Raw genomic sequence first — 72,089 nt, 5'->3', positions numbered from 1 at the left:
TGACTAGAGAGCTCGATGTATCGGTGTGTGTGTGGGGGGGAGGGGGTGGGGGGGAGTGGTAGGCAGATGCCTAACTATAGAGGTAGAACAACTCGTATATGTGTTGAGAAGGAGAGACCCAGCTATGTCTTGAGGGAGATTGGTCGACATCCATACATAATTGAAGGATGGGAAATAGGATGGGACAGAGAGAGGAGAGGAGAGGAGAGAGAGAGAGAGAGAGAGAGAGAAGGAGAGGGGTAGAGTGCTGGATGGGTGATGGAGTTGCTTCTCGAAGATGGTGGGAGAGGCCTACTAGACAAACTGAGGGTGGAACTGCAATATTATCAATAAGAGTGGGGATGTGTTTTTGTGTGTGCCTGTGCGTGATAGATCTATCGGGACACATCCATGGATGATGAAGGGGAACCATGTGTTTGGTAAGAAAACCTAACTAGATCGGTAGATCAATTGTTGTTTGTTGGAGGAAGGGAGAGACATAACTAATGAGGTAGATCGATCAACGCGTGGGAAAAAATGAGTTATAAGGACCTAGCTAGCTATATGTATAGCGGGAGATCGGGCGGTGTACGTCCATTTATTAGAGGCAAATAAGGCCCGCGAGACGGATAGACAGAGAGAATGGAGCTAGGAGTTGGTGCGAGAGGCCCAGCTAATAGCTAGATAGGGGGAGGAGTGTGCGGTTGTGAGATCGATGAAAAGAGGGGCGAGAGTTTACACGTGTGTGGGACCGTATGAGAGACACGAGGCAAGGACACATAAAGGAGGAGATTGAAGGTGCGTGTGTATGTTGTAGGCAGACATTGCTGGAGAGGTTTATCGATCGGTGTGTGTCGGAAAGGAGTTGTGGACACTATGGGAGAACGACCTAAAAAATGAATGTGCGCTGAGGGAGTCCTGGATTAGGGGGTCTCCGGACAGCCGAACTATATCCTTTGGCCGGACTATTGGACTATGAAGATACGAGATTGAAGACTTCGTCCCGTGCCGGGATGGGACTCTACTTGGCGTGGAAGGCAAGCTAGGCAATACGGATATGTATATCTCCTCCTTTGTAACCGACCTTGTGTAACCCTAGCCCCCTCCGGCGTCTATATAAACCGGAGGGTTTTAGTCCATAGGACAACATACAATCATACCATAGGCTAGCTTCTAGGGTTTAGCCTCTTTGATCTCGTGGTAGATCAACTCTTGTAATACTCATATCATCAAGAACAATCAAGCAGGTCGTAGGGTATTACCTCCATCAAGAGGGCCCGAACCTGGGTAAACATCGTGTCCCCTGCCTCCTGTTACCATCCGCCTTAGATGCATAGTTCGGGACCCCCTACCCGAGATCCACCGGTTTTGACACCGACATTGGTGCTTTCATTGTGAGTTCCACTGTGTCGTCACCATAAGGCTTGATGACTCCTTCGATCATCGCTAGCGATGCGGTCCAGGGTGAGGCTTTCCTCCCCGGACGAATCTTCGCATTCGGTGGCTTCGCACTATGGGCCAATTCGCTTGGCCATCTGGAGCAGATCGAAAGCTACGCCCCTGGCCATCAGGTCAGATTCGGAAACTTGAACTACACATCCCACATCCGCGGAGACTTGTTCTTCAACGGATTCGAGCCCATGCCGGACACGCCGCACAGTCGCGACGAGCAAGACGTAACTCTGCCGTCGGACAATGTTCGGGAGATTGCATCCGCAGCTACTCCGGCCGTTAATCCGGAGCAAGTCGCGCCATCCGAGAGTGGAGGGATAGACCCCTCCATGGAGGCCGCACTCTTAGTGGCGATAGAGCCAGATACTGACTTCACCTCTTTCGAGAGCCACATCACCGAACCACTGGATTTATCCCCGGCCACGGACTCCGAGCCGCCTACATCTGTGCCTGTCGAACCCGACGGGGCGCCGATAATGGAGTTCACCTCCGCGGATATCTTTCAGCACTCAGCTTTCGGAGATGTGCCAAATTCATTAAGGTCTCTCTCCTTGTCAGGAGAACATTGGCTGAACTATGTCCAGCTAGAATGGGATGCGAACGACGAAGAAATTCGCTGCCCACCCACCACCCACTTAGTAGCCATTGTAGATAACTTAACCGACATGCTCGACTTCGACTCCGAAGACATCGACGGTATGGACGACGATGCAGGAGACGAACAGGAACCACCGCCCACAGGGCGCTGGACCGCCACTTCATCACATGACATATACATGGTGGATACACCCAGAGAGGGCAATGGCAAAGAGACAGCGGAGGATGCCCCCTCCAGGCAACCCAGGCACCGACATCAGCGGCGCCGCTCTAAGTCCCGCCATATTAAAAAACAGCGATAACAGCGCAAGAGGAAATAACAGTCCAGTCGACTCTGGAGGAAACGATGACTGCACTACCCCGGTGGCAGAGCACGATCAAGATGCAAACTGGAAACATAGTACGGATCCGATGTCCGAACATGCCGCCGCCAAGGATAAGCCTCATCAAACCCCGCCTGGGGAAGAAAACAGTCCGGACGAAGATGCACACATCATCCTGGAAACGCACTTGGAGCAAGAAAACCTCCATAGAAGTCTTATGGCCACAGCGAGGATCCTGAAGAAACATAAGAAAAGGCTCAAGGTTGCACAAGATACGCTCAACAGCAAGTGGAACAAGTAACAAAGTATGGTGGAAGTTACCATAAAAATAGCTATCCAAAGCGCAAGCTATTACCGGAATTCGACGATGAGGCCTTAGAGCCCATACAGCCGAAGAGTGATACGGCCAACCGGCCGGATCCACCACCTTGTGAACGCGATAGAGCGGCTAACAAAGTCGCGCATAAGTTAACACACGATCTACGTGAGAACTTGCGTCAAAAACCTGGCGCAACCAGATCCATCTATGGATCTAGGAAGCGTGCTACGGTACAAAACCAACACCGAATACTACAACCGTCCGAACACCATGGCGCATCCCAATACAGGGGTGCTGCACACCCCTTATGTTTCACCGATGAGGTGCTGGATCACGAATTCCTAGCGGGATTCAAACCGGTGAACTTAGAGGCGTACAACGAAACCACATACCCTGGAGTCTAGATAGAGGACTTCATCCTCCATATTCATATGGCTCGTGGAGACGATCTCCATGCCATTAAATACTTGCCCCTCAAGCTTAAAGGGCCAGCTCAGCACTGGCTGAAAAGCCTCCCCGAAAACTCAATTGGAAGTTGGGAGGAGCTCGAGGACGCTTTTCGGGCCAGTTTTCAAGGGACTTATGTCCGACCTCCGGATGCAGACGATTTAAGTCATATAATCCAATAGTCCGGAGAGTCTGCCCGAAAGCTTTGGAACATGTTCCTCACCAAGAAGAACCAAATTGTCGACTGTCCGGACGCCGAAGCCTTAGTAGCTTTTAAACACAGCGTCCGAGATGAATGGCTCGCCAGACACCTCGGTCAAGAAAAACCAAGAACAATGGCAGCCCTAACAAGCCTCATGACCCGCTTTTGTGCGGGCGAGGACAACTGGTTGGCCCATAGCAGCACCAGCGACCCAAGCACATCTGAAGTCGGCGATGGCAATGGTAAACCACGACGCAACAAAAACAAGCGTCGAAATAAAGAAGGTAGCCCAGATAACACGGTGGTAAACGCCGGATTCAGGGGCTCCCGACCAGGTCAGCGGAAAAAACCTTTCAAAGGCAGCAGAGAAGGACAATCTGGCCTAAACAAAATTCTTGACAAACTCTGTCAGATTCATGGCACCCCAGACAAACCTGCAAATCATACCCATAGAGAATGTTGGATCTTCAAGCAGGCCGGTAAGCTAAACGCCGAACACAAATGGGAAGAGACACCAAGCAAAGATGAGGATGAGCCTCGCCAGCAAAGTGCCGGAGGACAGAAAAAGTTCCCACCAGAGGTTAAAATAGTAAACATGATCCATGTGACAAAGAGGAGAAGCAAGCATACACTCCGAGGCACACGCGCCATAGAGCCCGTCACCCCTAGGTTCAACCCCTGGTTGACCTGCCCGATCACTTTTGATCATAGGGATCACGAGAAAAATATCTGGCACGAAGGACTGACGGCCTTGGTGTTAGACCCAATAATAAATGGGTACCATTTCACAAGAGTCCTCATGGATGGCGGCAGTGATCTAAATCTGATATATCAGGACACAGTTCGCAAAATGGGGATAGACCCGACACAAGTAAGCCATAGTAATACTACCTTCAAGGGAGTAATACCAGGCCAAGAGGCCCGCTGTACGAGCTCTCTACTACTAGAGGTGGTATTCGGTTCTCCTGATAACTTCCGAAGCGAAAGGTTAACTTTTCACATCGCCCCATTCCGAAGTGGCTATCAAGCACTACTCGGAAGAACGGCTTTCGCTCGTTTTAATGCAATACCGCATTATGCTATTCTCAAGCTTAAGATGCCCAGTCCACGTGGCATCATCTCAGTTAGCAGAAATACCGAACATTTCCCACATACGGAAGAAGATGCGGCGGCTCTAGCAGCCGCAAACTAGACGGCCTCACCAACCAGATAAATGGTAGGTCGTCAAGGCCACGGAGACGGTCAAACGAATCCGGCGTTCCATCATATATACATGAAATTGTTTTGATGATCAAACCCTCATGAACAATACCAAGGGCTTCCCGCATGTAATCATGGCCAGCCCGGCTCAACTTGGCTTCTCTTGAATTTTGATAGTTCATTGATAATAACCAACTCTTCTTTTTGGCACGACAACTTTCACCTAAGTTCTTTCCTTTTGCAGATGACAATCGTGCTACACCCGTCCAGGACACGGCACAACGGAGACACGGGCACAGACGTGCAGCAGGGACCCGCCCAAAGGTTTCTTTTTAGATTAAGACCATGCGTAAACCTTTTTTACTGTCTCTTGTTGCTCACATCCTCCGGGTACTCCACACAACCGAGAAGGATGCTGGCGTTATTGGCATGTGGCCACGTCAGGATTTTGCACATACCTGGACACATGGGGTTTCTTATTAAGGGCATTGTTTAGCCCGGTATATATTATAAAGACCAAACACCTTAGGGAGTGTTCGGCGTCGCGAGTTTGGCCCTATATGCATTAGCTCCAAATCATGTCTTTGGTCACATGTTGGGTTTGCCCGGCTCCCATGTTTTGGTACCTTACGTTCTGTTATATCGGCTAAGGTAGCACTAGGAGAACTACTGCGATTGTGCCCTAGTTCATCCGGACGAGCACCTCAGTAGAGAAAGCCGAAAACTGACTGTCATGATATAGCGAGAGACTGGTCAACTACTCGATGACTCATCGGAATCTTCGGGATTCCTCCGCATTAACGAAGGGCCGTTTCCCGGTCATGTACGTACGTGCCCCGTATTCGGACGAGCGCAGAAGTACCAGGGGCTATATAGTAGCCCCACCGTCAAACTCCTATGGCTAAGTGAAAGTGTTAAAGCAATATAGTCTGATTGCCTCATTCGCTGTGCTATCACCTCCTTAACGGACCAAGACATTGGATCAAGTCTGGATATGGATTTTCTGCGAACACCCCCGCATTATATGCGTGGGGGCAGAAGCCGACGACTGCAAACTTTCAGGTTATATACATATATACATAAACGGCCGCACAGGAGGCATCATAGTACTTTTGGGTAAAAGTATAAATACAACCTTGATAATTCAGTAAAACATTGTTTTTACAATGGGAATACATGTCACTAGAACATAATATTCTTCGAGCACTGAGCCTCTATCGAACGAGCACCTTCAAGAACTTCTTCAAAGTAGTGCTCGACAGCCACTCGGCCTACGGTCGAACCCTGTGTCGCAACAGCGGTGGCCTCCATCTCCACCCAGTATGTCTTGACACGGGTAAGGGCCATCCGCGCACCCTCTATGCATGCCGATCTCTTTACAGCATCGATGTGTGGCACATCACCAAGGAATTGTTACACTAAACTAAATTAGCTATTCTGCCTTGGCCCTCCTGGCCACAGGTGATCCACAACGGACCTCATGGCAAGTCTGGACAACATATGGAGCTCGGCCCACTCGGCCAATTGCTCATTCAACAGCAGCAGAAGGACTGGAGCATGAAACTGTGACCAGAACAACTTTTCCACTTCGGGACCTTTTTGATCCTTGAAGTACTCGGCCGCATCAGCAGCACTTGCAGCCAAATCCATGTAGGCATCCGCAGAACTCCATAGCCGGTCCAGAGGAGCATACTTCGGATCTCCGAACTTAGTCCGCAACAAGAAGGGCTTCCCAGACACGATACCTACAGCTTGATTCAGCTCCTCCTTCATCGCTCTAATTTTGGAGCGAGCTTCCTTGGCAGCCACCAGGGCCTTCTCCAGGTCCGTCGCCTTCGCCTGGTTTTCTTCTTCAAGAAGCTGGTAACGGTCAGCAGCATCTTTTTACTCTACAACCAGCTTGGCCATTTTTTCCTTGCTCTCACAATGCGCGGCCTGTTCGGCCCTTAACTCTTCGGCCGCCTTTAGAGCGGCCGCATTGCTACTCCTTGCTTGCTCCTTGGCTCGGGCAAGCTCCGCATGAAGGGTCTCCACGGTGGCAGCTCCATCTGCAGTCACAACATATTAAAGATACTGGCATCATGCTACTCTTATTATGTGATGATCACCAGAGAAATCACTCACCCTGTGCCTCGTCAAGCCGCTTGTTGACAAGAACGATGTCGGCATCTGCCGCATCAAGTTGCCGATTTAGCTCGGCAAACCCATCAGTCCGGCTAGCCACCGGAGCTTCATTCACCTGCACATAAAGGCGGTCTGGTTATTACCTGGGACTATGATCCTCTGTTTGCCGCCGTTTTCGACGACAACCAGAGTCTCTGGGCCTACTATCTACATAGGGCACACCTAATGTGTGCGGTACTGTTAAAAACATACATTATTTCACGTACCTCGAGGCCTTTCAGCAGAGTCATAAAGGCTTCATGCAAACCGCTTTCAGCGGATGAAATCCTTTCAATTACCGTACCCATTAGCGTACGATGCGCTTCCGAGATGGTCGCTTGCCCCAGAGCACACTGTACGGACCCTTGCTGTCGCTCTCCTTAGGAGCCGGATATTGGGGATTCCGGGTAGCCAAAGGGTTATCCTCTGGCCTTAGTGGATCTGGAGATACCCTTCACGACGACACTTCAAAGATGAACTTTGTCCGGGAGGTGTCCGGGGGAGGCGTTTCGCTCTCCTCATCTCCGGAAGAAGATCCCCCAAAGATGAACTTTGTCGAGAAGGGCTACGATCCGGACTACAATTTATAAGCATCGGTTATTGTCTTCGGAAGTAAGGTAGGATGTTTCCACTATTAATTAATTTTGATTACTTACATCTCGGTAGAGGGCCGATCCCCGTGCGGACATTGTGCGGCAAGAATACCCTCCGAGGCAGGACCCTCTGATGAAGATTTCTTCTCGCGTTTGGAAACTTTAGTTTCCGGATCTTCAGAGGTAGTCCTCTTCCTTCCCCAGGGAGAGAGAATGTCATATCCTTCCCTTTGATTGTCCTCCCTCACGGAGGTGCTCATTCCCCCGGCTGGAATAAGTAGCGAGTGAGGCCCGCTTTCGCCCTCTTTATTCCCCCCATCACCTTCCTCCGAGGGCACTGGATAAGGCGCCGGCTCGAGCATCTTGTCCAATACCGGATTTTCCAAGCCCTCAAGAAGGGGGGCAGAACACCTGATCATCATCGCCTTTGTTATCCACTCCTGGTCAAAAAGCGGCTCTTTAGAATGATGCCACGATAAATAAAAGGACAGTAGGTTCGACATGGGATTACTTACTTGGGCAGCGGGGCGGTTGCAGCTCAGACCCACGTCCTCGGTGGTGTCTGGGCACTCTATTTGGGGTCCGAAGAATGATTTGTGCATCTCTTCGAGCATTATGCCGAGGAAATGCTGAATAGCTCGCGGTCCTTCCGGGTTGAATTCCCACATGCGGAGGGGCCGGCGTTTGCAAGGCTGGATTCGACGAACTAGCATAACTTGCATTACCATAACCAGACTGAAATCTCTCTCAAAGAGATCTCGGATGCGGCTCTGCAGTATTGGCATGTCCTTTGCTGGACCCCAGCTCAGCCCCCTGCTGATCCATGACATCAGTTTCGGTGGGGGGCCCGAGCGAAAGGTGAGGGCAGCTACCCACTTGGCACTTCGGGGAGCTGTGACGTAAAACCACTCCCGCTGCCACAATCCGGACACCTCTGGGAAGGAACCCTCTGGCCATGGAGCGTTAGCAATTTTTCTTATTAAAGCACCTCCGCACGCTGCGTGCTGCCCCTCGATCATCTTCGGCTTCACATTGAAGGTCTTGAGCCATAGGCCGAAGTGAGGGGTAATGCGGAGGAAGGCCTCACATACGACAATAAATGAAAAGATGTGAAGAAGGGAATCCGGGGCCAAATCGTGAAAATCCAGCCTGTAATAGAACATAAGACCCCTAACAAAGGGATCCAGAGAGAGGCCTAGTCCTCGGAGGAAGTGGGAGACGAACACAACGCTCTCGTTGGGTTCGGGAGTAGGGACGACCTGCCCTCGGGCGGGCAGCCTATGCGAAATTTCGGCGGTTAGATATCTGGCCTCTCTCAACTTCTTGATGTCCTCCTCTGTGACGGAGGAAGGCATCCACCAACCTTGAAGGTTGGATCGAACATAGTTGAAGGTCCGAAGCACCTGAGCTAAGCTTTGGGTGTTAGAACTCGAGGCGGGGGAATGATTCGATTGAGCGTGGGAGGGAAAAAAGAAAAAAACATTGTCCCCTTTATAAAGAGGGTGAATATTAGGCGTCCTCCTCATGGCCGTTTGGGACTTTCCTAAGATCTAGGAGTCATACCAACATGCACGGTTGGGTTAACCACGTTTGTATTCATGAGAATCCCGTGATAAGGGGGACACGATCTCTGCTTTGACAAGACGTGTCAAGAAAACTGCCTCGCGTTATGTGCGGAGCTGGTTGAGAAAAATGGTTCGAATAATGACCGGGCCATGGCGTGATGTCATGCTGTCAAAACGTGTCAGCAAATTAGATTTATGGAAATATTATTCTCTCTATGGTGGTATATGGAACTTATTTTGCAGGGTCGAACACCATCCTTGTATTCAAACTCTTCCATGGTGTATTCGGAGGAGGAACCCGCCTTGCAATGCCGAAGACAACACTGCACCAGACTCATCGTCATTGAAGCCTGGTTCAAGGGCTACTGAGGGAGTCCTGGATTATGGGGTCTCCGGACAGCCGGACTATATCCTTTGTCCGGACTGTTGGACTATGAAGATATGAGATTGAAGACTTTGTCCCGTGTCCGGATGGGTCTCTACTTGGCATGGAAGGCAAGCTAGGCAATACGGATATGTATATCTCCTCCTTTGTAACCGACCTTGTGTAACTCTAGACCCCTCCGGTGTCTATATAAACCAGAGGGTTTTAGTCCATAAGACAACAGACAATCATACCATAGGCTAGCTTCTAGGGTTTAGCCTCTTTGATCTCGTGGTAGATCAACTCTTGTAATACTCATATCATCAAGAACAATCAAGCAGTACGAAGGGTATTACCTCCATCAAGAGGGCCCGAACCTGGGTAAACATTGTGTCCCCTGCCTCCTGTTACCATCCGCCTTAGACGCACAGTTTGGGACCCCCTACCCGAGATCCACCAGTTTTGACACCAACATGCGTGATGTATAGAATGCTGAGGGAGGGGGAGGGCGAGGAGGGCGTGTGCATGCACGAGAGAAAGTTAGTGGTAGCTACAAAGGTTAGAGGATTGTGTGGGTGTAAGAGACTAACAAAGATCATAATTTGATATGAAAGTGTTGGTAATATCATGCATGTGGTGCCTTGCATTGCTCACTATATACATCAAAGATGTCATCTGCTTAGTTTAGACATGCTTTGTGTCAATGCCATCTGTTTAGTTTCTTTATCATATATGTGAATCATGCAATGCCATCTTGTTTAGCCAGGCATCATATATGTGAATTTTGCAATGCCAGCCTAGTTAGCCAGTCATCTTATATGTGAATTATACCATGACATCACTTTTTTATTACATGTTAAATTTGTCAAAAAAATTAGTACATTCAATTACTCTTCCTGTGCATCAGCCATTCAGCACGGTCATGGAAAAAAAATCTGGAGTGGAAACAAGGTCTTCAGAGCATACAATGCTATCTGACGAAGCGCATGTCTTGCTGGTTACAGATAGCTCCTCAAAGGAGGATTAAGAGACAGATGACCAGTCCTATTCCCCGCCGAGGTGCATGCTCTAACTTGGCAGGGTTCTGTTGCTCATATCGTGTGTATGGTATCTTGCATTGCTATGTCATTTGCTTAGTTTAGACATGATTTGTGTGAATGCCACCTGTTTAGTGTCTAATTACCATATATGTGAATTATGCAATGACATCTTTTTGCAAGACATTATATATGTTAATTATGCAATGCTATCTTGTTGCAATGCATTATATATGTGAACTATGCAATGTCATGCTGTTTAGCCAAGCGTCATATATGTGAATTATATCATGCCATCCTTTTTTGTATTTCTCATTGCTTTTGTCGACAATGTTTGTATATTCAACTGCTCTTCCTGTGCATCGGCCATTTGAATTGGTGATGGAGATATCTGGAGTGAAAACAAGGTCTTCAGAGCAGATAATGCTACCTGGTGAAGCAGATATGTTGCTGGTTACAGATAGCTCTACAGAGGAGGATTCAGAGGCAGATGGCCAGTTCTATTATCCCCCTGAGGTGTATGCTCAAACTTGGCAGGGTTATATTACTCATATCATGCATATGTTGTATTGCAATGCTTAGTTTTTACATCATATACATGATATTGGATGCCATCTCCTTAGTTGACACATCATATATGCGATTGCCCTCTGCTCACTTCCTTAGTATATAAATAATATATATGAATTATATCATGCCATGATGTTTACATAGATAGCATGTATCTGAATTATGGCATGCCAACCCATTTTCTAAAGACATAATATAGTTATATCATCTCATCCTGTTCACATAGTCATCATATTTTGAATTATGTCATTCTATCCATGAATTATATCATGCCATCATGTTTCCATCGACGACATGTTTGTGATTTATGGCATGCCAACCACTTTAATAGACACATCGTATAGTTATATCATGTCATCCTGTTTACATAGTCATCATATTTTGAAATATGTCATTCTATCCTGTTTAGTTAGCCATCATACATGTGAAATTGTGTCATGCTATCCTGTTTAATTAGCCATCATATATTTGAAATTATGTCCTGCTATTTTGTTTAGTTAGACAAAATAATGTGAATTATTTCATGCCCTGTGTTCTTCCCTACTATCCATTGCACCTATCTATCTTACAATGTCTGTACATTCAATTACTTTTCTTGTTTATCTGCCATTTCAATTGGACGGGGTGATGGCAGTATCTGTGGGAGTAAAAACACGGTCTTCAGAAAAGATCATGCTACCTGTCGATGGAGATAGAACCACGGTTGTACTTTCCCAAGAACCAGCCCCACCACACCCACACATAACCCATACTCACGCAGATTGTACCCCTACCCAGTTGGACAGAGAACCAGCTACACCTCTTCTAACCCCAACCCCAGCAGATAGTAACCCAGTTTGCATTGACACAGCACCCTCTCCACCACAGAGCACCCAAACACGAGCAGTTAGTAAGGCAACTGCAGTGCCCAAAGCACGAGGACCACCACTCTGAACCCCAAGTCAACGCTTAAAGAAGAAGAAGAATTGTTCTCAGGTCAGGTTCCGTAGCTATGGTTCATACTACTTTGCTCTTGCATCAATGTATTTACTCATACCAACAAATTTCAAATTTGAAGGATGCAATTGAAACTCCAATGGCGCAACAGGTATGTTTTAAACCTGTTTCTTTAACGTGTTTGCTGTTGTAACTTGCTCTATGTTGATTTCAGTTTCAATTGAATAAACAGTTATGTTCTCATGCCACGCACATTACAAGTGTTGTTATTGCTGTGTAGTTTCCCACACTTATATTCTGTCTATGCTGCTTTGTCTTAAATAGATATGATTCGAACTGTATCTATCTTGATTTGGCAACATAAACTAGAATGATATAGACCATATAGTGACCATACTATATAGATATATGTTTGTTTTGTGCTGTTATCCTGTCCACCTTACTACTGAACTGGTTTACCAAAATGAGTTTCATATACTACATTGTAAACATGTGATGTGTTTGTTTGTTTCTCCTTTAGAATGCGGATAAAATATTGGAGAAGAGTACCCCGTTATGCAATGGTAAAGGAAGTAATGCTTATCAGGTTCAAGATAGTGAGACATCCCTGTTGTTCTCTAAGAAAGCTGATAAAAACTATATTGAAGACACCGAGACAACCCCAAAGTCCTGTCTTGATGTAGTGCTCGAGTTACTGGCTACTACTGCTGGCACCAGCTCTTCGAACTCGTTGCCTGAATAAGTTCAGCTTCTTGAGTCTCAACTTCAAGTTGAAAGACATCGATCAGATGTTATGCGACAGGAAGCCGAAGGACTGAGGAAGTCCCCGCAGAATTCAGATGCATACTTTCTGGTGCAACAACAAGTGCTGGAGCATTTAAGCGCCAAAAAAGAGAAAGTTAATAAGCTTGCTAAGGATCTTGCCAGCATTATGGGTACCCAGGATATTGTTTCTTGAGCTCTTCTGAAGTGGTTTCAGTTCTGGACTTGTTTTGTTGCGGCGTTTATATGCTACTTTGCTCCCTATATTTGCACTTGTGGCGAACTTTGATGCCCAGTGGATGTAATATGTGTAACAGCCATGATAGCCTAGCGTAAGTTGCTTGCTTATTTATTTTCGTTGTCTTGTTTATTTGTTTTCTTGTAGTTAGTGCAGTTCTTTTTCCGCGGTTTGCTAGTGGCCGCAATAACCTATTTTTTAAAACTAGGGCACATTAACAATGGGCTACATATTTACTGTAGTTAACATGGGCCTCCTATAGGTCGTAGAAACAATGGGCCTTCTAAGGGCCGTAGAAACAATGGGCCTTCCACGGGGCATAGACACAATGGGCCTTCTATGGGCCGTATCATGAATGGGCCTTCTACGGGCCGTATGATCAGTTGGCCAAACATGGGCCAATAACAGACCACATTATGGCCGTAAATGGGCTAGAGTTGAAATCATCCGTTCATGGGCCGACCATAACGGGCCGTTGTTAATAGGCCGTATTTGATGACGCTATGAAAATGGCCCAACGTATTAACGGGCCACAAACGGGCCGACTATAACCACGGGCTGTATTTGGCCCACAGTAGAAAATGACAGTAATGGGCCGAAAGTAAACGAATGCTGGAAATGAGCCCAAGAATAAATGGGCCCTGAGAAGGCCGAAAGATAACATGGGCTGGAAATGGCCCAACGGAATATGGGACGTTAATGGGTATAAATCATACACTCTTCATTACGGGCCAATTTTACCACGAGCCATTAATGGGCCGAGGGTTACTAAGGGCCTCATATGGGCCAAAAGACGTCATGCGCCATACATAGGCCGGAAGTTAAAACGGGCTGGAATTATATTGGATGGACCAGATGATGCTACTGGGCCTAATTCGGATAGGCCGTAAATGGGCCCTGGGTTAGTGGGCTGTAAATGGGCTATATGCGAACATGTCGTTAATAGGCTTGCCATGGGCCGGCCCATCACCTTTTGACCAAGTCAAACGGGCCGGCCTTTTCATAGGAATGGGCCTCTGTTGGGCCATGCCACGTGTCGACGTATCATAGGCGCTTTGGGTCCAATGAGTGGATGACATCTGTCCCAACGATGAGCCGACACGTGTTTCCTCCAGCCAATGATGATTTTACACATGGAAAATCCCCATTGGTCGGGGCTGTTAACGGGTTATCGGATCCAAAACCGGACCCGATAGCTTAATAGCGTTCCGTTACGGTGGATGTCACGTGTCGATCACCCTTGACGAAAGCACTTCTATGACGCGCGATTTATCGTCATGGAAGTGGACACTTCTGTGATGATAATTTTGGTGATGTCATGGAACACTTCTACAACAGCACAGGTATGACTATCTTGATTCTGTCATAAATTTGTCATGGGTGTACATGCATGACAGAAAACGTGACCTACTGTGACAAACACGTATCATCACGGAAGTGTATTTTTTGTAGTGCAAGTTCTGCCTCAAGACAGCGGCGCTCCGTCCCGAAAGTCCTCTCCTTATTTTTTCTAATTCAAAATGACTTATATACCAGAAGATGGGCACCAGAGTTGGGCCGAGGAGGGCACAACCCACCAGAAGATGGGCTCCGTGGCACACCCAGGTGGGTTGTGCCCATCTGGTGTGCCCCCTTTGGTACTTATTGGCTCCAATATTTCTTATATATTCCCTAAAACATCCCCGTAAAGTTTCAGCTCATTTGGAGTTGTGCAAAATAGGTAGCCTAACGTAGCTTTTTTAGGTCCAGATTTCCAGCTGCCGGTATTCCCCCTCTTTGTGTGTACCTTGCATATTATGAGAGAAAAGGCATTAGAATTACTCCAAAAAGCATTGATACGTCTCCAACATATCTATAATTTTTGATTGTTCCATGCAGTTATATTATCAATCTTTGATGTTTTATAAGCATTTTATAGTCATTTTATATCATTTTTTGGTACTAACCTATTGACATAGTGCCAAGTGCCAGTTGCTGTTTTTTGCATGCTTTTTACATCACAGAAAATCAATACCAAACGGAGTCCAAATGCCGCAAAACTTTATGGAGATTTTTGATGGACCAAAAGACACCTAATGGGCCAAGGCTGCGCCTGGGGGGTGCTCCGAGGAGAGCACAACCCACTAGGGCGCGCCAGGAGGCCCAGGAAAGCCCTGGTGGGTTGTGCCCACCTCAGGTGCCCCATGGACCGCCTCTTTGCTCTATAAATACCCCAATATTTCAGAAACCCTAGGGGAGTCGACAAAAATCAATTCCAGCCGCCGCAGAGTCCAGAACCACCAGATCCAATCTAGACACCATCACGGATGGGGTTCACCACCTCCATTGGTGCCTCTCCAATGATGCGCGAGTAGTTCTTTGTAGACCTTCGGGTCCGTAGTTAATTTCTAGATGGCTTCCTCTCTCTCTCGTTTGATTCTCAATACAATGGTCTCTTGGAGATCCATATGATGTAGCTCTTTTTGCAGTGTGTTTGTTGGGATCGAATGAACTTTGAGTTTATGATCAGATCTATCTTTTTATATCCATGAAAGTTATTTGAGTTTATTTGATCTCTTTTATGCATGATTGCTTATAGCCTCGTATTTCTTCTCCAATATTTGGGTTTTGTTTGGCCAACTTGATCTATTTATCTTGAAATGGGAAGAGGTGCTTTGTAGTGGGTTTGATCTTACGGTGCTTGATCCCAGTGACAGAAGGGGAACTGACACGTATGTATCGTTGCTACTAAGGATCAACGGTGGGGTCTATCTCTACATAGATAGATCTTGTCTACATCTTGTCATCGTTCTTATTGCATTACTCCGTTTCTCCATGAACTTAATACACTAGATGCATGCTGGATAGAGGTCGATGTGTGGAGTAATAGTAGTAGATGCAGGTAGGATTCGGCCTACTAATCTTGGACGTGATGCCTATGTAATGATCATTGCCTGGATATCGTCATGAGTATTTGAAGTTCTATTAATTGCCCAACAGTAATTTGTTTTCCCACCGTTTGCTATTTTTCTCGAGAGAAGCCACTAGTGAAACCTACGGCCCCCAGGTCTCTTTCTCATATTATTTGCCTTTGCGATCTATTTGGTTTACCTTTTATTTCCAGATCTATTTAATCCAAAAATCCAAAAATACCTTGCTGCAATTTATTTTATTTTTCGTTCGATCTGTCAATATTTACAACTCTCTCACGTCCGTTTTCTCATCTTGGGGCGCCGCTACCCAAAAGGGATTGACAACCTCTTTTACACGTTGGGTTGCGAGTAGTTGTTATTTGTGTGCAGGTGTTGTTTACGTTGTGTTGCTTGGTTATCCTACTGGTTCGATAACCTTGGTTTCATATCTAAGGAAAATACCTACCGCCGCTGTGCTGCATCATCCCTTCCTCTTTGGGGAAATACCGACGTAGCTTCAAGCAACATCAAGCATTATTATGCATGAAAACATTATAAATAACAGTAGGTAAACATGATGCAAAATGGATGTATCATGCTATCATTGGAGACTTGGGTGTTCCTCCTATTGGATTGATACATTGGTTCTTAACTAAGGGAAATACTTATCTCTACTTTGCTGCATCACCCTTTCCCCTTCAAGGGAAAAAACAACACAAGCTCAAGAATTAACACACGAGAGCAAATGAGGTCGATGACCTAGGGGAAGATCTTCAAGCCTCCCCATAGCGTCACGCCACCCCGGAGGGTATCCCCGAAGACCTAGACCCTGATGACCTCTTTGAAGGGGCTCAAGACAACTACATGCCTGAGTAAGAGGAAGACGAGAGCCTCGACACCGAGGACTACATTGTCCCGTAAGACCCCTTCAAGCAATAGCGCTTCCGGCAGCGCTTGGTCGCTACCGCCCGAAGTATAAAATGCAAGATGTAGCCGTTGCAAGCCAATACAGACATGTAGAACCAAAAGTGGGTCGAAGTACTCTTAGCCGAACAATATATCAAGATCGACTCCATAGCGCGCCAAAATCTTATCCTCACATGTGTTTGTTGCTGGAGTTCGATGATGAATTGGCCGTCGATGCACCTGACCGCCCCCCTAGATGGCGTGATAGGCCAGTGCAAGAAAATTTCAACACCCAACCGTCTCCAAGCCGTCACAGCAAGGACCCTGTGGATTACCTAGACCATCATGATGTTCGACATCAGATAGAGGAAAACTAGGTGTCGCCTCGGTCCATTTACGGATCCAGAAGGTGCGAACCCGCGAGACGCGGCGGCTACGGTGCCTGGATGGATAGGAACACTGAGATCGGGACCATGCCTACGCACAAATCTTCCCTCATATTGACCGTGACATTGCTCGGACCCGAGGTCCCGCTCACCCGATCAGACAGGGTAATGGTGTTGGAAATATGCCCTAGATGCAATAATAAAGTGGTTATTATTATATTTCATTAGTCATGATAAAGGTTTATTATTCATGCTATAATTGTATTGATCAGAAACTTAAATACATGTGTGAATACATAAACAAATACCAAGTCCCTAGTAAGCCTCTACTAGACTAGCTCATTGATCAAAAGATGGTTAAGGTTTCCTAACCATACACATAAGTTGTCATTTGATAACGGGATCACGTCATTAGGAGAATGATGTGATGGACAATACCCATCCGTTAGCATAGCATATGATCGTTCTGTTTATTGCTACTTCTTTCTTAATGTCAAATACATGTTCCTTCAACCATGAGATCATGCAACTCTCGGACTCTGGAGGAATGCCTTGTGTGTATCAAATGTCACTTAGTAACCGGGTGATCATAAAGGTGCTCTATAGGTATCTCTGAAGGTGTCTGTTGGAGACGTATATATAATTTTTGATTGTTCCATGTTGTTATATTATCATTCTTGGATGTTTTACAATCATTTTATATCATTTTTGGTACTAACCTATTGACATAGTGCCAAGTGCTAGTTGCTGTTTTCTGCTTGTTTTTTACATCGCACGAAACCAATACCAAACGGAGTCCAAACTCAACAAAACTTTTTGTGGAATTTTAATGGAACAGAAGACACCCAATGGGCCGAGAAGCACCTCGGGGGTGCCCCGAGGGAGGCACAACCCACCAGGGCGTGCCTGGGCCCCCAGGCGCACCCAGGTGGGTTGTGCCCACCTCGGTGGCCTCCCGCACCACCTCTTTGCTCTATAAATACCCCAATATTCTAGAAACCCTAGGGGAGTCGACGAAAATCAATTCCAGCCGCCGCAAGTTCCAGAACCACCATATCCAATCTAGACACCATCACGGAGGGGTTCATCATCCTCATTGGTGCCTCTCCGATGATGCGTGAGTAGTTCATTGTAGACCTATGGGTCTGTAGTTAGTAGCTAGATGGCTTCCTCTCTCTCTCTCTTGATTCTTAATACAATGGTCTCTTGGATATCCATATGATGTAACTATTTTTGCGGTGTGTTTGTTTTGATCGGATGAACTTTGAGTTTATGATCAAATCTATCATTTTATCCATGAAAGTTATTTGAGTCTTCTTTGATCTCCTATATGCATGATTGCTTACAGCCTCGTATTTCTTCTCCGTTATTTGGGTTTTTTTGGCCAACTTGATCTATTTATCTTGCAATGGGAAGATGTGCTTTGTGATGGGTTCGATCTTACGGTGCTTGATCCCAGTGATAGAAGGGGATCCGACACGTATGTATCGTTGCTACTAAGGATAAAACAATGGGATCTATCTCTACATAGATAGATCTTGTCTAAATCATCTCATCATTCTTATTGCATTACTCCGTTTCTCCATGAACTTAATACACTAGCTGCATGCTGGATAACGGTCGATGTGTGGAGTAATAGTAGTAGATACAGGCAGGAGTCGGTGTACTAATCTTGGACGTGATGCCTATATAATGATCATTACCTGGATATCATCATGATTATTTGAAGTTCTATCAATTGCCCAACAATAATTTGTTTACCCACCGTTTGCTATTTTTCTCAAGAGAAGCCACTAGTGAAATCTACGGGCTCCGGGTCTCTTCTTTATTATATTTTCCTTCGCGGTCTATTTTTATTTGCTTTTATTTTCAGATCTATTAAACCAAAAATACAAAAATACCTTGCTGCAATTTATTCTTATTTATTTTATCTTGCGTTCCCGCGAGATATATTTATCCAATCTACTACAATTTTACCTATCTTTTTACCCGTGAGGGATTGACAACCCCTCTCTTACGTAGGGTTGCAAGTATTTGTTCTTTGTGTGCAGGAGCTGTTTTCGTGGTGTTGTGTGGTTCTCCTACTTGTTCGAAAACCTTGGTATCATCAGTGAGGGAAATACCTACCATTGCTGTGCTGCATCATCCCTTCCTCTTTGGGGAAATACCAACGTAATTCAAGCAAACATCAAAAGGAATTTCTGACGCCGTTGCTGGGGAGAGATCATCCACATGTACCAGGTTCCTAATGATAAATCTCATCCCCTTGCAATTTACATTATTTGCCATTTGCCTCTTATTTTCCTCTCCACCACTTCACAAAAATTTGTCGTTTTATTCACCCTCTTTTTCGTTAGCCATTTTCCTACCGGATCTATCTGTATTCTTGCTTTCTAGTCATAATGGCTAGCGTGACTACCCCTCCTTTGTCACCAGGTTTTGAAGTTTTATACTTCAATAAACGACAAGGAGAAAAATTAAAAAATGCTCGGTATAGGCTAATGGAAGCATATCGTATTTGCAACCTAAAGGGAGACACAAAGATTTTGCTTCGTAGTTTTTACATAGGATTGGCTTTGCATCATAGACAACTCTTAGATTTTGCCGCCAAAGGGAATTTTATTAAGCTTGATGCTAATGCTGCCTATGAAATCTTAGAAGGAATTCTGGGGGTTCCACCTCAAAAGAAGGGGTTCTCTTTCACCCAAGAGGGAGTTCAAATGTTGGACAAACTTGGTGATTTGCACAAACAGATGGTTGAATTGCAAAAATGTAATGAAACTCTCAAACATCTTAATGGTAGTATCAATCGCATGAATACTTTGATTACTCTCTGTAATAAGAGATTGGATATTTTAGATCTCAAGATGGTTTCTTTTCCTAGTATGGGCAAATGCTTGCCGGTATACAATTGTCAGCGATTGACGAAATCATCACCGACAAGTTTCCTAGTATGGTCTGTGTGCGATGTCATTGCATACATGATAACAATATATGCACTTATTATTTATAAGGACTTGATTCCATAAACAAATTGACATCCAATTACATAGGTGACTAGTACACACATGACCTTTGCACACACCAAAGTATGTTCCAAAATGCCTAAAAAACTCAAATAATGTATACAAAGGCAAAACAAACACTGAATAAATTCATATTTTTAGGACGATGCTCCTATAGTTGCATGTTGCCTCTATAAAATAAATCAAGGCAGGAAGAGACAACGTATGTCGTCTTGCACACATAGGTGTCAAGTTCCCTCTCAGAACCATGAGGCTTTTTGAGAGAAGCTCCGATTTGTAAGAAGTTTATACCAACACTTGTCCCAAATTGGACTATTTTTTTAAGAAAACATGTTTGTGCCATGTCACAATACCATGCCAAGTTTCATGGTTTTCAGGCGAGTTTTGGATTTACAGTAATTTTAAAACCAGATTTTTCAATGTTTACTGTCGAGTCGACACCGCCTTGGATAGACGTTTTCCTCGTGGGTCCCAAATGTCAAAATCCAAATCTGTTAGTACCATGCAACTTTTCTTATTAAGAATTACAACCCATTTGGTGTGCTAGCTGAAAATAAGTTTGTGGGTGCTGGCGGACGCTAAAAACTTGTGGGTTCTGTAATGAACAGTGATCTCAACGATCCCACAAGAATGATGTTCTTTCCCTCTGTTGTGATTGCCTATAATATTCATGTATTAATTAAAGAAATTACAAGCCATTGGCCCGGTATGAAAGAAAATGTGGGTCAAAACCGAGTTGAAAAAGGCAACAATATCTAACTCCAGCTTAAAAAAGGTACAAAAGCACGAGGCTGAATTGTTCATCAGGTTTACACATAACCTAGAATGAATAGGGCAATGACATCTAACTCAATCAAAGTTTCCGGCAGTCACAATAAAATAGATCGGTCCGATCCTTTAAATCAAGATCCCGGTACAAAAGGTCTAATGGTCCACGATGACGACAAGTTGTTGTAAATAGAAGCCGAGCATGATCGGAAGCCCTTTGGTCCACCTAAAAGTTCTTTTTATGCTATTTAACATGTCCATCTGTGAGAAATTTCTTGTCAAAAAACTTAATCCTCATGGACAATAGTGCCCTCGCATTCAACATGAAGAATGTGACAAATCTAGTGTTTGCACGGTTGGATGCATATCTTTCCACCATTATTGTCTTCAAACGAATGTCATGAGATCTGAATAAATCCGTGTGCTTCCTCTACAATCGATTGGTTAGACCTTTTTCTCAAAAACCTATTACCTAAATAGACATGAAGATTGAAAACAGTTAATGTCTAAAATAGAGTATGTCGAAGGAGCGACAGTTGAACGGTTAATTCTAGTACATTATCTATGGACTTTCAATGTGTGTGAAATCATCACCTCTATATACAAATTCTCCAGACATGAAAAGCACCGCAGCAAGCCAATAGTTGTGTTCAGATCATGAAACCCTATACGAATATATAAGGTCTTGACAGAATCTAGCACCCCCGATAGGCCAATCATGAACCAGCTCTTCATTCACCATATAACATAATATTAGCATCAAAAGTGTACTCCAAGATTATAGTTTTACCTACTAATAAAGAACACATTGATTCTGTTGAGTTCACCGCCATGGTGTGTTTCCCGAAAAGTCCATATAGTTTTTCATAATTGAACCCACGGTCCTTCTGTAAGTGAATTTTCGAAATGATTCATTTTTACAAAAGACGCTCTATTAAACCAAAACGACCAAATCAATCCTCCGCCTCCTCCCCTGCTCTCGCCATCGCCTGCACAACTCCACCCAATCGCTGACTCACTCGACGAGATCCAAACATCTACGATAGCCGGGGGTGGATCGCGCAGGAGTAGGTGTTCGGCGTGTGCAGGCTGAAGGTGGTCGCCATTCTTGTGGATCTGCCGTCCATCGTGTAGGCCAGCAACTGCCACAGCAGCCACCAGCAACGGTAGGCGCACCCGGAGATCCCCTCATAGGGCCGGTGCCGGCCAAGGAAGGCCCCGACGGAGTCGCCGGCCGAGAAGCCTGCGGCCGATGATGAAAGGAGCAAGGGCATCGCGAGCCCGAACTCCCCACTCGCCTTCCCCGAGGGCGATGAGCAAGACGAGGCAGCGGAGGTGGACGACGAGGCCAAGGCTAGCACGCAGGACAAGGCGAGCCACCGGGCCGCGAGATCTGCACCCGCCCGCCTCCCTCCGCTAATTCGGCCCATGGGGAGGAGGCTGCTCTCACTCCTGCCGAATGCTCGCCTCACGCACGAATATGGACAAGGTGCGCATCCTGCTACTGGGTAATGTTGTTGCTTCCCTACTGTTTTCCGCATGACGCTCCTGCTTCCGTACTCTTTGCCATGCCATGCTGCTGCGGCTACTAACTCCTGCTAATATGTCATGCTGCAGTTTTGCTTAGAGTTTTGAGGATAATATATCTCTACTTCTCCCCTCCTGAACTCAAAAGCAATATATAAATTTGTGTGGCAACTAAATTCAGGAATGGACTAAAAGGGACAATGTGATTATAAAATACAATCAATCTACATAAATCATGGCACAATTGTCTAAGTTATCCGGAGCAGGTTGATTGTGTGGAGTTGGAAGGATAATTTGTTGTAGTGTAGTTTCAAAGATGATATAGACAAAAAACAGCATCAAGCATTGCAAATGACGTGGTAGACCAAAAAAATTAGATTTTCTAGCGAATGAAAACATAAAAATCAGATGGCCTACCAGAGGTTCTTGGTTCAGGTTGTTAGATGGAAGGACAAGGCGGTGGCGGTGGAGATGGGGAGTCGATTAGGAAGGAGAAAGAGTTTGTGCAACTGCTGCTCAGTGCGAAAAATAGAGGTAAATAAATGTATTGTTCAGGTGGTGAGATTTAGTCTCCCTTCTTTGTATTCAGCGATGAACTACTGAATGGTGTTGGTAAATTCATGGCATGAGTTGTCGAGGAGGACGTCAATGTGTGGGAGGTTGTAGCCTTGCAGGAGATTAGGCTTACCTTGGCAAATTAGCTTGCGGCCCTAAAGCTGTATGTTTGATTAATCTGAAGTGTGCACAAATATTTGTGTTTAATGAGTGAAATGTACCCGCCTGACTGACATGAACCTTCAGGAAAGAAAGATCCTAAAGTTGGCTTCACTTGGTAGTAACTATGGAAACCTGAAGAATGTTGTTGACACCCTAAAGGATATGAAGTTGCATTGTCATGTATGTTTATGCAAATTGAAATTTACTTGAGAGTGAATCTCTAAAAGCATCTCCAGCCGCGTTTCCAACAAGCCCCCAGGGCGACTTTTTTAGCGCTGATGCCAAATAAGGCCCCAGTTGCGCCCCCAAGACACCGAAATCCGTCGGCTCGGCACGTTTTTGGGCCCGGCGATCGTAGGCCGAACCCAGCGCACTTGGGGGCGCTCGGGGGCTCCGGCGGAAGGGAAAATACGCATGGTACACACTGTCAAGCGATCAAGGAAATCGTCCAGATTTGCCCCCCACCCCGCGCGCTCGGCCACCATTGTGCCGATCCCGGCGCCGCCCACTGCCCGGCAGCGCTGTGACGCCCTCAATTCAATCGTACACTAATCATACACGCAAATGTGTACAATCAAGATCAAGGATTCACGGGAAGATATCACAACACAACTCTAGACACAAATTAAAATAATACAAGCTTATATTACAAGCCAGGGGCCTCGAGGGCTCGAATACATAAGATCGAATACACAAGAGTCAGCGGAAGCAACAATATCTGAGTACATACATGAGTTAGACAAGTTTGCCTTAAGAAGGCTAGCACAAAAGCAGCAACGATCGAAAAGGCAAGGCCTCCTTCCTGGGAGCCTCCTAACTACTCCAAGTCATCAGCGGCCGTCACGTAGTAGTAGGCACCCTCGGGGTAGCAGTAGTCATCCGTGGCGTCGTCTGGCTCCTGGGATCCGTCATCTGCTCGCAACAATCGGGTATGGGGGAAAAGAAGTAGCAAAGCAACCGTGAGTACTCATCCAAAGTACTCGCAAGACTTACATCAGATCTAAACTAAGTATGCATCTGTATCAAAGGGAAAGGGTTGTATCTGTGGACTAAACTGCAGAATGCCAGAAGAGAAGGGGGAACGCCTAGCCTAGCGAAGACTAGCATCTTCTGGAAACCAACATCTTGCAGCAACAGTAGGGAGTAGAGTAGCATAAAGTAAAGTAGCAGTAATGTTATCAACCTCGGCCAGAGATCCTTTCTCGACTCCCTGTGAGAAAGCAATCCCAGAGCCATACTATCCATTTCTCATCTCATATCCAAGTCTCATCTCCATGTCTCATCTCAAGTATCCAGTTCTAGTTGTATCGATGGGGATACAACTCCAAGTGTCCGTTACCGTAGGACAGGCTATCGATAGATGTTTTCTTCCCTGCAGGGGTGCACCAACTTACCCACCACGCTCGATTAACTCCGGCCGGACACACTTTCCTGGGTCATGCCCGGCCTCGGCCAAACAATACGCCGCAACCCGACCTAGGCTTAATAGAGAGGCCAGCATGCCGGACTAAACCTATGCCCCCAGGGGTCATGGGCCATCTCCCCAGGAACTCCTGCACGTTGCGTACGCGGCTGGTGAGCAGACCTAGATACCTCCCTAAAAAGGCAGGAGCTTACCAGTCCAACCCGGCGCGCGCCGCTCAGTCGCTAACGTCTATTAAGCTTCGGCTGATGTATACAACGCTGAATGCCCATACTATGCCCACGTGATGGTTAGTGCTATCAAGCTAGAGGCCCCCCGATCAAATATCCAAATCGTAGTGGATTAGGAACGCGCGGTAACAAACAGAGACTCACGAAAGATGTGACCACGTTGCCCCGTCTCAAGGACTTGCGGCAAGGGCTAAGAATGCCCGGCCATGCCTCGTAAGTATCTCGCGGGCACCTTCCAGGTCAACCCGACTCCACATCACTCACTATTAAGCTCGCGCGGGTACCCCTCAGGGTCGACCCGTCTTTAGTAACATGGTTCAGTGTAAAGTCATAGTAACCATGGTAACTGTGTGTCTAACACCAAAGGGAAAACCCGAGGAATCACCCCTGGTGAATTCCACTCGATGTTATCATCAAGGTGAACATAAGAGGATTCACCCTCGAGGTTCACACTTGAGGGGTTGCTCGACAGAGCCGTGACGGAAGTGGTTAAGGAGGAAATCACCCTCAATGATCACGACCGAATAGCTGCACTACAGAGATCTCATCAGGAGTGATGTATGAGGTTCACCCTCGGCACTCGATAGTAACTCTGTAGTGTCATACAACTAGGGGGGTGATGTGTGTAGTGTCGGGGCCTGGACGTTGATCACGTTTATCGAGTCATCAAACATAAAGCGAGGCAACTGGGACAAGGTGGGGGGTCACTGATGGATCACTAACCAACCTATACTAAGCAGTTTAGGATTAGCAGGTAAGGTATGAAAGCAGGTAACAACAACAGGCTATGCATCAGAGTAGGATCATACAGAAAGCAGTAGCAGTTCTAATGCAAGCAGGAGAGGGAAAGAAATGGGCGATATCGGAATGCTCAAGGGGGGTTTTCTTGCCTGGTTGCTCTGGCAAGGAGGGGTCGTCGTCGACGTAGTCGATCACAGGGGCATCAGCAGCGGTCTCGTGGTCTACCGGAGAGAAGAGGGGGAAGAAACAGTAAATACACGCAAGCATAAGCATAACGAGACAAAAGCGGTGCTAGAGGTGTTCTAACGCAGTGCTAGGTGATACTGGTGAAGGAGAATAACATCCGGGAAAGTTTTCCCAGTTCCGAACGTTTGTCAGACAGATGAACCGAAGGGGAAAAGTTATGTGTTTAGCATGCTAGGGGCACGTGACAAAAGAACGGACCGCGTATTCGGATTAGTTGGATTTTTCTGAGCACCTTTCATATATAAAGTTTTTCCATCCGAGTTACGGTTTAATATCTACGAATTTTCAATGATTTTAAACCATCTCTGGAATTATCTCTAATTCAAAAAAAATGGACTTAATGCATCAGCATGACGCCAGTGGTCAACCCTGACCGCTGACCAGTCAAACAGGGCAGTGGGGCCTATCCATCATTGACTGATTTGCTAATTACCATTTAAACCTAGTTTAATTAGTAGGTTAAATAAATCCAATTAGTTAACTAAACATGATTAATTAAGTTAATTAATTATCTTATTAATTAATTAATTTTATTTTTAACCTCTTTTTTTATAACCAGGGCTGGGCCCCACATGCAGTGGCGCAACCAGCCACTGGAGCGGGCGCGACTAACGGGCGTGGCACGGGCGGAGACCGAACCCGCCCGGTTGCGAGGCGGAGGCCGGCGACAGTGCACTGGTGGCCAGGGGCCATCGCAGATGGCGGGAATGGCAGCGGGGCGAGGGGGGCGGAGCCAGGCGGGCGCAGGTGGCGCGGCCGCGTGCGTGGTTCGTCACGGCGGCCAGGCTGCAGCTGCGGCTCTGTTAGCAAGCGGCTGTAGTGGCAGCGGCGGACGCAGGCAGTCAGGGGGCGGAGGAGGACCATGGCGGCAGGGCGTTTGGGGGAGGAGGCAGAGGCGCAGGCAATAGCAGTGCAGATCGTAGCAGGCAGCAGTGGCAAAGGCATACGGCGGCGGCGACAGACGGCAGCGCCGGGAGGGCACGCGGAATGGCGCGCGCTGTGAGCGTGCGGGCGCAAGACGCAAGCGAGGTACAAGGGCGCGCAGGGACTACGACGGTGGGCGCGTGAGCTCGCGTGCAGCGCGCAGCCACGGGCGCAGACGCGACGAGCGCGGGGCCCAGGCGCGGCCACGGCGAGGGAGGACGGCAGGAAAAAAAGGGGAAACGGCGAGGGCTCACAGCGGAGCGTAGGGAGGCGGCAGTGGTCTCGGGGAGGGTCGACGTGGCCGGAGACGACGATGAGGGAAGCGGCGTTCGAGAAGGGAGATGAGTCGGGGAGGCTTCGATCCGCTTGATGCGCCGACTCCGAGCTCCATCCGGGGCTTGTAGCCGACGTGGAGGAGGCCGGTGGAGCCGTTGGACGCATCGACGTGGTGAGGGAGGGGGTCGAGGCCGCGGCAACGATGCCGACGATGCTCCGGCAGAGAGAACGGAGAGGAAGAGAGCCGAGCGAGAGAGGGGTGGGGGAATCTGGGGCTGACGAGGACGAGGCCGAGGGGGAGACTTATCCCCTCGGCGGCGTGGGTGGTTCGAGTGGGCCGGCCTGGCCGACCAGCTGGATGGCCAGCTGGGCCACAAGGCCCACTAGGGGGTGGTGGCCTTTTCTTTTATTTATTTTTTGAATTGCCTCTGTTTCCTATTTAAAAGAGCTACTGAATTATTTTTGTTAAATGTGGCACTTTGCACAAAAATAGATAGGAACAAAATGAAGTTGCATAAAAAGTTTGGAGTCAAAAGGAGTTGGCTAACCATTTTCAGAAATTGGAAAGGCCAATTTAATTATTGTTGGACCATAAGTTAAAATCCCAGGGGCATTTTGGGAACTCAAATGAGGTTGGTTCCAACTTGATAAATATCCAAGGATTATTTGCCACCTTTTGAACATTTTAGTTTTCATGCTTGACAAACTTGGATTTTTGACTTTAAATTTTGAATTTGAATTTGAATCATGTTTTGGATCAAGTGAGGATTAGCAACAGTAATGTCATGACTTGGCATCATTAGCGGAGGATTATTGTAGCTTAATTATCCGGGCATCACAACAGCTAGATAGGCTATTCCCACCAGAAAAGAGAGAAGGTTTCACCGCGACAACCTCTCCACCACCATCTAGGTGAGTTTTCCGGTGCTCCGGCTACACAGGGCGGTACACCGGCAGTTGTGCGCCCACCACGCCCGCCAGGTGTTCTCTATTTTTTTACTCGGTGATGGACTCGGACGACGAGGAGGCGCTCGCGGTGCTTTCTACCTCTTGAGCATGCGTTGGTTTTCCCTTGAATAGGAAAGGGTGATGCAGCGAAGTAGCATAAGTATTTCCCTCAGTTTTTTAGAACCAAGGTATCAATCCAGTAGGAGACAACGCACAAGTCACCTAGTACGTGCACAAACAATCAAGAACCTCGCAACCAACGCGATAAAAGTGTCGTCAATCCCTTCACGGTCACTTGCGAAAGTGAGATCTGATAGAGATAATAAGATAAATATTTTTTGGTATTTTGTTGTATAGATTGGAAAATAAAGATTGCAAAATAGTAAACGGGATGCGATAATAAAAGAGGTGCAATATAATAAGAAAGAGACCCGGGGGCCATATGTTTCACTAGTGGCTTCTCTCCACTACAAGAAATATGTCAACTTGTGACCACCACTATTGGTCACTGAATGGTCACAAATTTCCATTTGTGACCAAAAACATAAGGTCAAAAGCTGGCCGTCGTAAACTGACTATAGCGACCTTTCTTCTGGAATGGTCGCAAACGTTTATGACCAAAATAAGCCTATTGCTCTGTTTTGGTCACTAGCAACCTCCCCAGTCCACGTAGGCATCCAGCGTGGCAAGCTGATGTGGCACAAGATTCAGCCCGGTCCAATTCAGTTTTCTACATGGGCCTAGCCCAACAATTCGGCCTTTTTAATGTATTTTTTCTATAAATTTTTGATCGGCTTCATGGGCCAAGCCCAACATTGTAGCCTTTTTATTTTCTAGGCCTTCGGCCTTTTTGCTTCCATTTCTTATTTGGGCCTTTTTACAATCCATTTTGGACCAGGTCCAGGTCATCCAATTAGGTCCCATGTGTCAGTTTTCTTTTGTTTCTTTCCTATTTTAAAGGATCCACTAGTGAAATGGGACCAGGTGTGTTGTTTAGGTGCCACACGTCAATCCTCTATTTGTGCAACAACCAATAACTTGATTCAAATAGAGCCAATAACACATAAATTTTCAAACGGCTGCCAAATCATGGCAAGTACTATACAATCACGGCGGTACAAATCAGGTATTGAAATATAAAATACAGCTAAATATTAACATGTCCAGCTCCAGGGAGCTAAAACACATTGTTGGGTGCAAGTTTTCTTTAGGATTCTTCTCGTGTAGTTCCTTGTACAACAACTTTTGACGAATTAAGGCCAAAATCTGTGAGTTATAAATCAGAAAAGTTAGGAATATAATCAAGTGAAGCCGTGCATACAACATTCTCCTAACAATGAAAAATAGCTGCAGAATTTGAGATCTAATAAGAAACCATGCATATAGCATTCTCATAACAGCAAAACTGAGATATATTTGGGCAGGGAAAATGACGAGTATCAACCCAGTGCAAGATAACAGAGCAACTATGTCAAAGTTATTCAGATATGCATAGTTATGAAGATATCTAAGGCAATGATCATGAATATAGGCATCACGTCCATGTCAAGTAGATCGAAATGATTCTGCATCTACTACTATTACTCCACACATCGACCGCTATCCAGCATGCATTAGAGTATTAAGTTCATAAGAACAGAGTAATGCTTTAAGCAAGATGACATGATGTAGAGGGATAAAATCAAGCAATATGATAGAAACCCCATATTTTTATCCTTGATGGCAACAATACAATACGTGCCTTGCTGTTGTCACTGGGAAAGGACACCGCAAGATTGAACCCAAAGCTAAGCACTTCTCCCATTGCTAGAAATATCAATCTAGTAGGCCAATCTAAACCAATAATTCGAAGAGACTTGCAAATATATCAAATCATGCATATAAGAGTTCATAGAAGAACCAAATAATATTCGTAGATAATCTAGTTCATAAACCCACAATTCATTGGATCTCGGCAAACACACCGCAAAAGAGTATTACATCGAATAGATCTCCAAGAACATCAAGGGGAACTTTGTATTGAAGATCAAAGAGAGAGAAGAAGCCATATAGATAATAAATATGGACCCGAAGGTCTCTGGTAAACTATTCACGCTTCATCGGAGAGGCTATTGTGTTGATGTATAAGCCCTCCGTGATCGATTCCCCCTTTGGCAGATCACCGGAAAAGGTCCCTAGATGGGATCTCACGGGTACAAAAGGTTGCGGCGGTGGAAAAGTGGTTTCGTCCCTCCCCCTGATGTTTTTATGGTATAAGAGTATATATAGGCGAAAGAAGTATGCCGGTGGAGCTCCGTGGGTCCCATGAGGGTGGGGGCGCACCTACCCCCTAGGCGCGCCTACCCCCCTAGGCGCACCCTCCTATCTCGTGGCCACCTCACGGAGTTCCAGACTTCCACTCCAAGTCTCGTGGTTTGCTTTCAGTCCAAGAAAGATCATCGCGAAGATTTCATTCCGTTTGGATTCCGTTTGGTATTCCTTTTCTGTGAAACACTGAAATAGGTAAAAACAAAATTGGCACTGGGCCTCCAATTAATAGGTTAGTCCCAAAAATAATATAAAAGAGCATATTAAAGCCCATTAAACATCAAAAATAGATAATATAATAGCATGGAAGAATAAAAAATTATAGATACGTTGGAGACGTATCAAGCATCCCCAGCTTAATTCCTGCTCGTCCTCGAGTAGGTAAATGATAAAAATAGAATTTTTGATGTGGAATGCTACCTGAGGGAGTCCTGGATTAGGGGGTGCCCGGATAGCCGGACTATAACCTTTGGCCGGACTCTTGGACTATGAAGATACAAGATTGAAGACTTCGTCCCGTGTTCGGATGGGACTTTCCTTGGCGTGGAAGGCAAGCTTGGCAATACGGAGATGTAGATCTCCTCCCATTGTAACCGACTCTGTGTAACCCTAGCCCTCTCCGGTGTCTATATAAACCGGAGGGTTTTAGTCCATAGGAGGAATGACAATAATACCATAGGCTAGCTTCTAGGGTTTAGCCTCTTTGATCTCGTGGTAGATCTACTCTTGTACTACACATATCATCAATATTAATCAAGCAGGAGTAGGGTTTTACCTCCATCGAGAGGGCCCGAACCTGGGTAAAAACATTGTGTCCCTTGTCTCCTGTTACCATCCGCCTCGACGCATAGGTCGGGACCCCCTACCCGAGATCCGCCGGTTTTGACACCAACATTGCTGCTTTCATTGAGAGTTCCTCTGTGTCGTCACCTTTAGGCCCGATGGCTCCTCCGATCATCAACAACGATGCGGTCCAGGGTGAGACCTTTCTCCCCGGACAGATCTTCGTGTTCGGCGGCTTTGCACTGCGGGCTAATTTTCTTGGCCATCTGGAGCAGATTGAAAGCTACACCCCTGTCCGTCAGGTCAGATTTGGAAGTTTGAACTACACGGATGACATCCGCGGAGACTTTATCTTCGACAGATCCGAGCCACAACCTAGTGCGCCGCACTGTCACGATGGGCATGACTTAGCTCTACCGCCGAACAGTGCCCTGGAGGCCGTGCCCGCAACAGCTCCGACCCTTAGCTCGGAGCCAACTCCACCGATCAAGGGCGGGTGGCTAGACACCGCCTCGGGGGCTGCAGTCTCAACGGCGATCGAGCCAAACACCAGCCTTATCCTCTGCGAAGCCCGTGACTCCAAGGTGCCAGACCCTACTCCGGACTCCGAACCCTCCGTGCCCTTGCCAATCAAATTCGATTGGGCGCCGATTATGGAATTCACCGCCGCAGATATCTTTCAGCACTCGCCCTTCGGCGACATTCTGAATTCACTAAGGTCTCTCTCTTTGTCAGGAGAGCCCTGGCCGGATTATGGCCAACAGGATTGGGATGCGGACAACAAAGAAATTCGACGCCCACCCACCACCCACTTCGTAGCCACTGCCGACGATTTAACCGACATGCTTGACTTCGACTCCGAAGACATCGACGGCATGGACGACGATGTAGGAGGCAAACAGGAACCAGCGCCCATAGGGCACTGGACAGCCACCCCATCCTACGATGTATACATGGTGGACACACCCAAAGGAAACGACGAGGATGAATGGGAGGACGCAATGAAGGGTCGTTCCTCCAAAAAGCAGTCAAAGCGGCGGCGTAAGCGCCGCTCCAAGCCTCGCCTCGACAGAGACATTGGTCATACAAACCCAGCCACAGAGCAGGGTGAGCCGGCGAACGATGAACATGGCATCGAGCAACCGTCCGAACAAGGCAACTTGGATAAACAAACCGCACAACCCGTCCCTGGCGAAGATAACAGTCTGGACGACCTCACGCCAGACAAGTTCCAAGAGCAGAAGAACCTCCACAAAAGGCTTGTCGCCACTGTGCGTAGCCTGAAAAAGCAGAAGCGGAAGCTCAAAACTGTGGAAGATGCACTCAGAATCAAGTGGAGCAAAGTACTCAACACCGCAGACAAATACGGCGACAGTCGCCACACAAAAAGTTACCCGAAGCGAAAGCTCCTGCCTGAATTTGATGAGGAGGCCTTAGAGCCTCCGCAATCAACAAATAAGGAAGCCACCCAGTCGGATAAACGACCCCATGGCCAATATAGAGCGGCAAGAGGCGCTGCACACAAGCCAGCACGCGACCCACTGAAGGATTCACATCAAAAAGATGGCCCAGCCAGATCTATCTACGGGCCAAGAAAGCAAGCTTTAGTAAGAAATGCAACACAACAAACATCCGAACACTACGGCACACCCAAATACAGGGGTGCCGCACACCCCCTATGTTTCAACGATGAGGTGCTGGACCATGAATTTCCAGCGGGATTCAAGCTCGTAAACATAGAGGCGTACGACGAAACGACAGACCCTGGAGTCTGGATTGAGGACTATATCCTCCATATCCATATGGCCCGAGGAGACGACCTCCACGCCATAAAATACTTACCCCTCAAGCTCAAAGGGCCAGCCCGGCATTGGCTTAAAGGCCTTCCCAAAAACACCATTGGAAGTTGGGAAGAGCTCGAGGATGCTTATCAGGCAAATTTTCAAGGGACCTATGTCCGGCCTCCGGATGCAGACGATTTAAGTCATATAACTCAACAGCCCGGAGAGTCAGCTTGGAAACTCTGGAACATATTTCTTACTAAAAAGAACCAGATAGTCGACTGTCCGGACACCGAAGCCTTAGCAGCTTTCAAACACAGCGTTTGAGATGAATGGCTCGCCAGACACCTCGGCCAACAAAAAGCCAAGAACAATGGCCGCATTAACAAGCCTCTTGACCCGCTTTTGCACGGGAGAGGACAGCTGGTTCGCAAGATGCAGCACCAGCGACCCAAGTACATCTGAAGTCAGGGACGGAAATGGGAAACTGCGTCGCAGCAAGGACCAGCGCCGAAATAAGGGAAACAGCCCGAAGAGCACGGCAGTCAACACCGGATTCAAAAGCTCTCGGCAGGGTCAGAAAAAGCTGCCCCTCAAGGATAACATGGATGATCTATCTAGCCTAAACAAAATCTTGGACAAAATATGTCAAATCCACAGCACTCCCGGGAAGCCTGCAAACCATACCCATAGAGAATGTTGGGTCTTCAAGCAATCCGGCAAACTCAACGCCGACCACAAGGGGCTCGATACACCAAGTGAGGACGATGACGAACCCCACAAGCAGAGCACCGGGAAACAAAAGAATTTCCCACAAGAAGTCAAAACAGTAAACTTATTTCACGTGACAAAAGGGAAAAACAAGGTGGCGCCTATAGAGATACGCGCCATGCGGCCGATCACAAAGGAGTCTCGCCACTGGTTGTTAAAACCAATCACCTTCGACCATCAGGATTACTCCGGAAGTATCCGGAACGCAGGTTGGACCGCCTTGGTATTAGATCCGATAATCGACGGATTCCACTTTACACAAGTCCTGATGGACGACGGCAGTGGTCTAAACCTGCTATATCAGGACACAGTCCGCAAAATGGGGATGGACCCAACAAAAATTTGCCATAGCAACACTTCCTTTAAAGGAGTAACGCCAGGCCCGGATGCCCATTGCACGGGTTCTCTCCTGCTAGAAGTAATGTTCGGTGCCCCTGATAACTTCCGCCGCGAAAAGCTAACCTTCCACATCGCCCCATTTTCAAGTAGCTATCAAGCACTACTGGGACGCGAAGCTTTCGCCCGCTTTAACGCAATACCGCATTATGCATCTCTCACGCTTAAGATGCCCGGCCCATGAGGCATCATCTCACTAAAGGGAAATATTGAATATTCCTCGCGTGCAGAAGACTATACGGCTGCCTGGACAGCCACACATTAAAACAACTTCACCAACAAAAGCATCTAACAGGTCATTAAGACCACAGACACGGCTAGGCGAGTCCGGAGCAAACTTATAATTGATAAAGGTTTTTGTAGCCGTACACCCCTATACAAGGGGCTCCGCGTATGTAAAATAAGCGACAATAAGGCTCAATTTCCCCATCTTGAATTATACTTTGTTTACTTAGTACAACATATATTTCGCACGACTATTCTTCTTTCAACTAAGTTTCTCTCTTTTACAGATGAACACCGTGCTACACCCATCTAGGACACGGCGCAACGGAGACACAGGCGCAGATGTGCAGCAGGGACCCGTCCCAAGGATTCTCTTTAGATTAAGACCCTACGTAAATCTTTTTCACTATTTCTTGTTGATGCACATCCCCCAGATTCACAGTATAACCGAGGAGGAGGCTAGCATCTTGGCATGTGGCCACGTCAGAATTTCGCACGTACCTAGACACCAGGGGCTTATTATCATGGGCACTGCTCAACCCATTTTTATAAAGACCGAATACCTTAGGGAGTGTTCGGCGTCGCGAGTTTGGCCTTATATGCATCAGCTCCGAATCATGTCTTTGGTCAAATGTTGGGTTTGCCCGGCTCCTGTGTTTTGCTGCCTTACATTCCACTCTATCGGCTAAGGAGGCACTAGGAGAACTACTGCGATTGTGCCCGGTTCAGCCAGGCGAGCACCTCAGTAGAGAAAGCCGAAAACTGACTATCATGGTATAGCGTGAGACTGGTCAACCACTCGATGACCTATCGGAGTCTTCGGGATTCCTTCGCATTAACGAAGGGCCGTTTCCCGACCAGGCACACACGTGCCCCGAGTTCGGGCGAGCGCGGCACCAGCTGGGGCTATATAGTACCCCCCCTGTCAAACTCCTATGGCTAAGTGAAAGTGATAAAGCATTATAGTCCGATTGCCTAGTTCGCTGCGCTATCACCTCCTTCATGGACCAAGAGTTGGATCAATTGTGAGAATGTGCCTTCTGCGAACACCCCCGCATTATATGCGTGGGGGCTGAAGCCGACGACTGCCATCTTTCAGATTATATACATATACCTCAACGGCCGCACAGGAGGCATTATAATACTTGCAGGCACAAGTATAAAAAGCTTCTACAATTCATCAAAATATTGTTTTACAATAATACACGTTATTCAAACATAATATCCTTCGAGCACTGCGTCTCTATTAAACGAGCGCCTTGCAGAACTTCCTCAAAATAGTGCTTAGTAGGTATTCGCCCTCCGTCCGAATCTTGGGATGCAACAGCGGCGGCCTCCATCTCCGCCCAGTATGTCTTCACACGGACAAGGGCCATCCGCGCACCCTCTATGCATGCTGACCTCTTCATCGCATTGATATGCAGCACGGCACCAAGGAACTGCTGCACCAAGCTAAAATAACTGTTCGGCTTTGGCCTTTCCGGCCACAGATGATTAACGACATCCTTCATGGCGAGTCCGGACAACCTATTCAGTTCGGCCCATTCGGCCAAACGATCGGTCTACGGAAGCGGACGCTCCCGATTGTTGAATTGTGACCAGAAGAGCTTCTCCACTTCGCTATCTTTATGATCTCGGAAATGTTCTGCCGCATCAGCGGCACTCGCAGCTAAATCCAGATATGCGTCCGCCGAACTCCACATCTGGTCCAACTGAGCGTATTTAGGATCTCTGAACTTCATCCGCAGCATAAAGGGCTTTCCAGCCGCGATATCTCCGGCCTGACGCAGCTCCTCCTTCATCGCTCTCATCGCAGAACAAGCATCCTTGGCCGCTGTAGTGGCCTTCTCCAGGTCTGTCCGCTCCGCCCGATCTTCTTTTTCAAGAAGCTTGCAGCGGTCAGCAGCGTTCTTTAACTTCACAGCCATTTCGGCCATTTCCTTCTTGCTTCGGCAGTGAGCAGCCTGTTCGGCTTTCAGCTCTTCAATTTCCTTTACGGCAGCCGCATCACTTCTCCTGGCTTGCTCCTTGTCTCGGGCAAGTTCCGCCCGAAGGCTCTCCATGGCAGCGGCCCCATCTGCATCAAACGCACACGCTATAAGATACTGGCATCAAGCTCCTCTTACCAGGTGTCTCTGGAGAAATTACATACCTTGTGCCGCGTCAAGCCGCTTGTTGACAACCGCGATGTCGGCATCTGCCACGTCAAGTTGTCGCGTTAGCTCGGCAAATTCATTAGTCCGGCTGGCCACCGGACACTTCGCCACCTACATAGGATGGCGGAAAAATTACACCTCGGACTATGATCCTCTGCGTGTTGTCATCTTCGACAAAACACAGAGTCTCAGGGGCTACTATCTACACAGGGCGCATCTTATATGCAGAACTGTCAAAAGGTACATCACCTCGCGTACCTCAAAACCTGTCAGTAAACTCCTGACGGCCTCGTGCAACCCGCTTTTAGTGGACGTAATCCTTTCAATTACCGTACCCATCAACGTACGGTGTCCCTCTGAGATAGACGCTTGCCCTAACAGATCCTTTAGTTCATCCGACCGAGCACCAGGCGGTGCCGGACACGTTCGATGGCCTTTTTCAAAGACCGGACACGGATGGCCTTGGGGGGCCATATGACTGCCTTCCGGCCCTGCCGGATTCGGATAAACCCTCCACGATGATACCTCAGGATCGCCCGCTTCGTAAGGCGGTATGGCAGGGGGAGGCGTTCCGCTCTCGATCATCTCCGGAAGAAGATCCACCGAAGATGAGCTCTGCTGAGAAGCGCTGAGATCTGAACTACAAGGTAAAATTTCGGTTATTTTCCTCAGAAATAAAACAAGGATTTCTCTCATTTTAAACCTCCCCTCTCTACTTACGGCTCGGTGGAGGGCTGATCCCCTTGAGGGCATAGTACGGCCGAGGCATCCCCCGGCACAGGACCCTCTAGCGAAGACTTCTTCCCCCGCTTTGAGACCATGGACTCCGGGTCTTCAGAGGCAGTCCTCTTCCTCCCCTGAGTAGAGGAATTTTCGATTCCTCCTTTCCAGAAAGCCTCCTTTGGGGAGGCAGCAGCTTCTTTGTCCCCCCTTGCTTTCTTCCGAAGGCACGACCTCCAGCATCCTGGTTAACACGGGATCCGGCGAGGTCTCGGGAAGGGGGGCCGGACACCTGATTAACTTCGCCTTCGCTACCCACTCCTGTTTCATAGACAACTCTTTTAAGGGTGATGTTGTGATAAATGAACGGATGGTGTGTCCAGGCACAGGGCTACTTACTTGAGTATCCGGACGATTGCAGCTCAGTCCTGCGTCCTCCGTAGAATCCGGACACACTACTTGTGGTCCGAAGAACAATTTTATACATTTCCACGGGCGTCATGCCAAGAAAATGTTGGAGAACTCGTGGTCCCTCCAGGTTGAACTCCCACAGGCGGAGGGGCGACGTTTGCAGGGCAGAACTCGGCGGATTAACATAACCCGCGCCACCACGACCAGACTGATGTCTCTTTCTAGGAGATCTCGGATGCGGCCCTGCAACTGGGGCACGTCCTTTGCCGACCCCCTGTCCAGCCCCTTATTGACCCATGACGCCAGTCGTGGCGGGGGACCCGAGCGAAAAGCAGGCAGCGCCACCCACTTGGTGCTCCTGGGAGCTGTGATACAAAACCACTCTTGTTTCCATAAGCTGAACTCCTCTTGAAAAGAGCCCTCGGGCCATGGAGCGTCAGCATTCTTGCTTATAACAGCGCCTCCACACTCCGCGTGTTGTCCCTCAATCTTCTTCGGCTCTACTTTAAAGGACTTAAGCCACATTCCGAAGTGAGGAGTAATACGGAGGAAGGCTTCACACACGACAATGAACAATGAGATGTGGAGGATGGACTCCAGGGCTATGTCGTGAAATTCCAGCCCATAATAAAACATGAGCCCCCTCACGAAGGGATCCGTCGCGAAGCCTAGCCCTCGAAGGAAGTGAGACACGAACACCACGCTCTCACCAGGCTTGGGAGTAGGAATAACCTGCCCATGAGCAGGCAGCCTATGCGAGATTTCGCCGGTCAAAAACCTGGCCTCTCTCAGCTTTAGCACGTCTTCCTCCGTGACGGAGGAAGGCGTCCATCGGCCTCGAAGGTCGGAGCCGGACATCGTCGAAGGTCCGAAGCGCCTGAAATCTGGGGCCTTGGGTGTTGGAACTCGAGGCGAAGGGCGAATTCGATTGAGATCAAAAGAAAGTTGTAAGGCCTTGGTCTCTTTATAAAAGGTTGAATACCAAGAGCCCTCCCCGTGACTGTTTGGGACTCACCTTTGATCGAGGAGACACACCAATGGGCACGATTGGGTTACCCACTTCCGTATTGATGAGAATCCCGTAAATAAAGGGGACACGATCTCTCCTTCAACAAGACGTGCCAAGGAAATCGCCTCGCAAAACGCACTGAGGTGGGACAGTAAAAACGGTTCAAATAAAGGCTTGTCTATGGCATGATGACACGCTACGGAATACGTCAGCAGATTAGACTTGTGTAAATATTATTCTCTCTATGGCAGTATGTGGAACTTATTTTGCAGAGTCGGACATTATCCTTGTGTTCAAAATCTTCTATGAAGTATTCGGAGGAGGAACCCGCCTTGCAATGCCGAAGACAATCTGCGCGCCAGACTCATCGTCATTGAAGCCTGGTTCAGGGGCTACTAAGGGAGTCCTGGATTACGGGGTGTCCGGATAGCCGGAATATAACCTTTGGCTGGACTCTTGGACTATGCAGATACAAGATTGAAGACTTCGTCCCGTGTCCGGATGGGATTTCCTTGGCGTGGAAGGCAAGCTTGGCAATACGGAGATGTAGATCTCCTTCCATTGTAACCGACTCTGTGTAACCCTAGCCCTCTCTGGTGTCTATATAAACCGGAGGCTAGCTTCTAGGGTTTAGCCTCTTTGATCTCGTGGTAGATCTACTCTTGTACTACCCATATCATCAATATTAATCAAGCAGGAGTAGGGTTTTACCTCCATCGAGAGGGCCCGAACCTGGGTAAAAACATTGTGTCCCTTGTCTCCTGTTACCATCCGCCTAGACGCACAGTTCGGGACCCCCTACCCGAGATCCGCCGGTTTTGACACCGACACTACCTAACATATTTATCAATGTAATTTTCTTTATTGTGGCATGAATGTTCAGATCCGAAAGACTTAAGACAAAAGTTTATTGACATAACAATAATAATACTTCAAGCTTACTAACAAAGTAATTATGTCCTCTCAAAATAACATGGCCAAAGAAAGCTCATCCCTACAAAATCATATAGTTTGGTCATGCTCCATCTTCGTCAAACAAAATACTCAAATCCTGCACAACCGCAATGACAAGCCAAGCAATTGTCTCATACTTTAGTAATCTCAAACCTTTTCAACTTTCATGCAATACATGAGCGCCAGCCATGGGCATAACACTATAGGTGGAATAGAGTGGTGGTTGTGGAGAGGACAAAAAGGAGGAAGATGGTCTCACATCAACTATGCGTATCAATGGGCTATGGGGATGCCCATCAATAGATGTCAATGTGAGTGAGTAGGGATTTCCATGCAACGGATGCACTAGAGCTATAAATGTATGAAAGCTCAACAAAAGAAACTAAGTGGGTGTGCATCCAACTTGCTTGCTCACGAAGACCTAGGGCATTTGAGGAAGCCCATCATTGGAATATACAAGCCAAGTTCTATAATGAAAATTTCCCACTAGTATATGAAAGTGACAAAATAAGAGACTCTCTATCATGAAGATCATGGTGCCACTTTGAAGCACAAGTGTGGAAAAAGGATAGTAACATTGTCCCTTCTCTTTTTTTCCTTTTTTCCTTTTTTTCTCTTTTTTCGGGCCTTTCTTTTTTTATCTGGCCTTTCTCTCTATTTATTTATTTATTTCCTCACATGGGACAATACTCTAATAATGATGTTCATCACACTTCTATTTATTTACAACTCAAATATTACAACTCGATACTTAGAACAAAAATATGACTCTATATGCATGCCTCTGGCGGTGTACCAGGATGTGCAATGAATCAAGAGTGACATGTATAAAAAATTATGAACGGTGGCTTTGCCACAAATATGATGTCAACTACATGATCATGCAAGGCAATATGACAATGATGGATCGTGTCATAATAAACGGAATGGTGGAAAGTTGCATGACAATATATCTCGGAATGGCTATGGAAGTGCCATAATAGGTAGGTATGGTGGCTGTTTTGAGGAAGGTAAATGGTGGGTTTATGGTACCGGCAAAAGTTGCGCGGTACTAGAGAGGCTAGCAATGGTGAAAGGGTGAGAGTGTGTATAATCCACGGACTCAACATTAGTCATAAAGAACTCACATACTTATTGCAAAAATCTACAAGTCATCAAATACCAAGCACTACGCGCATGCTCCTAGGGGGATAGATTGGTAGGAAAAGACCATCGCTCGTTGATACGTCTCCAACGTATCTATAATTTTTGATTGTTCCATGCTATTATATTATTTGTTTTGGATGTTAACGGGCTTATTTATACACTTTTATATTATTTTTGGGACTAACCTACTAACTCAAGGCCCACTACAAATTGTTTTTTTGCCTATTTCGGTGTTTCATAGAAAAGGAATACCAAACGGAATGAAACCTTCGAGAGAGTTATTTTTGGAACAAACGTGATCCAGAGGACTTGGAGTGGACGTCAAGAAACCAACGAGGAGGCCACGAGGCAGGGGGCACGCACACCCCCTTTGGCGCGGCCTCCACCCTCGTGGCTCCACCGACCTACTTCTTTGAGAAAAACAATGTGTATTGTTAGCTCTTGGATATTCCTAAAATTTTGTATTTATGGTTTGCACAATTTTATGATATTTGAGTATAAAAAACTCATGAGTAGATTTTGTAAGCACATTCTGTATTTTGACCCAGAGTTGTTGCTTCGTTCATGCATCAGATAGTCACACTTCTCACAAGAAACGAAACCACTCTCAAATTATTTCTTCTCGGTGCAACTAAGACACAAAGTCATGAAGCAACCTTGCCATGTTACTTTACAAAAATAGTTAATAATATCTATATACATGGTTAGATCATGAGTGCAATACAAAAAAGTTGCAATGCTCATTTAGAATTCACAAACTAAATGTATAATAATGCTAATGATTGCACATACATGGTAGTAGCTCAATGGGGTAAGTATATATGTGTGATTTACTAGGATCGTATAGTTACAAATACATTTATAAGGGGATCTTGGTTGAATATTAAGCAGGACATAGGGTCATAGAGCAACAATGTCATGTTAGTTTAGAAAAATGTTAGATCTCCATATACATGGTTAGATCAAGGATGCGATGAGAAATTTGCAATGCTAACTTACACTTTATATAACCACCATAGGATAATTCTACTTATTGCACATGAAGTAATGCAAGTAACTAAATGGAGTAAGCTTCCGTTTCTTTGAGAAAAATGGAGTGGGTAGCTATAGGTGATTTACAAAAATCCTAATGTTACATATAATCATTTATGAGAAGATATTGGTTAAACTTTTGGTTGGATGTACTACAATCTTGAGCTAATAAATGAAATAACTAGCTATGAGTTATTTGTGTGGATCTTAAAATTATATACAATCATTTATGAGAAGATATTAATTGGTTAAAAGTTTGGTTGGATGAACCCGTCCAATAAACTTGGACGAGAAGAGTACGACCATTGTAGTACACTCATAATTCAAGTGTGTAGTATATTCCTGAGCTTATAAATGGCATAAATAGCTATTAGTGATTTTCAAAGATATTCACATTACACACCATCATTTATGAGAATATTATTTAGCATTATGCACAATCATTTATGAGAATATTTTTGGTTAAATGTTTGGTTGGATGAACCCGTCCAATAAACCCGGACGAAGAGTGTATGATAGTAGTAGTACAACCATACTATTGGTGTGTAGTAAAATCTTGAGCTAATAAATGAGTAACTAGCCATGAGTCATTTACAAGAATCTTAAAATTACATGCAATCATTTAGGAGAAGATGTAAATTAAACATACACAGGGGAGGGGCGATGACTATGAGAAGATATTGGTTAAACATCATAGGTGCATAGTACGATCCTCGCAGCCCACAAGCCACCCACGGTTACGAGGAGGGTGGTTGAGGCGGTGTTGTGGCCTGAGAAGAAGAAGCCCGGCAGGGCGGTGGTCGGAGTCGATGGTTCGTGATGCTCAACTGGCTTGGGCTCGAGCTCGGCTTCGACACGACGACGAGGCCTTCAACGCTGATTTTGAGGACTTCGACGCCAACTCCGGGTACTTCAACTTGGAACGCGGGCATGGCGCGATATCTTCGGAGGATGAAAATGACAAGGTTGTCGAGATCAATCCGTTAGCTGCCAAGAGATCCATCTCAAAAGGTTTTAATCTGCTCGTTTTATAACCTTTTGCGATTGACCACTGTAGAAGCTAGGATATTGTGTGATTGGTTTAGATTCCTTGGGTAGGAAAAGAAATTGTGTGGGGTTGGTGTTGGAAGGCTTGATTTGTTGGTGTTAGGGCATCTTCAATGTTGAGCCGCTAACCAGACACACTAAACATCCGCGAACGCGTATGGGCGCGTCCACAGACCCAGATTTGGGAGCTGGTCATCCAACCCTATTCCTCAAATGTCCGCCTCTATTAACTTAAGAAAATAGTAATGGCCTTCCATCAAATAGCAATGGTGCTCCACTATATACAATGATTTCTAGCTTGTGAGAGCCGCAACCCAATTCACTTCCTCCAAATAACCATTGTGAGTTGCAGATCTTCTGCCAAAATAGCTTGTTAGAAATGCAAACCTTCCACTAATGAGAACCTAACAGAAATCAAACTGATTTCCAAGTTATTTTGACCACTCAATTCCATCAAAAAGCAATGTCCTTTGACCAAATAGCAGTGGCCTTCCTCCAAAGCAAACAGAGAGGAGAGAGGCTGTGGCATGAGGTATTTGGTGGCTTTTGATTGGCAAGGCAAACACCCGAACTTCTAGAAATCTTCCCATGCTTTTGCATGATTTGTGGTAATTCAGGGGGCCAGATGCATCCGCGGACATATGCGGCTCCAGGGTTGGATGATAAAAATTGGTTTGACGCATTTGCGGTCGTTTTGAGGGACGTCATTGGAGATGCCCTGTCACCTGTTTGTTTAGAGATTTGGGGTTGGAATGGATTGGATGTTATGAAGTGAATTGGGTTTAGGGCTAGGCCTTTTTCATTTCTCAGCCATGTTTCCTTGAACTGATTAGGCTGGTAGGTTGGTTTCACCACTCTTCCCGCAGAGAATCAATTTTGGTTGCTAGGTTGTTGATATTGTGATTTATATTTTTTGTGACCTTTGATGGAGATTAACACATTTACTGTTTATAGTCAACTAGGTTTGAAAATCTACATAGGGCCGAATTTCTCTATTTTTTATTGAGGTCTTGACCTTTTGGGTTGTTTCCTTGTTTTAGATGGTTGTAGGTTTGAATGGGAATTTTCTATACTTGGTTCAGTTGTCAGTCTGAAGGATTATTTTGGTAAATGTTGAGTCCTACTAGAAAACAATCCTTGATTCTGCATCATCGATAATGGAATTTTTTTCACAGGGTTGATAATGGGATTTAAAGATCAATAATTACAAAATGATGGCAAAGGTCTATATCATGTCCATAAGTTGTAATTTAATTTATTTTGTGGGTGACTAATGCTTTCGCCGAAACGTGAAGAGGATTGCACCCATGATGGTTCAGTGTTCATAAGAATTGTGATATTATACATATGAATTCGTGCACATGATGAAATTAATTACTTTTTGTGAGACAAGCTTTTCTATATTCATCTATATTAGCATTGACATTGATCTTGCATTGCAGATGATTTGAGCACCAGGACTAGTGCTGGTTTTGATGGCCCCGCACAAAGGCCAGGTAAAAGGAAGAGAAAAAACCAATTCAGGGGCATTCGGCAACGCCCCCGGGGTAAGTGGGCTGCTGAAATCAGAGATCCTATTAAGGGTTCCTATGTTTGGCTTGGTACTTTCAATAGTGCTGAAGAAGCTGCAAGAGCTTATGATGTTGAAGCATGTAGAATCCGTGGCAAGAAGGCCAAGCTTAACTTTCCAGATGAACCAACAATTCCTCAGAACCACCGTGTTCTCCATGTTATTCCTAATAAAGTACCCAAGCCAAGCACAACACAAGAACATAGTTTCATACCAGCACTCAACAACCTTGCCAACCAAAATGATTTCGTCTACCCATCTGCTAACTTCACATCAAACCAGCCACTTGTTCAGCTTGACAACATGCCATTTGTTCCTGCAATGAGCTCTGTTACCCCTGTTGAAGTTCCTGCTATGAATTTGTACCATGACCGGAGAAGTAACACCTTTGGATGTTCTAAGTTGGGCCGAGAGTATTACACCAAGACTCCCGATATATCATCCATTTCTCCCATTTCAACCATTGCTGAAGGAGAAGGATCCACACCTATCAAGAGTAACACCAACAACTCAATGGTTCATCCTGTTATGGAGAATAATGGTGTCAATTTGGAACCTTGGATGAGATATCTTATGGATGATAGCGTGGATGAGATGATTAGTAGCCTATTGAATTTTGATGTGCCTCGGGATGTCGTTGGAAACATGGACTTTGGAGCTTCGATGACATGCCCGTCTGTGATCAATTTTTCTCAGAGAATCAAACCCTATATATCGGAAAAAAATGGTAAGCCTTCCAATTTGGAAGTTCAGTCCGAGTTGATAATGTTTTCATTAATCTGAATTTATTGTTTTGTGTTTCAGGAATAAGACTATGGAAGATTTGGAAGCACTCTATTGCCTCCTCGGACTAGCATATGCTTCTATTCAAGCTTAGAAGCAAAAAAAGTTGCATCTTGATTCTATATTGTAATCGACCCATTCCCTAGTTGACTATCGATGTCTGGAAACCAATTATGAAGCCGATGAACCGTTGTCTTGTCTTTTGCCAACTTTTATGTCACCAATACCATTTCTAAATGTGAAAACATGAATTCTTGTCTAGTTTGGTTTAATTTGTGCACTTCTTCTCATTTCCTTTCGTTCTAGATGTTTATTTATATTTTGGAAATAAAATTAGCTTATAAGCGACCATGTTTATATAAGCCGACTAGCATATATTTTTTTGACCTGAAAGTCTGCAGGGCTTACACCCCACAACATTTTATTAGAAAAAAACAAGGTACAAATACAAGATTCCTCAAGAGGAGGAACAAAGAAATAGAAAAACTATACAAGAAAGGTTAAAGAAATCTAAAAAAGAAAGGAGAGGCACTAAAATCTACTACTAGGAAAGAAAGAATATACAAATAAGAAGGGCCTCAAGGGGCAAGAAATCAATCCATTTGAGTAGAGCTTCCTTGTATCTGGTCTTGATCCGGTGTGAAAGAAGAGTAATATCATGGATAAACCCATTTCTCCACTGCATAAAAGTTGGTTTGACCTGCCTAAAATCCCTGTCATTCCGAACTTTCCAAATATTCCACCATGCAAGAAATACCACCTCTCAGAAGAAAGGCTTATTGAACTCCCTACTGGCATGTAAGGCAATTTGCACCATATCCTTGCTGTCGAACCAGGAAACCTGCAGATAGTTCCATATTCTCATACTGAAGTTACATTGGAAGAATAGATGGTTCCTATCCTCAATGACTGCAGTCGGGCATAGGACACAACTAGGTCCATCATCAATTTTCCAATGGTGTCATTGAATCATATCCTTGGTGTTAACTCTGTCCATAATTACCAGCCAGGCAAACATTTTAATTGTCATGGTACAACAACTCTTCCAAACCCAGCTCAGAATAGGATTGGTAGAAACAGGCTGATGTGCAAAATCATAGTACATTTTTGCCAAGTACTCTGCCTTTTTTCCAGGCCTCCAATTCCATTTATCATTAAAATCATTGTTCAAGGGGGTCATAGCTAACAAGCTTGATAACTGATTGAACTCCCTAAAATCCAGTTTAGACAATTGTAAGGAAAACATTTGCTGCAAATTTCCTGCCTGTACCACTTCCATCACAGAGAGGTTCTTCTGCAGACAAAAAGAGAATAGCCTTGGAAACCTTTCTTGAAGTGGAATGAAAGACTGGTCAATCTCCCAATGATCAGACGAAAATAGCACAAAATCTTCTCTTCCAACGGAGACAGAGGTAACAACCCTAAACTTGTCCATTAATTTGCAAATGTCCCTCCACCAGAAAGAGCCACATAGAGTAGTGTCATGAGTAATTCTCTGAAAATAGTATGAGTCCCACAACAAACGTACCCATGGCACATCTGCTTTATTATAGAATTTATTCAGGTACATAAGAAGCAGTGCATCATTCTGTAGTCCCAGATTCAAAATTCCAAGCCCCCTTCATCTTAGGCTTGCAGACAAGGGGCCAAGCAGCCAAAGAGTGCCCCTTCTCTTGACCATATTTCCTCCAGAGGCACTGTCTCTATATCCTTTCTAACTGCTTTAGAATACCTTGTGGCAAAGATAGACTAGAAAGGAAGAAAATAGGCAGTGAAGATATCACTGAATTTACCAGTTGCAACCTACTGCCTTGTGGTATGAACCAAGAGCTAGTAGTTAGCCTTCTTTCCATGCAGTCCACCAAAGGTAGCAAATCTACAATTTTTGGCCGAGTGCTTCCAACAGGAAGTCCCAAATAAGTGAAGGGCATTGAACCTAGCTGACAACCAAACAGAGCAGCAAGTGCAGTAGCAATGGAGGAGCCACATTGATTGGGTACATTGAAGATTTATGGAAGTTAATTTGAAGTCCAGTTGCCAAAGAAAAGGAGTTCAACACTGATTTGAGGACCTCCTACTGAGCTGAGTCAGCATTCACAAATAGTAAACTGTCATCAGCATGCTGCACCACTGGATAATCAGGATCGTGTGTTGGAAATGGCAAGGTTAGCAGACCCTTACACAAAAGATCATTGATCATAGTATGCAAAAGATCAACAGCAATCACAAAAAGCAAAGGAGAGATAGGATATCCTTGCTTTACACCACATTTGCACTTGAAATGTTTTCCAGGTACACCATTTAACAGGATAGATGAAGTTGCAGAAGATAATAGTTGTTGAACCCAGGTGATCCATTTGCTATCAAAGCCTTTTCCCACAAGAATTTTCAAAATTGCCTCATGTTGAATAGAGTCAAAAGCTTTTTCAAAGTCCAGCTTGAGCAATATGATTGGCTTCTTTGAATGGTTGCATTGATGAATATACTCAAAAGTCCAAGCAATACAATCTTGGATTGTTCTTGATTTAGTGAAGCCATACTGATTCTTATGAACACAGTTGGTGATTTCTTCTTCAAACCTGTTAGCTGCCAGTTTAGTCAGAAATTTCAGTCCCACACTTGTCAAGGAGATTGGCGTAAAATCTCCTACACCCTCAGGTGTTTGCTTTTTTGGGATTAAAGTAATGAAAGCTTCATTGAGATTTTCCAAAAGAGCAGTGCATGCATGAAATTCATTCACCAGCCTAATGAAATGACTGGAAATGATAGACCAGCATTTCTTTATGAAAAGGCCATTAAAACCATCTGGCCCTGGTGCCTTATCAATGGGCATTTCTTTTATGACCTTTTCAATTTCATGTAGCTAAAAAGGTTTTGTGAGCACCTCAAGACCCTGCACTTTTGGGATAAGTGAGAGAATGTCATTGCCCAACAAAATTAGCTTAACCGTTCCCATTCTGCCCTTGAAAGCATCCAAAAATTCCTTTGCTATTTCCCCATGATCTGAAGGAACTGTTCCATCAGACAATTCTAGCCTAGCAATAGAATTCTTCCTAGACCTCTTTGTTGCCATGCCTGGAAGAATTTTGAATTTTCTTCTCCAGTATAAAAACTGCAAGCGTAAGAGATGCTCATGATGCATCTTAACTATCTTCCTGAAGTTATATTCAGGTATAGATAGAGGCCTCCAATCCTCCAAATCATTCATCCACAGGATTACCCAATTGCACTTTTCAATCAATGATTTGATATGTGATAGCCCCTTCTACCATTTTTTGAGTGCAAACCTCAAGGACTTCAATTTGTCCATAATTACTGCAGTTATATGGGTCTTATGTGAAGGTTTGTTCCAAACCTCACTTACACAGTCCATGAACCCAGGTTGATGCACTCAATAGTTTTCAAATCTAAAGATATGAGCTTTTGGAATTGAGGTGTAGATGGATATTACACAAGGAACATGATCAAACGCAGTCTAGCAAGAGGTGCAACTTGTGTCATGGGGTACTGATTAATCCAAGTAGCAGAAGTAAAAAACCAATCCAATTTCTCAAGAAGTGGAACATCCTGCATGCTTGACCAGGTGAATCTTCGACCTTTTAAAGGAAGTTCCAGCAGTCCTATGTGACCAATGATCTCATTAAAGATAAAAATGTCATTAACATTCCCACCAGGAAGATTACGACTGTCCATGGACCTAATGAAATTAAAATCTCCCAATAACAACCATTTTTGCTCGTGTCCCACCTGAAAATTATACAACCAGTTAACAAACGCATCCCTCATTATACCCTGACAAGGCCCATAAACATTTACTAGAATCCACTAGTCACTATTATGCACTGATGTGAAATTGATGATAATTCCAAAAGGCTTTACTTCAATTAAGACACCTTTAAAAACATCTGAACGCCACACTATCAGAATACCACCCGAGGCTCCTCTCGAGGGTGATTCAATGAACTGATCAAAACCCATAGGGCAAATGCTCTTAATTAATGAACGAGGACAATCTGATAACTTAATTTTCTTGCAAACAAGCAACAGCACACTGACTTTCAGTTATTTTCTCTCTAACAGAACGCTGTCGTGTTTCAGAGTTGAGACCACGAACATTCCAACAAAGCACCTTCCAATTACGCAAAGATATTTGATTCATGAGATAACCAGAAGCAAAGTAGAAAAAACTGCATGACATACAATGCCATACACCCCACATCATAGGAAACATAAGACATCCAGTTCTGACCACACGGCATAAAGTTTATCACGACATAAACGACAAAAAATTTGACAGGCTCTCTACACCTAGATAAAGTTTGAAACTGCAACATTTAAACACCATTGGAGGAGGAGGAGTCCTTGGGATTAGCCATGAGCTTATCCTTGGACAGCAGGTTGGGTCGATCTCTAGCTCCGCTCCAATTGCTTGCAGCATGTTGAGAGGTGTGGATGGAGGGACATCTTCAGACTTGCCATTATCGCCAGCGTCGTCAGTATTGGGCTGGGCCTTCACATGCATGGGCTTGGACCGGGGATGCCTTTTAGTGGTCTGGAGGGAAAGTTGTTCAAAAATCACAGGCTTGAACCCATCCAGTTTTGCCGTGCTTCTTGTACATCTCCGTATAGAAGTATCCACTAAAGAAGCCACGGTCTTCCTTCTTCTTGTCTGCTTCTTTTCCTTGGCCTGCGCAGAAGAAAAAACAACAGAAGAGGAAACAGAGTTCTCCTCCAGGCTGTCAGACACAACATCTTCAGTGAATTCCTCTCCAGACACGATAGGTTCAGACACTGCGTTATCATTAGTACTGTGAACCTCATCAGGTGAACCTCCAAAAAGAGCTCTGGCAACTGGGCGTTTAGCCACAATAGATTTCCTTAGAGCAAGGCTGCTGGGCAGGCTTGGCACCAACGAAGACATCTTCTGAGAATCGTCGAAGGCAATGGTCCACGTGCGCTTGGAGTATGTCACTGTCCCAAATGGCTTAAAGAAGATAGGTCTAGGCACCTCCATGACAACAAATTAAGGTAACAGATTTTCAAAGATGGCCCAGCCACAATCCTTGCCATGCCAATGAAGATCTCATGCTGCTGAATGACAGGAGGTTGATATGGCACAATTGCCAGAGGATTTTCCAAAACGGACGGCTGCACATTGTCCTGTAACTGTTGGTCATGCTGAAACTGAAGTTACTCCTCAAACTGAACCTCAACATGCTGTTCAACAGACCCTGAACCCTCAGGCTGATGAATCAGAATAGAGACTTGGTCCTGCACCTCAGGCTGTGGCGGCTGCTGAACCTCATCCTCATTGTCCCCCTAGTTGGCATTTCCCCATCTAGCACCCCCAATGTTATTTTCTGGAGGCAATGGAGGGGCTACCGACGCATCGTTCCATCCCAGCATTGGATATGGTGGAAGAACAAACATCAGATTGTCTTGCAGCAGGTTTCTAGGTAATGGGTGAGGATTACTATCCAGAGGCATTGGATCTTCATCATTTGGAATCTGGTCAGTGAAGTCAACGCCCAATACATAGCAAGCAGCGCTCCACGAGACCCGAGCTCCTCCCCATTCGGCATAGTCTCCAAAGACCACATCCCGTGGCACCAATAGTGTGTTCGGAAAACTTGCCTCTACTAAAGTACGAACTAGATATGGATCCTCACTATCCCAAGAGTGCAATTTCCCAAAGGTGCCTACCGCCTGTGATATGAACTCCGTATTGCGATAATCAAGAGGAATACCAATGAACATGAGCCAACCCTTATGGAACACATGATTCCCCTTAAAATTCTCTCCCTCATCATGCTTCATAAATCTAACAAAACGATCATCACCCAGAGGAAATGGGGCATGCTGAATCAACGTATATCTAACAGATGGATCCCTGACTTGAAATAACCCAACCCCATGGAACCAAGGCTGAGTAGAGCAAACTAGAGTACCTCTGTTCTGAAGGAACTGAACAATCTCTTCCTTGACCGGCCCGAGCGGTCCCTCCGGAGAAGGCATGACCTCAGCGACCATGTAATCCTCATGGCGGCGAGGAGGACGTGCAGTCGGCGTGATGAAGGTGCGTGGAAGCCGCCTGTCCCCAGCATCAATGATGTGATGGCCTGCCGGCAGGAAGCGCTGTGGATCAAGCTCAAAGTTCGCCATGGCTGAAATCTGTGGGGAGGGGATGGGGTTTTCTTTGGGAAGAGGAGGAGGGGGGAGTGGTGCAATGTGGGCAGCGATGATGTGACTGGGCAAGCTATCCCTATAACTCCAGCACGGTTCCCCTGACCGGCAGGGTTTTCTGATATACCCATGCTTTGTTGCAGAGAAATTGGTCTCCAAGCCAATCCATTGGTGCGCGCGAAATCATTACAATCTTTGCTAGAGTGACCCATGCGTGGGCAAGCCAAGCAGACCGCTCGCATTCCAGAAGAGGCTGCAAGGTGGCCCCTATGAGAACACAGGGTACAGGTTAAAATACGGTCCACCATGTCATTGACCATAGCTTCAAATTGTTGTGAAGCTTCTTGCATGGTGGGTACTTCTTGCTGATGGGTTGGTGGGCTTGGGTTAGTAGTTGCATCCAGCATCTCAGAAACTTGGGTATTCTAAGACAAGGCAGGCCCAATAACAGCTGAACCAGAGACTGGCCCAACAGAAAGTTCTTGAGACACTGGACCAGATTGGAGTGCCTCCAAAGGTGATGGGCCAGATCCCAAGCTACCATTTTGAACTTGAGAAATTCCCGCTTCCGGAAATTGTGCAGCAAGATTACCAGAAACCACGGGCCTCGGATCCACAGGTAGCAGATCCTGTGAGGGCGACATGGTCAACCGGTGCAACTCCGGCAAAGGCTGAACAGTACCAAACACAATAGGTGGCCGAGCCACGGTCCAATGCAAGTCAAGGGGGAAGCTTGCCGAATAACAACACGCTCATGAGCAGATAGATCATATCCCCCATCCATAATAGTATCAATGCAATTTTGAGAAGCAGGATATCTATAACCTTTGTAAGCAGAATACTGTTCAAACATGGCAAAAGACAATTTCTTCCAAACTGTGGTAGCTGACTTAAGAGAAGATCTAACTGGAGGCTTATGCATGGCCAATATACCTAAAGTAGATCTACATTTAGTAGGACTAATCAGAATCCACTCAGCATCGCATTCCTTATGCCAGATCTTAAGTTCCCAAACCTAATTAGGCCCTCCATTGCCCCAAAGATTGAAATAATATTTGAACAAATCACAAGCAAATGAACGCAGATCCATAATAATAAATCCAACTTGCTTGCATGAGACTTGTAAATAAAAAACCTTGTCTTTGACATGAAGAACCAGAAAATCGATGGCCGACCAACCAATCGCAGCCTCCAGAGCTGCCGCCACCGAATCCTCCGACAACCGGAAAGCATGGCGGCTAAAGGACACAATCAATGTGAAAGCCATCCTTCGTCCCATTGGATGGATCGTTTGGCCAATAGATCTAAAAACCACATCAGAAAAAACCCTACCCTTGGAGAAGTCCAAGCCAAGGGTAGATCCACCAGAGGAACCCATAAGAGATGGGTATTTCCTTGATCCAGAAGAGACGCCGGAGAGGATGATTGGAAGGGATCCACAGATTAGTGGAGGAGGATGGAGATCGCCGGTGGCGAGGTCAGCGCCATGGTGGGAGGTGGGAGGACTAGCATATATTGATTTTTAATACTTGGCTTATATTGTATTTGGTGTCAAGTTTGCTTTAATCTGTGCACTTGGTCGGCTTTTTCCTAGTTCCAGAGTCTCTATTGAAGCTTAGAAGAAAAAGAAGTTGCATCTTGAGTCTCTATTGTAATCGACCCATTCCCTGATTGACTATCGCTGTCTGGCAGCAATTTATGAGTCTGATGAACCGTTCTGTTGTCTTTTGCCAACTTTTATGTCATCGCTACCATTCCTAAATGTGAACAACATGAATTCGTGTCTAGTTTGCTTGAATCTATGCACTTCTTTTCATTTCCTTCCGTTCTAGATGTTTATTTATATTTTGGAAATAAAAGTAGCTTATAAGCCACCATGTTTATATAAGCCGACTAGCATATATTGATTTTTAACACTTGGTTTATATTGAATTTGTTGTCAAGTTTGCTTTAATTTGTGCACTTGATCAACTTTTTTCCTAGTTCCGGAGTACCAGATATACTAATCTTTGATAATAGATGTGTATGTGTGATCATACGGAGTCGTTCCTACTACATGTAGTTGTTCTCACCGATGTAGTTTCTTAGACAAACATCTAGTGTACCTAATTCATGATTTGATGGATATGTTGCATTTCAGTGCAATCTTGATTTATGTCTATAAAATTCACCTACATTCTATGCATTTTACTGTCTGCTACTTGTAAGCTGCATTGGAATATGCATTTTACTGTCTTTTACTTGTAAACTGCGTTGGAATTTTCCCCGGTGAGGAGGGGAGACGCAACACAATAGAGATAAGTATTTCCCTCAGTGAGAGCCAAGGTTATGGAGGCAATAGGAGAACCAAGCAAATTCCCTTCAACAACACCTACACACATAAAAGCAAATACTTGCACCCAACGCAGGCAATAGGGTGTCAATCCCCATTGAACTTGTAATTGCAATGATTAATTCTGATAGTGATAGATAGATAAATAAATTTCAAAACAAAATAAAAGTAAATAAATCACAACAAGGTATTTTTGGTTTTTATAATATGTAAAAGTAGACCCAGGGGCCATAATTTTCACTAGAGGCTTCTCTCTCGAACAAATAGCATACGATGGGTAAAAAAATCACTGTTGGCCAATTGCTAGAAAAGCGCATAATTATGACATTATTCATGGCAATGATCACACATATAGGCATCACGTCCGTGACAACTAGACCGACTCTTGCTTGCATCTACTACTATTACTCGACCAATTGACCGCTATCCAGCATGCATCTATGGTATTAAGTTCATGACAAACAGAGTAAGGCTTTAAGCAAGATGACATAATGTAGACAAAGTAAACTCAAGCAATATGAATAAAGCCCATTGCTTTATCCTTAGTAGCAACAATACTGACGGTGTCTTGGACTAGGGTGTGCTAACCGAGTCGGCCCGTAGTCCCCGGGCTGGGCTAGTGGGTCCATATTCTCAATAAGGAAGACTCCAGAAGTTGTATGCCTAGATGGTTTCAAGACCGTATCTCCCGAAGGCTTGACGTACCCTCCAAGATATTCCATGCTGCCTCCATGCGATCCTTAGATACCGACTATGTAACCCTAGATGTCCTACCTGGAGTGTATATAAGCCAAAGGGTTTACCCCGTAGAGGGACCAAATCACAATTACATTCTCCTAACCCTAGAGGTAGAACACAACTCATGATCTTGAGTTAGATCAACTCTTTACTTGATACATCTTCATGAATATAAACAAGAGCGGGACGCAGGGTTTTAATTCCATCAAGAGGTCCCGAACTTGGGTAAACACCATCTCTCTTGTTCCTCTTACCATCGATCCGAGATCAACGGCTTGGGACCCCCTACCCCGAGGTATGCCAGTTTTGACACTGATGCTCGTACTCTCACCGAGAGTTCCGCTGTGTGATCGTTTGAAAGATCGATGGCTCATCTGCAGATCAACTACAACGCCGGCCACAAACATGTTTACATCCCGTCCAACTTTTTGTAATCGAAAGCATGGTCTTCTACATCGACTCGACGGGACTTCTGGCCTCTGTCGAGAACTACGCCTCGGGTCAGATCATGACCTTCAGAGGCCTGGAGTACACCGTGTAGTCCCGCGGTGAGCTTGTCCCATCAGGCTGGACGCCAGGCTTGGTTGAGGGTTTACCAAACATCGTAGGCTCGACTCTGGAACCGATCTCCTTCAAGGACATCAGATCAGGCCCCTGGCACCACCAGAGGCGCCTAGCACGAAGGTCCCAGGCGACCTCACCCTGACTCTTAGTCCAGATGCTAGTCCGGCCGCCATCTTGAAGGCCGCGGCGGATTTAGACCCGACCCCAGCGCAGGGTCAAGAATCTCCTTCGGATCCTCCCCATGCCAGAAAGACGTTGAGTTATACACCGGTCGTACTTCAAGTTAGCCCTGCTATACCCTGGCCATGGACTCCAAAGAGCTATCTCGCCTGAATGAGATGCTTGACCGTATCCAGAGCATGTCAATCTCGGACGGCAAGACTTTGGTTTTCGACAAGATCGGACTTAAAAGCCAACGATCAAGAAATTTACATCCCACCCACCACCCACCTAGTAACCACGGTCGATGACTTAACCGACATGCTAGACTATGACAAGGCCATGGACATGGAAAAACACACCGATGGCCCCACCGAAAACACTTCACCATTAGTAAATACCGGCAAGTGGACTGCAACATCTACTTACGATGTATACATGGTCGACACTCCTAGGAACCCCCATAGCCATCGATGAAGACGCGGGCGGGGTACCTACAGAGAACCTAGCGGGAATAACGCCGCCACCGACAATGGCGGCATAGTGATACGTCTCCAACGTATCTATAATTTTTTATTGTTCCATGCTATTATATTATTAACCTTGGATGTTTCATATGCATTGTTATGCTATTTTATATCTTTTTGGGATTGACCTACTAACCTAGTGCCAAGTGCCAGATTGCAGTTCTTGTTTTTACCTTTTAAGAAAATAAATACCAAACAGAGTCCAAATGGAACGAAACTTTTTGAGGATTTTTCTTGGACCAGAACACACCCAGGAACCTTTGGGAGGAGGTCAGAGGGGCCACTAGTTGGCGAGAAGCTCGGAGGGCGTACCCTGGGGGGGGGCTTGTGGGCCCCCTGATGCTCCTCTAATCCTAATCTTTTCTCTATAAATACCCAAATATTTCCCGTATACTAGGGGCACACCAAAAATACTTTTCCACCGCCGCAAGTTTCCGTTCTCACGAGATCCCATCTAGACGCCTTTTTCGATACTCTGCTGGAGGGGGATTCGACCACGGAGGGCTTCTACATCAACCTTGATGCCCTTCCGATGATGTGTGTGTAGTTTACCACATGCCTACTGGTCCATAGCTAGTAGCTAGATGGCTTCTTCTCTCCCTTTGATCTTTGATACAATGTTCTCCTCGTTGTTCTTGGAGATTTATTCGATGTAATCTTCTTTTGCAGTGAGTTTGTTGAGATCCGATGAATTGTGGGTTTATGATTAGATTATCTATGAATATTATTTGAGTCTTTTCTAAAATCTTTTATGCATGATTAAGATAGCTTTGTATTTCTCCCCGATCTATTTATTTGGTTTGGCCAACTAGATTGTTTTTTCTTGTAATGGGAGAGGTGCTTTGTAATGGGTTCAATCTTGCGGTGCTTATACCCAGTGACAGAAGGGGACATGACACGTATTTCTATTGTTGCCATTAAGGACGAAAATATGGGGTTTGTTCATATTGATTGGATATATCCCTCTACATCATGTCATCTTGCTTAAGGCGTTACTCCGTAACTTAATACACTAGATTCATGCTGGATATCGATCGATGTGTGGAGTAATAGTAGTAGATGCAGGCACGAGTCTGTCTACTTGTTACAGACATGATGCCTATATTCATGATCATTGCCTTAGATATCGTCATAACTATGCGCTTTTCTATCAATTGCTCAACAGTAATTTGTTTACCCACCATATGCATTCGTCCAAGAGAGAAGCCTCTAGTGAAAACTATGGCCCTCGGGTCTATTTTTATCATATTATTTTTAGAGCTATAAAATAAAAAACACAAAAATACTTTGCTGCAATTTATCTACCTTTATCTTATTTTGCACTTTTACTTATCTTTTATATCCATCACTATCAGATCTCATCCTTGCAAGTAACCGTGAAGGGATTGAAAACCCCTTTATTGCATTGGGTGCAAGTATTTGTTTGTTTGTGCAGGTGCTATGATGACCCACAAGTATATGGGATCAAAATGTAGCCTTTTTTATAAGTAAGAGTGTCAAACCCAACGAGGAGCAGAAGGAATGACAAGTGGTTTTCAGCAAGGTAATGTCTGCAAGTGCTAAAATTGTAAGTAGCAGAGTAGTTTGATAGCAAGATAATTTGTAACGAGCAAGTAATGATAATAGTAACAAAAATGCAGCAAGGTAGCCCAATTCTTTTCAGGCAAAGGACATGCCAAAATGGTCTCTTATAATAAGCAAAATGTTCTTGAGGGTACACGGGAATTTCATCTAATCACTTTCATCATGTTGATTCGATTCATGTTCGCTACTTTGATAAATTGATATGTGGGTGGACCGGTGCTGAGGTGTTGTTCTTACTTGAACAAACCTCCTACTTATGATTAACCCCTCGCAAGCATCCACAACTATGACAAAAAGTATTAAGAATAAATTCTAACCATAGCATTAAACTTTTTGATCCAATTGGTCCCTTACGGAATAGCGTATAAACTAGGGTTTAAGCTTCTGTCACTCTCGCAACCCATCATCTAGTTGTTGGGGAACACAGTATTTCAAATTTTTTCCTATGATCACGCAAGATCTATCTAGGAGATGCATAACAACGAGCAGGGGAGAGTGTGTCTACGTACCCTCGTAGACTGAAAGCGGAAGCGTTTAGTAACGCGATTGATGTAGTCGAACGTCTTCATGATCCAACCGATCGAAGTACCGAATGCACGGCACCTCCATGATCAGCACTCTTGATCTAGCTGAGGCCGAGGGTGAGTTCCGTCAGCACGACGGCATGTTGACGGTGATGATGAAGTTACCGATGCAGGGCTTCGCCTAAGCACTACAATGGTATGACCGAGGTGTATACCTATGGAGGGGGCACCACACACGGCTAAAAGATCAACTTGTGTGTCTATGGGGTGCCCCCTCCACCAAATATAAACGAGCGGAGGAGGAGGAGGGCTGGCCACAAGGGGCGCGCCCAAGGGGGGGGAGTCCTACTCCAAGTAGGATTCTGCCCCCCCTTTCCAACTTCCACAAGGAGAAGGGGGGAAGGAGAAGAGCGAGAGAAGGAAAGGGGGAATGACCCCCAACCCTAACCCAATTCGGATTGGGCATGGGGGGCACGCGCCTCCACCTGGTCGCCCCTCCTCTCTTCCACCAGGGCCCATGAAGGCCCATTAACCCCCCGGGGGTTCCGGTAACCTCCGGTACTCCGAAAAATGCTCAAACCTATCTGAAACCTTTCTGGTGTCCAAACATAACCTTCCAATATATCAATATTTATGTCTCAACCATTTCGAGACTCCTCGTCATGTCCGTGATCTCATCCGGGTCTCCGAACAAACTTCGGTTAATCAAAACACGAAACTCATAATACAAATCATCATCGAACGTTAAGCGTGCGGACCCTACGGTTCGAGAACTATGTAGACATGACCGAGACACAACTCTGGTCAATAACCAGTAGCGGAACCTGGATGCTCATATTGGCTCCTACATATTCTATGAAGATCTTTATCGGTCAAAACGCATAACAACATACGTTGTTCCCTTTGTCATCGGTATGTTACTTGCCCGAGATTCGATCGTCGGTATCATCATACCTAGTTCAATCTCGTCACCAGCAAGTCTCTTTACTCGTTCTGTAATACATCATCCCGTTACTAACTCATTAGTGACATTGCTTGCAAGGCTCATAGTGATGTGCATTACCGAGAGGGCCCAGAGATACCTCTCCGATACACGGGGTGACAAATCCTAATCTCGATCTATGCCAACTCAACAAACACCATCGGAGACACCTGTAGAGCACCTTTATAATCACCTAGTTACGTTGTGACTTTTGTTAGCACACAAGGTGTTCCTTCGGTATTCGGGAGTTGCCTAATCTCATAGTCATAGGAACATGTATAAGTCAAGAAGAAAGCAATAGCAATAAACTAAACGATCATAGTGCTAAGCTAATGGATGGGTCTTGTCCATCACATCATTCTCTAATGATGTGATCCAGTTCATCAAATGGCAACACATGTCTATGGCTAGGAAACTTAACCATCTTTTATTAACGAGCTAGTCAAGTAGAGGCATACTAGGGACACTTTGTTTGTCTATGTATTCACACGTGTACTAAGTTTCTAGTTAATACAATTCTAGCATGAACAATAAACATTTATCATGATATAAGGAAATATAAATAACAACTTTATTATTGCCTCTAGGGCATAATTCCTTCAGTCTCCCACTTGCACTAGAGTCAATAATCTATTTCACATCATCATGTGATTTCACACCAATAGTTCACATCTTTATGTGATTAGTTCACATCTTCATGTGTCTAATACCCAAAAGGTTTACTAGAGTCAATAATCTAATTCACATCGCTATGTGATTAACACCCAAAGAGTGATCATGTTTTGCTTGTGAGAGAAGTTTAGTCTACGGGTCTGCAACATTCAGATCCGTACGTATTTTGCAAATTTCTATGTCTACAATACTCTGCATGGAGCTACTCTAGCTAATTTCTCCCACTTTTAATATGTATCTAGATAGAGACTTAGAGTCATCTAGATTGGTGTCAAAAGCTTGCATCAACATAACTCTTTATGACAAACTCTTTTATCACCTCCATAACCGAGAAATATTTCCTTAGTCCTCTAAGGATAATTTTGACAGTTGTCCAGTGATCTACTCCTAGATCACCATTGTACTCCCTTTCAAAAATCATGCTAAGGTATACAATAGGTCTGGTACACAGCATAGCATACTTTATAGAACCTATGAATGAGGCATAGTGAATGACTTTTCATTCTATTTCTATTTTCTGTCGTGGTAGGGTTTCGAGTCTTCACTCAACTTCACACCTTGCAACACAAGCAAGAACTCCTTCTTTGACTGTTCCATTTTGAACTACTTCAAAATATTGTCAAAGTATGTACTCATTGAAAAAACTTATCAAGTGTCTTGATCTATCTCTATAGATCTTGATGTCACGCCCTCGATGCGGCTATATCTCCCACGTGTCGAAGCACGACTTAGAGGCATAGCTGCATTGAAAGCAATATCGCAAGTGAGGTAATCTTCACACAACCCATGTAGTACATAAGGGAAAGAGATACATAGTTGGCTTACAATCGCCACTTCACACAATTACATGAATAAAGCATTACATCATCCAGGTACAATCAAGGTCTGACTACGGAACCAAAATAAAAGAAGACTACCCCAAATGCTACACAGATCCCCGATCGTCCCGATTGGGCTCCACTATAGATCAACTAGCACGAAACAACACAAAGGACAAGATCTTCATCGACCTCCTCCTTGAACTTGGTTGCGTCACCTGCTCGGTTACATCGGCACCTGCAAACTGGTTTTGGAAGTAACTGTGAGCCACAGGGACTCAGCAATCTCACAGCCTCGCGATCAAGACTATTTAAGCTTATGGGTAAGGTAAAGGTATGAGATGGAGCTGCAGCAAGCGACTAGCGTATTTGGTGGCTAACAACGCAAATGAGAGCGAGAAGAGAAGGCAAAAGCACGGTTGAGAATCTATGATCAAGAAGTGATCCTAGAGCAGCCTACGTCAAGCATAACTCCAGCACCATGTTCACTTCTCGGACCCCTCCGAGAAGAGACCATCACGGTTACACACGCGATTGATGTGTTTTAATTAAGGTCAACTTCAGGTTTTCTATAACCGGACATTAACAAATTCCCATCAGCCCATAACCGCGGGCACGGCTTTCAAAAGTTCAAATCCCTGCAGGGGTGTCCCAAGTTAGCCGATCACAAGCTCTCGCGGTCAACGAAGGATATTCCTTCTCCCGAGACAATCTGATCAGGCTCGGCATCCAGGTTACAAGACATTTCAACAATGGTAAAACAAGTCCAGCAACACCGCCCGAATGTGCCGACAAATCCCGATAGGAGCTGCACATATCTCGTTCTCAGGGCACACTCAGTTGAGCTCTCCATACCACTAAAACCAAACCTCGAGTTTCCCCGAGGGGGCACTGCACAGGGCTCTAGTTTGGACCAACACTCAGAGGAGCACTGGCCCGGGGGGGGGGGGTAAAATAATGATGACCCTCAGGAGCGCGACTCCTAAGGGAAAAAGAGGCTAGGTGGCGAATGGTAAAACCAATGTTGGGCATTGCTGGAGGAGTTTTCTTCGAAGCGAACTGTCAAGGGGTTCCCATTATAACCCAACCGCGTATGGAACGCAAAATCCGGGAACATAACATCGATATGACGGAAACTAGGGCGGCAAGAGTGGAACAAAACACCAGGCATAAGGCCGAGCCTTCCACCCTTTACCAAGTATATAGATGCATTAATTAAATAAGAGATATTGTGATATCCCAACAAAATATCCATGTTCCAAACATGGAACAAGCTCCAATCTTCACCTGCAACTAACAACGCTATAAGAGGGGCTGAGCAAAGCGGTAACATAGCCATACAACGGTTTGCTAGGACAAGGTGGGTTAGAGGCTTGGCTTAACAATATGGGAGGCATGATAAGCAAGTGGTAGGCATCGCAGCATAGGCATGGCAAAAGAGCGAGCATCTAGCAAGCAAAGATAGAAGTGATTTCGAGGGTATGATCATCTTGCCTGAAATCCCACAAGGAAGAAGAACGAGTCCATGAAGAAGACAAACGGACATAGACGAATGGGTCCTCACAAAAGCGACGTTATCGAAACCAACCCGAAGAAGCAAACACCGGAAAGAAGCACACAACATAGTAAACAACCAACACATGAACATGGTATGATATGCGGGATGCGGTATGTGATGCATATGCAAGATTTGACAAGGAATGATTGAACCTGGCCTCAACTTGGAAATCCAAGAGTGCCACTGGAAAGAGGAGATGATTTCGGTTGAAATCGATATAAAGATCACCGGGATCGGATGCACGGTTTGGAAATGGCAAACAAAACAAATATGGCACCGGTCTGCGATAATCAACAAGTGTCCAACTAAATGCATCATGATAAATATGCTACAACACTCAAACATGACAACAAAATACATGGCAGGGATCCACTCAAGATGCTTGACAAAAGATGAACACTGAGCTATGGCTAATTCATCCATTAACAGGTTCAAACAAGCATGGCAAAAGAGCAAATGACAACAGGTTTCAGACTTTTTGAAATAACATGTCAGGAATTATCATCAGGAAGCATACTTTGGAGCATGAAAACTATATGCTACAGGAACTTAACATGGCAAAGCAAGGAATGGCAAGAAGCTACTCAAGGCACTTAACAAAAGTCCCTTAGTGACCGTGAGCCAAAAGGGATGAGAAAATACAATTGCAAGCATGTGCACATGTCAAAAACAAAAACAGATTCCAGACTTGGTGAATAACTGGAGCATGCAAAACAGTTAGCGAGTAGGCATGTTTACAAGCTCGATGCACTCACTACAGAGCATGGCATGACAAACTAAGCATACACCCATCAAGACTACATGGCATAGAAGCTAGACATGGCAAGAACAACCTCATAGCATGCACGGATCAATAGCAACTTCCTCGGCAAAATCGCTAAACACGTCAACAATCTGCCAGGATAATTTATAGCAAATGTAGAGCTCGATTGACTCTAGCTAGGGTGCTCCATAAATGCAAACAAAGACATGGATGTATAGAGCACCACAATGTCAACAAAACATCCTTACTGATCATCCTCAAAAGAGGCACGGATCACTAGGAAACAACATGAACATATGGCATAACGACAAAAACAGGACAAGGACTTCTGTAAATCCCTGAAATCAACATTACCGATTACGCTACTTTGCAAGCTTGTGCTAATCACCACAAATATCACAAAAATACATGGTAAGCACCTCTGTAAAGATGGCATGGCATATAACAAAACACATGTAGAGCTCAACATCATAGCATGCACACATTAAACATGGAAAAAATGACAAAATGCCATTTGCTGAAACAGATCTGACAAATTCATCACATAGCCCTCCTCCAACAGCATTTTGGGCATCGAGATGATCTCAAATGAAAATGATGCAATGATATGAAATGATGTACTCGTCGAGAAGAACATTTTGATATGCTACACGCACAAATAGGAGCTACGGATGCAGAGTTATGACATGTCAAAGTTCGCATAAAAATTAGGGTTAGGGAGGCAAAAGTCAACCGAGGGGATCTCCAGATCTGGATCTAGGACTGTAGCAGTTACTGTAGATGCGCACGGCCCAAGGTTCATCGGCACCGGAGTTCACGGTCGCCGGACTTGGAGGAGAGGAGGCGCCGCGGTGGAGGTGGCCGGAGTTGGCTGGAGCGGGGCGACGCCAGTGCGGGGGCGGTGCCGGAGATGGCGGGACCACGGTGAGTTGGCGGCGATGGCGGCGGAGGTCGCCGGGCGGCTCGGCGCCGGCGAGGGAGCGGGGCGGCGGTGAGGTCAGCGCATGGCGGCGGCGAGGGAGGCGGGGCCGGCGCGGGCACGGCGGATGGACGGGGAGGCGGACGCCGGTGGCAGAGCGGCGCGGGGGCGCGTGGCATGCTCGTCGCCGGCAGGAGGAGCAGGGCACCGGCGTGCCGGGTGGCGGCCGCGGCAACGCCGGAGAGGCGGCGGCGGAGACGGGCGGCGGAGCAGGCGAGGAGGCGCGGGGCCCGGTCGGGCGATGGGAGGGCCGGCCGCGGGCTTCCGCGAGCCGCGGCGGTGGCGGGCGCCGGGTTGCCACGTGGCAGGAGGAGCATGGCTGGGGGGAGCAGGGCGGACATGTCCGGCGCGGCGGCGGACGTGTCCGTCGGTGCGAGGAGGTGAGATCTAAGGTTTTTTTGGGGGGGAGATCCGGAAAAAGAGGGAGAGCGACCTATATATAGAGGTAGAGGGAGCTAGGAAGCTCCAAATGAGGTGCGGTTTTCGGCCACGTGATCATGATCGAAAGACCGAGATGATGGAGGGGGTTTAAGTGGGTATTGGGCCAAATTGGAAGGGTGTTGGGCTGCAACACAAACGAGGCCTTATCGGTCCCTCGGTTAACCGTTGGGGTATCAAACAAAGTCCAAATGGCACGAAACTTGACAGGCGGTCTACCGGTAGTAAACCAAGGCTGCATGACAAGTCTCGGTCCAATCTGAACACGTTTAACACCCGCACATGAAAAGAGGTAGAAAGGGACACCGGAGGACATAGGAGCACCGGATTGCAAAACGGACAATGGGGAAAATGCTTGGATGCATGAGGCGAACATGTATGCAAATGAAATGCCCATGATGACATGATATGCAATGTATGACACGCAAGAAATGACAAGGCAACAACAGCGAATAACTGGAGGACGCCTGGCACATCGGTCTCGGGGCGTTACAACACTCCACCACTATGAGAGGATCTCGTCCCGAGATCTAGAATGGCACCGGAGGGAAAACGAAAGAGGAAGACAAGAGTTAAAACTAAGTTGCTCCTTTTACAAACGAGTGATACCAAAGAACCCTGAAAAGGTTGAGCAAAATGAAAGAAAGAAAGCAATGGAGAAGAACAAAGTTGAAAGCACTCCGTTAAGAAAGGGGAAAAAGAAAGAACCGATTCGGGTAGCACTTCGGTTGAAAAGAGATGAAGACTTGATAAAATGAAAGAGCTTGAGCAAAAGGGACACAACACTTCAGTTAAAAGGATAAACCAAGAAAAGAACACGATCCTGACAAAACGGAAAGATGGGTTGAAGAGAGAAACATCACAAAGCCTCCGGAACAAAATTAAGAATGGAATGGAATGAACGAAGGGAAACAAGATCTTGAGGGAGCACGCTTACAACAAATGCTAGAACGGAGTTGTTGGAAAAAAACAACAACAGAAAGAGTAAGCTTGTTGTGGGCTTATGGAAAAACATCTCAAAACTGAGTTGAAATTCTGCCACTGACGGAAACGATAGATTGGATTGATATCAACAAGGAGATGAGAAGCTTATGCCACCGGGAGGATAAATGAAGAACTTGGGTCATTTATAAGCACCATCAATAGCAACAGTCCTTACGGACAGCTTTAGGTGAAATATAGCCCAAGATAAATCCAAAGAAGAAATTGATGGGTTTAAAATACCTCATCCTTAACAATATGTGAATCATGAAACATGAACTCAAATTATCAAGAATGACATAATACCACCTACAATGATACAAAAGAAAGAATTACACTCCGGATAGCACGAAGAAGAATACTTGAGCTCCTTAGAAAAGATTCTCGATGAAAACTTCAAGAATGAATTAAATCCTTGATGAACCATCATGTAGAACCTTCATGGCCAACTCCGGTAATAAAAGGATAACGAAAAGAAAGCGACGTTGAAAACACAAGGTGAAACCTTGTAATGATTTAGATGGATCTCCGTGATAATTAGAGCTTGGGTCTCCGAGAAAGAAAGATGAGCACTTGAAACCAAGAATTTAATCATCGTGAACAAACTCCGGAAGAAAAGATTAACATATGGATGAAACAAGAATAAGAATTACATTATGCTTATCCTTCACCAATTCAAATTGATGACAAGCAATGGAATTGGTATACTACTTATTCTCGTAGAAAGGATTAATATAGATATAGCGCAAACTTGAGGAAGGTCTTCAATGAACCACCGGTAGAATTGAAACCACGAATGAATTGATAAGGAAGAGAAATCTTGAACGAACCACCGTAAGAATTAAAATGAACAAAGTAAAGGGATGAATCACCGGTACGAATTAGAGAATGAATCAGGATACTTGAGGGGATTTAGATACATAAGAATGAAGAGGTCACGAGCTAACAAGAGAATACTTGAATGATGCATCTGTAATATTGGAGCATGATAACTGACAGCTGAGAATGAATTAACCTGAATTGATGGACTCCGAAAAACAAACTGAGAACACTCTTTAATTGCTCCGGAAGGATGAAAAGAATATCTCACAATCGCAAATAATTATGAGAGGATGGCAACAAGCTAGAATCACGAATCTTGAAGAGAATGGAGCAAGATTGAGAGAAAAAATCTTCTTCGGTCTTCCAATCTGAGAATGACAATGAGAAACACCACCAAATTGTTGAGATACTCCGGGGTGAAAAATAAAAGGTTGAGCCAACGATGAAAAGAATTTGGAAGGTCTTGGAGAAATACATATGACTGATGATGAATCATTCTTACGTCAAACTTTGAAAAGAATTTGAGAATAGCTCCGGTAAAAATTGGAAGAGTCAGGTAAGATCCTGGGAAAAGACCTGTGGGTTAGGGCCCACTCAAAAGAAACACCGTTGAAAAGATTACTTGAAAAGGAGAATGCACCAGTTGAATTAAGTGGCTTGAATGAGATAACATCCTCAAAAAAGCTTGAACGGATTAAGAGTGGAAACACGAATCTTGGAGATACCTTGAGCACTCCGGAACAATAGAATAGCGAGCGGTGAAAGATTATGAGGTGCACCGGCATGGAAAAAAACATTGAAATGAGGAAAGGATATACTCAACAAAGCTTGAATTGAACCCACCGGAGAAGAAAAGAACGAATAATGATAACTTGAAGCTCCGTCAGAATCTTCATGAGAATCATCGGGTAAGAACATGAAGGAAAAGAATGGAGAGACTTCACATGAATAAAATGATACTTGATTAAGAAATCTGAGTCCTTGAAGAAACAAGGGTGGGTGGGCGGGAAAAACAAAGGCAACTTAGAGACGGATGAAACAAACACCGTTGAGAAGAACTGATAATTGATCTTGCGAATGTTGAAGTGATCGGATCCACTTGAAGAGAGACACACCGGTTGAAAAAGGATTGACATGACAATCTCAATAAATGAGAAGGATTAGTATTCCCATAGGAATATGAGAACACCTCTTAGGGAAGGTATGGAATCAACATTTGACTTCGAAGCAACTCGAATACCACAACTCAATACAAAACAAAGGATTGGCTTGCGAAATAAGCTGGAACAAACATATGATAGAGATTTTGTCCGAAGTTTTCATGGTGGGGCCTACACGGGCTCGATCGTACAACACCATCATGTACAAGGCAGTGCACATGACATACGAAGCGTCCTCGAGTCGGCATAGCCAAGGACTCTTTAAGACATAACGAGACCACTGTAAAACCAACCATGGATAGGCGGACCACTAGACGTCGAACCCCAATTTCGTATCATACATCCGTCAGAAAGATATCCTAAGAGCTACTTGAATTCCCACTTATAAACTCCCGAAATTTTCCGGTTATGCAACCAGGTGTTGGGGATACAGGGGAAGCATAATATCTCACCCAAAACTAGCAAATCCTACATCCAGCTGTATCCATCCTTCAACACATAACCAAGAAACCTTCAGAAATCGTCTACCTCAACCTTCGAAAAGCATCTGTTATACGAGTTATGGCAATACTCCTGAACTCCTGCCCCAGTACTGGGTGGCGTCGAGGTTATCTCAGCAACAACTACATAAAAGAGATTTTCGATGTCGGCAAAACTAAACTCAGGTATTCCAGAACTACAACGATAAAATTGTGATGACAACACCTCGGAGCTCAACTCCCCAGGACACTACCACAACCCCTAAATGACAGGAGGCACCAAGAACAATGTTCTCGTCACAAAACCAACAGAACGATTCCAAGATACCCGCGTGATCCTAAATTTTTTTATTGAAATTTGAGAAGAGAAGAGTCAAAACTCTACGTCAGGATGCCTCACCAGAGCGACGAAGGGACTGAGGAGTAAAAAGAAGTCCTAACTCTCCGATATATATAATTCCTAATTGACTCAAAACATTTCTAGACTCAATAATGCCAGCGATTCGATCAAGCAGGGGGCTCCTAAGGTCGGGGAAGGCTCTGATTACCAACTTGTCACGCCCTCGATGCGGCTGAATCTCCCATGTGTCGAACCACGACTTAGAGGCATAGCCACATTGAAAGCAATGTTGCAAGTGAGGTAATCTTCACACAACCCATGTAATTCATAAGGGAAAGAGATACATAGTTGGCATACAATCGCCACTTCACACAATTACATGAATAAAGCATTACATCATCCAGATACAATCAAGGTCCGACTACGGAACCAAAATAAAAGAAGACTACCCCAAATGCTACACAGCTCCCCGATCGTCCTGACTGGGCTCCACTACTGAGCAACTAGCACGAAACAACACAAAGGACAAGATCTTCATCGAGCTCCTCCTTGAACTTGGTTGCATCACCTGCTCGGTTACATCGGCACCTGCAAACTGGTTTTGGAAGTAACTGTGAGCCACAGGGACTCAGCAATCTCACACCCTCGTGATCAAGACTAGCATATTTGGTGGAGCTGCAGCAAGCGACTAGCATATTTGGTGGCTAACAACACAAATGAGAGCGAGAAGAGAAGGCAAAAGCATGGTCGAGAATCTATGATCAAGAAGTGATCCTAGAGCAACCTACGTCAAGCATAACTCCAACATCGTGTTCACTTCCCGGACCCCACCGAGAAGAGACCATCACGGTTACACACGCGGTTGATGTGTTTTAATTAAGGTCAACTTCAGGTTTTCTACAATCGGACATTAACAAATTCCCATCTGCCCATAACCGCGGGCACGGCTTTCGAAAGTTCAAATCCCTGCCGGGGTGTCCCAACTTAGCCCATCACAAGCTCTCATGGTCAACGAAGGATATTCCTTCTCCCAAGACAATCCGATCAGGCTCGGCATCCAGGTTACAAGACATTTCGACAATGGTAAAACAAGTACAGCAACACCGCTCGAATGTGCCGACAAATCCCAATAGGAGATGCACATATCTCGTTCTCAGGGCACACTCAGATGAGCTCTCCATACCACTAAAACCAAACCTCAAGTTTCCCCGAGGGGGCGCTGCACAGGGCTCTAGTTTGGACCAACACTCAGAGGAGCACTGGCCCGGGGGAGGGGTAAAATAATGATGACCCTCAGGAGTGCGACTCCCAAGGGAAAAAGAGGCTAGGTGGCGAATGGTAAAACCAATGTTGGGCATTGCTGGAGGAGTTTTATTCAAAGCGAACTATCAAGGGGTTCCCATTATAACCCAACCGCGTAAGGAACGCAAAATCCGGGAACATAACACCAATATGACGGAAACTAGGGCGGCAAGAGTGGAACAAAACACCAGGAATAAGTCCGAGCCTTCCTCCCTTTACCAAGTTTATAGATGCATTAATTAAATAAGAGATATTGTGATATCCCAACAAAATATCCATGTTCCAAACATGGAACAAGCTCCAATCTTCACCTGCAACTAACAACGCTATAAGAGGGGCTGAGTAAAGCGGTAACATAGCCAAACAACGGTTTGCTAGGAAAAGGTGGGTTAGAGGCTTGGCTTAACAATATGGGAGGCATGATAAGAAAATGGTAGGTATCGCAGCATAGGCATGGCAAAAGAGCGAGCATCTAGCAAGCAAAGATAGAAGTGATTTCGAGGGTATGATCATCTTGCCTGAAATCCCGCAAGGAAGAAGAGTGAGTCCATGAAGAAGACAAACGGATGTAGACGAACAGGTCCTCAGAAACGCGACATTATCGGAACCAACCCGAAGAAGCAAACACCGGAAAGAAGCACACAACATAGTAAACAACCAACACATGAACATGGTATGATATGCGGGATGCGGTATGTGATGCATATGCAAGATTTGACAAGAAATGATTGAACCTGGCCACAAATTCGAAATCCAAGAGTGCCACTGGAAAGAGGAGATGATTTCGGTTGAAATCGATATAAAGATCGCCGGGATCGGATGCACGGTTTGGAAATGGCAAACAAAACAAATATGGCACCGGTCTGCGATAATCAGCAAGTGACCAACTAAATTCATCATGATAAATATGCTACAGCACTCAAACATGACAAGAAAATACAAGGCAGAAATCCACTCAAGATTCTTGAAAAAAGATGAACACTTAGCTACGGCTAATTCATCCATTAACAGGTTCAAACAAGCATGGCAACAGAGCAAATGATAACAGGTTTCAGACTTAATGAAATAACAACATGTCAGGAATTATCATTAGGAAGGATACTTTGGAGCATGAAAACTATATGCTACAGGAACTTAACATGGCAAAGCAAGGCATGGCATGAAGCTACTCAAGGCACTTAACAAAAGTCCCTTAGTGACTTTGAGCCAAAAGGGATCAGAAAATACAATTGCAGGCATGTGCACATGGCAAAAACATAAACAGATTCCAGACTTTGTGAAAAACTGGAGCTTCATCCTCGATGCACTCACTACAGGGCATGGCATGACAAACAAATCATACACCCATCAAGACTACATGACATAGAAGCTAGACATGGCAAGAACAACATCATATCATGCACGGATGAATAGCAACATCCTCGGCAAAATCGCTAAACACGTCAACAATCTGCCAGGATCATTTTATAGCAAAAGTAGAGCTCAATTGACTCAAGCTAGGGTGCCCCATAAATGCAAATAAAGATGTGGATGGATAGAGAACCTCAATGTTGAAAAAACATCCTTACTGATCATCCTCAAAAGAGGCACCGATCACTAGGAAACAACATGAACATATGGCATAACGACAAAAACAGGACAAGGACTTAGTGAAATTTTAAGTCCCCGAAATCATCATTACCGATTACTCTACTTTGCAAGCTTGTGGTAGTCACCAAAAATATCACAAAAATACATGGTAAGCACCTCTCTAAAGATGGCATGGCATATAACAAAACACATGTAGAGCTCAACATCATAGCACGCACACATTAAACATGCCAAAATTGACAAAATGCCATTTGCTGAAATAGATCTGACAAATTCATCACATAGCCCTCTTCCAATAGCATTTCGGGCATCACGATGAGCTCAAATGAAAATGATGCAATGAGCTGAAATGATGTACTCGTCGAGACGAACATTTTGATATGCTACACGCGCAAATCAGAGCTACTGATGCATAGTTATGACATGTCAAAGATCGCATAAAAATTAGGGTTAGGGAGGCAAAAGTCAACCGGGGGGATCTCCAGATCTGGATCTGGGACTATAGCAGTTACTATAGATGCGCGCGGCCCGAGGTTTGTCGGCGCCGGAGTTCATGGTTGCCGGACTTGGAGGAGAGGAGGCGCCGTGGTCCAGGTGGCCGGAGGTGGCCGGAGCAGGGCAACGCCGGTGCGGGGGCGGTGCCGGAGGTGGCCGGAGCACGGCGAGTTGGCGGTGATGGCGGTGGAGGTCGCCGGGCGGCTCGGCGCCGGCAAGGGAGCGGGATGGCGGCGAGGTCAGCGCATGGCGGCGGCGAGGGAGGCGGGGCCGGCGCGGGCGCGGCTGGTGGACGGGGCGGCGGATGCCGGTGGCAGAGCGACGCGGGGGTGCGCAGCGTGCTCGTCGCCGACAGGAGTAGAAGGGTGCCGGCGTGCGGGGTGGCGCCCGCAGCAACACCGGAGAGGCGGCGGCGGAGACGGGCTGCGGAGCAGGCGAGGAGGCGCGGGGCCTGGTCGGGCGATGTGAGGGCCGGCCGCGGGCTTCCGCGGGCCGCCGCGGCAGCGGGCGCCGGGTTTCCACGTGACAGGAGGAGAGTGGCTGGGGGGAGCGGGGCGGACAAGTCCGGCGCGGCGGCGGACGTGTCCGTCGGTGCGAGGAGGTGAGATATAGGGTTTCGCGGGGGGAAAGATCCGGAAAAAGAGGGATATGGACCTATATATAGAGGTAGAGGGATCTAGGAAGCTCCAAATGAGGTGCGGTTTTCGGCCACGTGATCATGATCGAACGACCGAGATGATGGAGGGGGTTTAAGTGGGTTTTGGGCCAAATTGGAAGGGTGCTGGGCTGCAACACAAACGAGGCCTTCTCGGTCCCTCGGTTAACCGTTGGGGTATCAAACGAAGTCCAAATGGCACGAAACTTGACAGGCGGTCTACCGGTAGTAAACCAAGGCCGCATGACAAGTCTCGGTCCAATCCGAAAATGTTTAACACCCGCACACGAAAAGAGGTAGAAAGGGACACCGGAGGACATAGGAGCGCCGGATTGCAAAATGGACAACGGGGAAAATGCTCGGATGCATGAGACAAACATGTATGCAAATGAAATGCACATGATGACATGATATGCAATGCATGACACGCAAGCAATGACAAGGCAACAACAGCGAATAACTGAGGACACCTGGCACATCGGTCTCGGGGCGTTATACTTGATGCCCAATATGTAAGCAGCTTCACCAAGGTCTTTCATTGAAAAACTCCTTTCAAACACTCCTTTATGATTTCCAGAAAATTCTACATCATTTTTG

General features: G+C 45.6%; 1 pseudogene; it reads left to right on the top strand.

Annotated features, from left to right (window-relative positions):
- The first annotated feature begins 22,152 nt into the window (after window positions 1-22,152).
- Window positions 22,153-45,028, top strand: LOC119316040 (annotated as a pseudogene).
- The last annotated feature ends 27,061 nt before the right edge of the window (window positions 45,029-72,089 follow it).

This window comes from Triticum dicoccoides, chromosome 6A (assembly GCF_002162155.2).
Source record: "Triticum dicoccoides isolate Atlit2015 ecotype Zavitan chromosome 6A, WEW_v2.0, whole genome shotgun sequence".
NCBI classification, from domain to species: Eukaryota; Viridiplantae; Streptophyta; class Magnoliopsida; order Poales; family Poaceae; genus Triticum; species Triticum dicoccoides.
The sequence above is the reverse complement of the archived record's forward strand: the minus strand, read 5'-3'. Positions and strand labels throughout refer to the sequence as shown.